We start from the raw sequence: 72,089 nt of genomic DNA on the forward strand, positions 1-72,089 counted from the left end.
CCTTAGATTAATTATGAAAATGCAAATACAAATAAACAAGATGACCAAGAATGTAAAAGATTTTAATTTAGAATTTTTTTTTTATTTTGATATTTTACTTCACGATTATGAAATGTCTTTTGTTTTATTTTATATTTTTTTTTTTGTGATTAAGTAAATTCAAATGATTAGGTCTAAAAGCAAAAGTAATTAACTAAAAATAATAAAAGAGAAATTAGAAGCATACCTGAGTTTTCCAGCAATCACCAACTAAATATAGAAACCTAAAGAAAAAAGAAAGAGAGTTATAACGCACGAAGAACAAATATTTGAAAACAATTTAAAATGCCAAATCCCCGGCAACGGCGCCAAAAACTTGATGTGCAAATCTTAAAATTTGTAAATAAAACCGCAAGCGCACGGTGTGCAGAGTAGCACGACCAGCGAGTACGGGTCGATCCCACAGAGACTTGGTTTTTAAAATGATTTTCAAATCTATGCTCAAGCGAGCTTTAACAAAAATCGAAAGTCGAAAGTTGTTTGCTAAAGACAATAAGACTAAGGATCTAGGTTTTTTTGAATCCACTAGATCTAGATTAGGGAATTCTACCTAGAATTTTTCTTATTGATCCTAACGACTACTCCTCTTGTCTTTCCCAAGCATAGATTATGAAGGGACTAAGGCCCAACGATAATCCATCAAGATTCTTTACAGGGGAGTAGTAACTAGGATCCCTTAGGGTTTTCTCCTCCTATGCACTGAATCAAGCATGAACTATGAAGGGACTCTGACCCAACTGTAGTTCATCAAAAATTCTTGGCAAAAGAGGAAGAAAAAGAAACCCTAAGAAAAAGAAAGAACTCTATGTAAAATCCCTACTCATGATCTAGCTTCATCGCAAACCCTAGAAGGGATGCTTAGCTAGACATGATCTAAATCTACTTGCAAAATTTAAATGCAGAAAAATAAACTACCCTAATTTCATAAATTAAACTATCCTAATTGCATAAATTTAAACTGCATAATTTAAACTAACCTAATTGCATAAAATTAAATCGCATAAATTAAACTATCCTAATTGCAAGAAAAATAAATTGCATAATGTAAAGAGATGAAATTGCATAAAAATAAGATTTTATATATAAAAAAAATTATTACAAAAACCTCAAAGCTCGAGGCTTGAAAAGAGAGCTAAAAACCCCACTATCTAGGGTTACAAGCTTGATCTCAAAGAAGAATACATAAAACAAGGGCCTTTGGGGGCTTTTTATAGGCATTTGGGGGTTATAAGGTTTTCAAAACTTCCGATGTGGGACTAAGAGGTTTTAGGGGGTTTATGGTGCGCCGATGGGTCCATGGTCCATGCGCCTGTTGCTGTGGACCAGGCGGCTAACCAGATCACCAAATCAGTTGATTTTTGACCAATTTTGATCTGATTTGACTCGGGTTTGACCCAATTGAGTCTTCTTTCTTCATTCTTCAATTCCTGGGTCAATTTAACTCCGTTTTGCATAAAATTTGCGCCGTTGGAATCCTCTTTCCTTGTTCTTTCTATTGATGATCTCTTCTTCTGCAAAATATAATAACAAGTATCAATTTCTTAATAAAGTTAGATAATTTAGATATTAATTGATACTTTTTATGTCAATTTGTGACATAAATCACATCTTTTGAGGTATGAGAAACCATCTTTAGAAAGATCCTTAAGAGGGTTGTCCACTAGTGTTGAAATGGTCAAATAATTAGCTTTGCATTGAATACTAGCACCTAAAACCACATGTTAATCTTGTTAAGCTAGAAGTTAATCTGAGCTTATCTATAAATGCAATTGGTTTTTTTAATGTCTATTCACTTTACTGGCTGTGGTACTTTCAGTATGTTATACAATGCTATACTGTTAAAATCAAAGATTCAGGTTTCAGTGAGACGTCTCGTGGGACATCGGGATGGGGTACCATCCCATGTATCCGATCAGGGCCATCTCGCTGGCATCCCAGTATTCCAATTGGGATGTCTTGAGACTTCTCTATCCCAAGTATTGGGATGGGGCGGGATGGCGGCGCCTCCCGTTCCATGGGAAAGTTGGGACAGCCCCATCCCAAGAGATTTAAAACCTTAAAATGTTTCTTGTGGATTGCAATCATTTTGCATGATGAATGCTGTGCATTTGAGGATGCCAACTGGTTAAGTGGGTAAAGTCATTGGGTGTTGGATACTAGTGACTTGGGTTTGATCTTGCCCTCACCTTGATTTTGGCTTCCTCCGTCCTACTTCGCAAAAAAAGCCATGTGTTTGGAAAAATAAAGATACAACCTGATGTCAAGAAACATTTCATCTAGTACTCTGTTAAACATTCTATTTGGTAGGACTTCTATAGTGCTGTTTGCCCATTGCTTATCCTACCTGCCTATGCTGCATGCTAAACATGGTTGTATGTGTAATTTCTCTCAATTTGCCTGGCTCAGTCATATATCTAATTATCTGTAATCCAGTGTCAATGGACTTAACTGTGAGTAGCTGTGATTATTATTATTGTTTTTTTAAAATCAGGTTTGCCGAAGAACTGGTGATCCCAACAAGTTAATGTTTTGTAGAAGGTGTGATGCTGCTTACCATTGCTATTGTCAGCAGCCTCCACACAAGGTATTCATTATTGTTAGCATGCATCCAATATAGCCCTGTTTATGATATCAACTTGGTAATTTACTTCACAGAATGTTAGTCATGGACCATACTTGTGTCCAAAACATACAAGGTGTCACAGCTGTGGATCTACTGTCCCTGGAAATGGTCTTAGCACGAGGTACTAGATGTTAACTGACATGTAGTCTTTTCATATAAAATCAATATTTTGTGCTGTGTTGAGTTTTGGAGTCACAGTGTTATAGACATCTCCAGTTCAACTACTCCAAGCCTCAGTGACATAAAGTCTGTATATGTTGGAATGCCATTATTCATGATTTGACATGATATGGTGTTGATATGCAGGTGGTTTTTAGGGTATACGTGCTGCGATTCTTGTGGAAGATTGTTTGTTAAAGGAAACTATTGTCCTGTTTGCTTAAAGGTATGTATTTGTTTGTCCAAGATTGTCTTTTTTCCTTCTTGAAAAGATGGTAGGTTATATTTTATTGAAGAATATTATTTTGAACCGATAGATTGTAAATGGCCCAGCCTTTGGCAGGAACTTATCATAAGTCAGTGTTTTGACCATGGACCCATTTAATTTTTGAGCAATGTTATTCCACCTTGTGGCATACTTAGTACTCAGTTAGAAAAACGAGGAAGTCATGATTGCTGTGGCATCTTTGTCCAAAATAATACTAAGGATTGCATAAGATTCACTTAATCAATTGGCTACTTAATTGTTTCAACTTGGTCTACCGTACTGCCCAGTATGGAGCATACTATACTGTACTGATTTTATACCGGTATGCTGTTTCGCATCTTACTTACACTCGGTATACTGTCTTGTACCATACCAAACTACAAACTGATACTGTAATAGGATGGTATTGGTATGGATTCCGGTATTGAGATAGCGAATCTTGACTTTGCAAGGACTGTCATGTTTAAATCTGAAAAAGGAAAACATTGTGTATATGTGAAGTCAAAATATGACAAAATACACTGTGACTTGAACTACATTTGGTTTTGCTTAGAGTATGGTATCAAGGTAAGTTGCTTTGCTTAAGAGTAGGAAAGAAGCATTCTGAAGACTGTTGGTGTTGAAACAAGAATTTAAGGTAGTGTAGCATCTTGAGAAGAAAGTTACATTTATCAAGGACTTATCTCAGAGATCTGTTAGCCATGTTTCTTCAAATTCTCTAAAATAATGCTGTAGAGTCCGTCATGGAGAGTGCTCCACCATGTACTTAATGATACAAGAGCTTAAGGAGAGGCTATATATTAGCTTGGCCAAGGTACATGGATGCTGCTTGAACATCTCCCTTGAACTTTTATATGAGTATCTTTCTGCTTGTTGCTTGAGCACCTCCAACATTCCTACGATCACCTTTTTCTCTCCATAATACCTTTTTAACAAAATTTCTTTCCCAGCAAAAAAAAAAGCTTCAACTTGTTAACTATTGCTTCTGGAATGATGAATGATATGTACTGATATGAGACCAATAACAAAAAAAATAATAGAGGGAAAGGGGAGGTTGAGAAGAAATGAAGTGCTATAAGGGAAAGAAGAGAGAATGAGAGCTGACATGAGAGATGAGAGAGGGAAAGATGTTGCATGGTCATACCAGGTCCATGCCGTGTATTCTTAAATGAAGGAAAAGCCCATTAGTTACAAAAATGACAAAAAAGTGGTTAATAAAATAAGAAGTTGGTTGAATACATATTACAATTGCACTTCTTTGGGCTCCATTAAAGGCTTAAGAACAAAAGAAACTGTCTGGGCGGTTCAGGGCATTTCGAGCCGTACCGACCGCAAATTGGGACAGTTCGGCCTTCCGAATCGGAACACTGGAGAAGGAAGAGGGAAAGAGAGGAAGAGAGAGGAGGGGAGGAAAAGAGGAGACAATGCTGTCGGAGGGCTGATAGTAGCCTGCCGAGGCTGCTGGAGGGCCGCGGAGGCCTCCACAGCTTTGTGTCGCCCAATAGGATGTTTCATCGAGAGAGATAGAGAGAGGGGGGGAGTGAGGGTATAGAAGGGAGTAGCCAGTGGAAAGGTTGTTAGAGAGCGTTGGATGGCCATTGTGGCCATGGATGGCGAAAAAGGCATGGGCGGAGCTACAGCCGTGGAATAGGACGAGCGCCCCTATTCATTGTATTTTTTTTAAAGCTGAATAGTGAAGCCGGAAAACTTATTACTGGCTTTACTGTGTTATGGATTTTTTAAAAAAAATCTTGTGAAATAGTGTCATTCGTTCCTATTTCATGCCCGCGGAGCTGTGGGCTGCGATTTCGCTGTTCGGCGGTCAGTTGGAGGCCCTTTGGCGGCCTCTCTACTGGCTTTCCCTCCCTCCTTTTTTTCTTTCTATCTCTGTCTCTCTCGGTCGTGATTTGGCGAAGGAAGCGGAGGCTTTGGTTGCCCTCCAAGCGTGCCCATGACCCACCTGTGGCCATCGTCTCCCTCCCTCCTCTCTCCCCCTTCTCTCTCTCTCTTTTCGTCCTCGGTTCCTTTCTTTGCTTTTATGTCGGTTCGCACCGTACGAATCGGTACCAACTCGTATCGCCAGCCAACAGGCACGGATCTCGGTTCTGGTTCTGCGGACCTTGCTACAAAGATTTAGCGAGCATGTCTACAAATTGAGAATCATATTATATGGTGATCCTCTTGTTGGGAACCTTTTCCTGGACAAAGTGAAAATCTACTCATCTAACTCAATATGTTTGTTTCTTTCATGAAAGGTTGGATTACTAACAATGCATGTAGCTGCTTGATTGTCACACATGAGAGTAGGCTGAGTGACAAAAGTTCTACATTCAATTAATGGAATGCAAAGTTGTACCGGTTCACATTTGTGGTTAATTCAATAGCTTTATACTTTGTTTCTAAACTAGATCTGGCAACCACAGCCTTTTTTTTTGGCTTTTGCAATTGATCAAATCCTACCTGACATCCCTAAGAAAAAAGAAAAAGAAGGTACAGAATCCTGAGGTAAATCTTCTTTGAGAGAGAGAGAACTAGTTCAACTAGCAAAATATACATAGGTGCTATTATGCATATATCCGGTCATCAAGGGTCCATGTGCACTATGCAAAATCCCTAGGCCATGTGTCCCTTTAAGAGATCATAGAATCTAAGACAGCTTTCAAAGAGGCATATGAGGATTACACATAGAAGTGACTAACCACACCTACAATATGAGTAATATCAGTTCTTGTAATATTATAATCAAGGTTTGCAAGCTTGGTACTTGGTATTGTATTGGTATGTTACCGGCTCGTACGGTACAGTCAATAGGATACATTATGCATCCTGTATTGAGATATCTCTCAACCCTTTCTTTCTTACTTTTTATCATGGTAATGCTCGAAATCAGATGGTATGGTGCACTCCCTGATTTCGGGCAATAGTAGGCGGTACGGGCTGGTTCCACTTGGTCTGGATTGGTATGGTCATGTTTGACTCATATACTGAATGGAATGTTGGTACCGCACAGGTACCTTACTAGTACCATATGGTACGGTTGGTAGTTATGTGTATCAACTATCCAAGTAGCCATCGGTAAATTTCTGAACCAGTTAAGAGCTCTCCTTGATCAACATATAACTTTAAGTAGCACTTTGTAGGTATCTTTTCAATTTTACGACAAAAAAGCCCTTTATCTGTAATAACAGAGCCTTTTTTTTTTATCAATGAGCTACTTCAATTTGTAAAAAAAATAGCAAAGCTATTTCAAATCTTTGATCTCAAACCTTTTCTGCATCCATTGTTTCAAAACATCAATCTCCATTGGATCATCTCAAGGTAGAACAAGATCATCAACATAAACAATAAGAATAATCATACCATAATGTGTCTTCTTATTAAATAGCAAGTGATTAGCTTCATATTATTTGAAAACCAAAGTCAAAAAGAGCATGACTGAACTTGTAAACCAAACACATGTTGCCTGCTTCAATCAATAAATGGAATTCCTTAACTGAAAGACATGTACAATACCATCAGATAGAGGAAATCCTAGGGTGGATCCATAGAAACCTTTTAATGTAAATCTGATTCAACCAAAGGACCGCAAAGGAGTATCCAAGTTTGTTTAGTTTGGTCTAAGAAAATCAATATATATATTTTTGATTCTTTTAGGGCCTTTAGTTTGTATGTTCTGTAACATTATCTTCAGAATGTGATGGGATTTGGCTTTGCTGATTTTTATGTGTTGTTTAGGGGTATTTGAACATTTATGTGGGCTGGTCTAGGCGTCAATCAAGTCTTTATTATATTTCTTATGTAAGAACTGTGATAGAACTCAACCAGGCTTGAATAAGTGTCTAACAAAGCCTTCATTCTTCCTTTTATGGTTAGTTGTGGCTTGGGATTTGTTCCATAAATTAGCAGGACCTAATCAGTGTAGACCAAGGTCCAGCTAGTTCTCTTAATAGGCTATCAACCGGCTACCTTAGGGTTTCTTTAATTTTTCCCCCTTTATTGAATCCTGTTGGGAGAAGAAATGTTGGCCAATTAAAAACAGAACATAAGGAGCTGTTTTTGGGGATAGAATTTGGTACAAGAGGTCTATTTTGAGAAATAAGTAGGTTGGAGGCCTCTCTTTCTTCTTCCAGTACTTTTTCTCTAATTCCATTTCCTCTACTCTTAAATCTCCTCAAACCTTTGCTCTTTTCTCCTTTTCCTGCTGCTTAAATTGCAGTTGTCTACAGAGAATCAGATCTGAGAATAGATCTCAAATTATTTTGTGTTAATGGCATAGAGAAGACTTAAAGATGTGCAGAAATTGAGATGTAAAATCTAATTATGACCTGATTTCCACTGGTTTAAAATTTGTAGCTTCTTGAATTTTCAGAGTCTACATCCATTTGGTATTAGAGCCTTCCAATCCGATAGGTGGTCTTGTTTTTAATATTGAGAATCAGATGTTTTAGGAAACAATGCACACACATTTTGAGCCGATCATTAAGATGGTTGATGTTTGAATGGAGAAGCTTGCATCTATGGTGGAGTCTGTTAAGGGGTAATCATAAAATGAAAGTGACACATCGGAAAATACTGAACCACTAGAGATCCTCTAAGGAATGGGGCCTTATCTGGGCCATATGCTGAATCCTGCACCTACTTTTGATGGTTTAGTTTAGCACAATCCTCTTCCAATGAAAATAGGATGACAGGATGACCCATCTAGGTTTCAAAGGACAGAAAGTATTTGCTGAATTTTTAGGATAGCAAGCTGGTGGACTCAATTGACAAGGACAGAGTGTCTGCACATGGCCAAAGATGGCAGCATCATGCTCCTTATATTTTTATGGTGACTCCTCATCATGCGGACAGCCCCCCTCATATGCATGATCCCTCTTTGCTTGCTGGAAAGGGGATTAAACTTGAAATTGGAATTTTATGGGGGCATGGATCCTGAAATCTTTTTTGATTGGATTGTTAGTTGCCATCAGTTTGTTTCATGGTTTGCTTAGCAAGGGAAGGTCGGTCTGGTTTGCTGGAGCAAAACTGAAGGGAGCTGCTTATATTTGGTATTAGAGTTGAAAAAAGGACTAGCCAAGATGAACTACAAGTGAAGTTGCCAATTATAAGATGAACTACAAGTGAAGTTGCCATTATAATTGGATGGAAGTTTTCTATTTCGGTGGAATATCTCAAAACAAAATCCTAACAAAATAATTCAGCTGATAGGTTTATTTGTCTTTTTTTTTTTTTTTTTTGCTACAAGCGGACAATCACACCACTTTAGTTGAGTACAACCCAAAAAGTCAGAAAATAAAAAGTCTTGCAAGGCCTGTAGGCAAGTCTCACCTTATTACCTGTCTAGTCTCCAGTGTGCTTAGCAACATAAGATGGAACCTAATCTGCCCCGCTGTTTGCCTTTCGGACTAGTCAAGCTTTGTGTAGCTTTTGATAGAACCATCTAGTTTATTTGTTATGATTTAAGTAACATCTGGCTATATGTTTCTTTTCAGGTAACGGTACCAATTACCAATTCCTTAGCTTCATTCACATGTGAAGAAAACTACAATCTTATTTTCTTAAATCAAATAATGGGTAACAGACCCGTATATAAGTATATAGAGGGTGACTTTATTTAGAGGATCAAATCTTAAAAAATAAGGAATTAGTCAAAGAATCAGAAAATGCAACAGAAAAGGAAAAATAGGGATTACACGCAAGATTTTCTATTAATAGTATATTCTAGAAAAGTAAGTTGAGAAATTTTAGGGATTCTAACACTCCCCCTTAAGCTAGTAAATAGATGTCTTCCATTCGCAGCTTGCTTGTAATTTTCTGAAATCTTATCGTAGGTAGTCTCTTAGTTAAAACATCAGCCAGCTGACTATCTGATGGCATATAAGGAGTACTAATCAAACCATTCTCCAACTTCTCTTTTATGAAATGTCTGTCTATTTTCATGTGCTTAGTTCGGTCATGTTGAATAGGATTATGTGTAATGTTGATAGCAGATTTGTTGTCACAATACAATTTCATGGTTCCTTCTCTCTTAATTCTAAGATCATCCAGAATTATCTTCAGCCACAAGAGTTCACAAATTTCATGAGCAATAGCTCTAAATTTGGCTTCAGCAGTGGACCTTGCAACTACATTCTGCTTTTTACTTCTCCATGTCATCAAATTACCTTCTAGAAAAGTACAATAGCTGAACGTCGATTTTCTATTCACTTGAGATCCTGCATAGTCCGCATTCGTGTAGGCTTCTAGAGTCACTTCTTTTTCTTTTTGGAACAAAATCCCCTTTCCTGGTGTGGCTTTAAGATAGTGAAAAATTCTATAAATTGCTTGCAAGTGTTCCTTCTTCGGATCATGCATGAATTGACTTACCACACTCACTAACTAAGCTATATCCGGCCTTGTATGGGAGAGAGAAATTAATCTTCCAACAAGTCTTTGATACCTCTCTTTATCAACCACATTGCTTCTTTCTGTCCTATCTATTCTATGGTTTCGATCAATAGGAGTGCTTGCTACCTTGCTGCTGAGGTTCCCTATTTCTTTAAGAAGGTTTAGCACATATTTTTTTTGAGATATGAAAATGCCCTTTTTAGAGTATGCCACTTCAATGCCTAGAAAGTACTTCAGCTTCTCAAGTTCTTTGATTTCAAACTCTTGAGTCAGGTGTTTTCAAAGAAATTCTTTTTCAGTTGCATCGTTTTTGGTCATAATGATATCATCTATATACACCAGTAGAATTGTAACTTCACCTTTAATTGTATGTTTGATAAACAACGTGTGGTTTTCTTGGCTTTGTTTGTATCCTATTCTCAACATAGTCTTTGTAAATCTTCTAAATCATGCTCTAGAAAATGTTTCAAGCCATACAGTGCTTTTTTCAATCGGCATATCTTATCTGCTCCAAAATTTTTATTAAATCTGGGTGGTGTCTCCATGAAAATCTCCTCCTTCAAGTCTCTATGTAAAAATGGATTCTTAACATCAAATTATTGGAGACACCAACCAAATATAGTAGCAAGGGATTGTAATATCCATATAGTGTTCATCTTTGCCATAGGGGCAAAGATTTCTTGATAATCCACCCCATAGGTTTGAGTATATCCTTTTGCCATTAATTTAGCTTTGTACCTTTCAAGAGATCCATCAGTTTTATACTTCAATGTGTAAATCCATTTACATCCTACTGTTTATTTTTCTTTAGGTAGAGTAATAACCTCCCACATCTTATTTTTCTCTAATGCATTCATTTCCTCTTTCATAGCTTGTACCCAATTCCTATCCTTTAATGCCTCTTATACGGTCTTAGGGATGTCAATCGAATTTAGGGTAGCGAGGAAGCTTCTGTGTTGTGGGGATCGTCTACGGAAAGATACAAATTGTGAAATTGGATGTTGGGTACATTTTTTGATGGCTTTTCTTAAAGCAATTGGTAGGTCCAAATCTTGAGGGATAGATTTCTTAGGATTAGACTTGTTGATAAAGGAAGAAGGGAGAATAGTTTCTTTATCTGATTCTGGTTCAAACTCATGGACTTGTATCAATTTTGAAATGAGCTTCTTCTTTCTTGAATACTGTAGTAGTTTAGATAGTTTTAGGTTTGATTGTTGCCGGTGCCCTACCTAGATAGTGATGTCAGATTTTGATGCAGGTTAGTAAGAAACAGAGGATGGTTGAGGTGAAGTCTGAGGTGAAAAAGAAGAAGACAACTGAGAACCACCAAAATCACTAAGTAGAAATCCTCCCCCTTCCGTATCTTCTTTTGAACTCTCCCCCTGAAGATAGGAATATGGAGGTTGAAAGAATGATTGAGTTTCACTAAAGGTGACATTTATGGAGATAAACACCTTTCGGATTAAAGGATGATAACATTTGTAATGCTTTTTGGTACTTGAGTATCCCATAAACACACTTTAAAGCTTTAGGATCGAGTTTGCCCCTATTTTGTTGGTGAACATGGATATAGGAGACACATCCGAACACTCTAAGTGGTAGGTTATTGGAAAAATAAAACTCAGGATGAAATTCTGATAATACCTGAATGAGACTTTTATTGCCTAGTAGGCGAGAGGGTACCCTATTTATCAAATAAGCTGCAGTTAGGACTGCCTCGCTTCAAAACTTTTTTGGAACATTGGACTGAAACAAAAGTGTTCGGATAACCTTGAGCACGTATCTATTTTTCCGCTCAGCCATCCTATTTTGTTGGCATGTGTCAACACAAGAAGTCTCGTGGATAATTTTCTTTTTCTGAAAGAAAATAGAGAGAGTGATTAAAGTAATCCCCTGCATTATCGGATCTAAACTCGTTTTATAAAGATCCTGAATCGAGTTTTTATCATTTTGTGAAAAATGAGAAAGATATTGCTTACTTCAGAGTTCTTCTTCATTAGATATAGTCATATAGTTCTAGTGCAGTCATTAATAAAAGATACAAACTAAGCTCTAGTGAAGTTAGAAATTTTAGATGGGCCCCAAACATCAGTATGCACTAAAAAAAAGGTTGATAGGACTTTGTCTTACTCAAAGGAAATGATACATGATGGTATTTAGTAATTTCACAAGTGTCACAATGGAAACTTTCAACAGCAATATTTTTGAAAAGTAAAGGAAACATGGTCTTGAGCACCTGAAAAGGTGGATAACCAAGATGAAAGTGGTGAAGCCAAATTTCAGATTTGTTTGAGGAGCCAGAATTAATAAAAAAAGTATTTCGCGAAGAGCAGGAGAGGGTTAATCGAGTCCCTTTATCCATAGAACCACTGATTTCTTCAAGATAGTAGAGCCCATGGTCTTGAGCACCTAAAAAGATGGATAATCGAGACGAAAGTGGTGAAGCCAAATTTCATATTTGTTTGAGGAGCCAGAATTAATAGAAGCAGTATGCGAAGAGCAGAAGAGGGTTAATCGAGTCCCTTTATCCATAGAACCACTGACTTTTTCAGGGTAGTCGAGCCCATTCCGTTCTTTAGCAAATTCAATCATTCTCCCTGTAACTAGTCCTGAGGACACAATAAGTGGGAAAAAAGGTTATCCGACAGTTTAAGTCTTTGATAAGTTGATGAATGGAAAAAAGATTGGTGGATAGTTTTGGAACATATAGCACATTTTATAGAGAGAGGAAAGCAGTCAAATTTATGGTGCCCTAGCCCGCAATGGTTATAGGCGAACCATCAGCAATAATAATTTTCTTATTCTCTGGACATGGTTATAAGTTTCAAATTTAGTGAAGTTATTTGTCAATGATTGATGGCTCTAGAGTCTATGGTCCAAGAGTCAAAGTAGGTGGAGTTGTTGGCATTAGAGATTTCGGAAACAAAGCATTTACCAGATTGAGCCAATGAATACGAGCTAGATGAATTAGAGAGGGATTTAAGAAAACTTCATAGTTTTTCAATCTCTTGTTGAATTCTCTGAATTCATCACCATCAGGGATTGCTTTTTCTTGAGAGGTATCTTCCTTGTTTGTGAAGTTGGCCTGACTTCGCTGTTGTCCTTTAAATTTTTTATTCCGACTAAAGACTTCTGTCTTCCCATGAAGTTTGAAATAGTTTTCTTTTGTATTATGGGGCTTTTTACAATAGGTGCATTAGAGTCCATCTCGGTTGGACTATTTAGAGGAATGATTATCAGTGGTTCTGTCACCTTGCTCTTGCCCAAAGTTATTAGACTTCCTCCATCCACAGCTTTCATAGAGGCCATAGCTGAGCCTTTGGAAGTCTGTGATTCTAGCATGATAGTTCGCCGATTTTCCTCAGCATGTATGATGGAGAATACTTCATTCAATGATGGTAGCTGTTCTTTCCCAGTAATCTGAATCCTTAATGTCCTGCAAGAAATTCAAAAATCCAATCCCATTCCACCAAACTCAAAAGGGCTTTGGTATCCTCACTGCATAGCATCTTAATATCTTGATAATGGTCCAATTTAAGTCAAAAAGCATTCATCAGGTTATAATATTCCGTAACCGAAAGAGTATCTTACTTGGTGATTGAAATCTTTGTCTTGATCTCATAGATTACAGTGGCATCCTGCATCTTGGAGTATATTTGACGAACCATTTTTCATATATCTCTAGCAGTAGGAAGAAACATATAATTCTTACTGATATCGGGTTGCATTGAATCTATAGCCAGGACATGATCATCGAGTCTTCTTCATCTCATGCGGGAAACTTTGGATTATCTGCACTAGATCCAGCGTCATTCGAATGATGAAGTTTTCCTCTCCCCTTGAGGAATGTCTTAACAATCTGCAATCATTGGAGATAATTTTTCCCATCATGTCAATAGGAAGGATTCATGTTTTGGAGCTCTCCATTTGGTTCATTTGGTAAAGATCCAAAAGTTGGTCCAGTAGAATTACTGGTCACAGTTTTAGAGGTTTCCTACATTTTTAGAAGATTGAAGAAAAAAAATCCAAAAAAGAAACAACCGGATATGAATGGCAAAGGCAGAGGTAACTGAGGAAGATCTGATCGGCAATAAAGGCACAGTCAGGAACAATCGACGATGAAGACCGATAACTTAGCAATGAAGGTTGACGAAGAAGAAAAAGCCCAGGGTGAAAGCTCTGATATCATGAAGAAAAATATAATTTTATTTCTTTAAATCAAATATTAGGTAACAGATTCGTATATCAGTATCTAGAGGGTGACCTTATTTAGAGGATCAAATCTCAAAAAATAAGGAATCAGTCAAAGAACCAAGAAATGTAACAGAAAAGGAAAAATAGGGATTACATGCAAGATTTCCTATTAACAGTATATTCCAAATAAGTAAGTTGAGAGATTACAGGGATTCTAACAATATGGAATGCTTCCATCTCATGCATCATAGCCATTTTCTAGTTAGGATTAGAAAAAAAACTCCTTGAAAGGTTCATTGAATACATATAGAAGAAATTGAAAGAGCAAATGGCTTAAAAGTATGAGAAAGAGAATCAATTTATAGTAAGTGACTAATAGTATGGGAATTACATATTTGCTTCTGCTTTCAAATAGCAATAGGCAACTCATCAGTAATGATAGGAGCATATATAGGGAGTTCGGGACCATACCTGCAAAAGGGCCTCCAATTGAGTAAGTTGATTGATTAGGATGATGTCTTCAGGTGATTGTTTTCCTCTTTCTTCCGATCTCCACAATTGTTTGAGGAGATTACTTAGTGGGATTCATGTCCAGGTCTACTCAATAGGTTAAGGAAAAACATAAGGGAACAAGATGATTTCATTGGTTTGGAGATGAATAATATCATTGAAAACAACCCTTCTCAGAGTACTGTAGAACATCTTCATCAAGTTATTATATAGAGAGACATACCATACAAGTTTAAGAATGTCTAAAGAAAATACATTGAAATGATCTAGTATGTCATTTTTCTCTAGAAGGAAATGTGGATAAAACGAAAACAATGAAAGACCCTAGGCACTTGGGAAAAATGGGATCTTGTGGAAGCAACACGTCAACGAGGCTTTTTTTCACTAGCAATCATGAAGGAACTTTATCAATGAAATTGCAAGCAGTCATCACAGTATCAACACAAACACTGTATATTTCTTCCAACATAAGAGACCTCCAAAAGATGTTGACTTTTTTAGAACTCCATTCCATTGAGGGTGGAAAACAAGAAGTTTGCATAAAAATACTTGTTCTTTTCTATAAGATAGACTCATTAGACGTGACTCGCCATTATCATCTTGGAGAATATTATTATTGACATTTAATTAATTTAATACTTGTTGTGAAAACTTTTGTACACCAAGAACACTTCATCTTTCTTTTTCATAAGACAATGCCATGTCATATAACATAATTACCGATAAATGTAATAAAATATTTAAATTCTCTCAAAGATAATACAGTGGAAGTTTAGACATCCCTATGTACTAAATAAAAATGGTCCTGAATACATTTATTTGTTATAGGAGGAAATGTAGATTAATGATGCTTAGCAAATAAATGACTCACATGAAAGGATGGATGTCTTAGGCAACATGACCATCCAACTATGGACACTTAATGACTCAATAAAGCTAGGGTAGAATTCCACTATGATGAAGAAGATATAAGCCTGCTTATTCACATACTCTATCATTTATCTCCAGGTTTGGAGATCCTAAAATTCAAAATGGGTGGGATAAATGAGATATAGCAGTTCAGCGACTTGGTTAATTGGTTCACTGACAAAAAATTTCATGGAAATTTAGTAACATATATAACAAAAGAAAGTGATAAAGACAGTTAAGCCTGAAATTCTCCATGACCAGAGTAGGAGGTAAGTGTAATTAGCAAACTATCCAAAAAACATAAAGATGTGTTAATGAAAGGAATTGAGTGTACTATTCATATGATTAGAAGATGTTGAGCCAATAACCCATGAAGGAGAATGATGATATGAATGTTGAACTGACTTAGTGAATGAGTTGCTAATAAATCATACAAGTCTAAAACTTCTTTAGTGATAATTATGTAGTGGTTTGCATTCAAAATTTGTTTAAGACAGTTTGAAGACTGACACTCAGACAGCTCATTACTTTGCGTCAAACCCTTTTGAAAAAATTCAATGGGTTTATGGTTGTCATGCAAAAGGAATAGGCTGAGAAGGTACAGTTTTATTGATTTAACTGATTTAACCCCTTGCAAAACGGAATTTTCCATAAATCTTGTTGTTATTAATAACGAAGATCTAATGACATTCTGAGCATGCGGTAGCCTAATAGCAATTATAATTCTTAGCATTGTCAGTGTGGTAAAGAACTATAGCATCAAATGCTAGTTATGGCCCTTGTAAACTAACTAATCTTAGGATAGGATACCTTGCATTGCCTAACCATCAGTACAGACTGCAGATGTACTTTTGGATTACATGGATTTAGACATGTTTTGAATTGTTATGTTATTCTTTTATTTTCTTTCTTTCTTTCTTTCTTTTCTTTTATTTATTTATTTATTTATTTTATTTTGGGGAAGGGTTCTGCGGGTACTTGTCGTCAATCTGATGCATACTTCTTGCACTCTGTTGTGTTAATCCCCTTATCTGGACCTCTTCCTTGTCTTAATTTACCTTGGTTATTAAATATTGTAAGGTAGTTTTTCATATTACATGGGTAAGTCTGCTATTTCTGTCACTCTGGTCTATCGGGCACTGGTCCTATGGATAAAGAAGGATGTCTTTTCCCAATTTATGTGATAGTCTTCCATGAACACTTGAAGATAATCGGAGAACATTACATGTTAGGGACCTTTTAGACTTGTCCCACAAACAATTTCCTTGATTTTTTCTGCCTTAAACCCCCTTTGCTACAAACAAGTCCAAGTCATCAAGTCTCTCCAACGGTCCTACTCCAATCACTTCACCCCTCAATATTATCATTATCAAATGACCTATATAACATACTGCCACTAGGAGTAAAATATTGGCTCCTATGTTAGATCTGAATTTGTCAAAGGTTTCTTTCCAATGCTTTTTTCTATGTGTGCATTTTTATACTTGTAGTTAATTTAAGTTTAGATTTTTATGAAATATTCATATCTGATGGAAATATTTCTTTCTTTTTATTCCTTATTTATTTATGCCCTTCGTTTTCTCCCTTGTAGCTTATTTGTATGCTGATGCATAAGATTCTGTAACCATCTAATGTGATAAAGTTAATTGATACTTTTATGCTTCTATAGGTTTATAGAGATTCCGAAACAACACCCATGGTTTGCTGTGATGTTTGTGAAAGATGGGTACATTGTGTGTGCGATGGTATTAGGTACACATCAACATATTGGATTTCTTTTACACGTCAACATATTGGATAGCTTTTCTGTTACTGCTATGAAGATTTGTGTTATAGTTCCATTTTCTTATACTTTTTTACCTTAGGAAATTCTTTATCATGTTGCATACTGGATGTTGCATGTATTGTACCTGCAACCCTAAGGAGAGATTCTTATTGCTTTTCTAGCATACAATATTTTGGGAGGTTTTCCTAGAACTTTTGAAGCCAAGGAAGATCCACATTTTTTTTTTCCAGCCGCTATTTTACATATCATTTGTTTATTGATGTAATGGTTATATCATATTGCTAGTTCCTCAATTTATTGTGATAAGGATATTGTAATTATTTCTGAATTTAATAGTTCTAAATTTTGGGCCATGTAGAGATTAAGGAGAGGCGTACAACTGAAATAGAGGGACGTCTAGAGATAGGACACAAAACATGGATCGAAGTCCATTTTTTTCCCATCCCGAGGGAAAACTTGCAATGTCAGTCATCCCTTTCATGCTTTGACATCACACCTTTACTTCACAACTAGACCTGTTCAACAGAGCAGTCCAAGCCAGGCTCAGCCAAAGATATAGCTGAAATTAGTTAGGCTTGAGCCTGGTCCAGCCTGGCCTTCGGGCCTACTTCCCAGGCCCAAGCTTGGTACTTGCTTGGGCTTCAGGCTAGGCCCGGCCTCGAGCTTCCTGGACCCTTTTTATCTAGTTTAAAAAATATAAAATATACTTGCGAAGATTAAATATTTGAAAGGGATTGGTAAGGGTCATGAGCCTGTCTTTGTGGTTGTTCATAGGCAGTGCTGGTGCATGGAAGAAAGCCATTAATTTTTTTTTTGGTCACCAAAATCAGATTCCTAAGGCACAAGTATATATTACATATTATATAAGCTTTGGGACTAGCCAGGCTTGGTCTGGGCTGACCTAAACCCGAGCCTTGCCCATTTTAATAGTTGGGCTCATATTTCAAGCCTGGTTTGTCTTGTCAAGCTTAAAATCTGGGTTTAGGCCTGCTGGAAATGCTTCGGGCTTGGGCTGCCCATGCGGGTTGTCTGGCCCATGAACATGTCTTCACAACCTGCACTTCCTGTGTAATTACATCCAACTATAAGTTTTTGTTGGTACCATTGGTATCAGAAGAAGTACAATCGGTTATGATTGCTTAAAATTTTCTGTCTCATTCATCCAACCAAAATATGTGGAGGACATCTTAGAGAAAAATTAATGTACCAAAGTGAAATTCAATATTTGTTTTTATTTTAATTGTTTTTGGTTTTTGAATGAAATTTATTTATTTGCTACGATTTTAAGTTTGTTTCAATTTTGCTGCTACACACATATATCTTTAAAATTCTAGTGGAACTCACAATTAAAAGGTAATTCTTTGGTATAATATTTTCATTTTGCATAAGCATACTCTTTAGACATTCTCACAGAGACCACATAAGCTGGCGATATTGTTTCAACAAGGATGGTTTGCTTAGTGCAAGAGGCAACTAACTGCTTCAGTAGTTGCTGCATTTGATCTCAAATAGCCCATGTTGGGATAGTTAAGAGCAGCAATCAAATGACGAATAGAAGCACAGATTGTACCACTAATGCGAGTTATTTTCAGCATAAGCTTAAGCTATGATCAAGGCTTCTCTACCTCCAAAAAGTTCAAGAATTATAGTCTGAATCATTATATGCATTTAGATTTTCTCAAAGAAAAATTATATGCTTATAGATTAAAATCCTTGATTTGGAATTTCCTTCAACTAAGAAACCCAAGCTTTATGTTGAAGCAAAATCATTTATCATTCAAGTCTTAGTTGTCAGAATCAGAGGGTGCGGGGAAGCAGATAAAACACTTGTAGCAAGGAAGTGCTGCAGGTTTGAGATTCCAGGAAGATTCTAAAGCAGGTGTGTGACCCTAGGTAGAAGATTTCGGCCAGTAAGATTCAACTTATGATCTTTTTGAACTTTTGTACTTCAAAGTTAGCACTAGATCAAACAAGTTTTCGAACAAGTAATGCATTCATTTTATTTATATTTAGAAGAAAGCCATGTTGTTTCAACTTTGCCATCTTCCTCCTGTTCTTGACCCAACCACATTGAAGTTCTTTTGTACAAGGATGGAGCTCAATGCTTATCTTAGGGCATTCCAGAACTTGCTGAGAACCATATCTAGGTGTTAAAAGAGTTATAGGTTGAGTCTGTTGACGAGCTATCCTTGTGGCCTCTCGATGCATTGCTAGATTGTTTTTTTTGAGTCCTGTAAGTTCCAACTTTGGATGTTGACCAGTGAGGTCTTTGTCCAACTCCATGTAGATCACAGTTTGCCAGTAAAGGCTGGGTGTTGGAAGCCCAGCAAGCCTTTAAAAAGTCAATCCTTATAGCTGGGATAAGACTTGATAGTTATGGTTGTTTTGGATGCAAAAGTCTTCTCAATTCAGCTTGTGTTCTCAGCATAACCTAATACCATTTGCTGCTGCCTCTCTCTCCTCTCTTTTCCTGCCCTTATCTATCTTGTCAAAAGATATTGATCTGTGGCCTTGCTTTATTTCTTCCATTATCCCTTATATATTTTAGCCTATGTTGGATTTAACATTTTGGATTTTGGGCTTGTTGATCTCTTTTAGTGAATCAAGGGGAGTCTTCTGATTTTGAATTTCTCTGACAAAATCTTAGAATTTATTCTTCAGCTATGGGTTTTGGGTGATTTGGTCCTTGGATCTCCCTTAATAGCTGACGATCTCAAGGGTTGTGCATTGCCCTAGATCAACAGGGAAAGGAATATTTTAGGAATCGGAGTGATTTGTGAATAAAAGTTTGAAAGTTTGCATGCAAGAGGGGATGTTGAGGCTTTTATATAGTTAAAGGATATTTTTTAGGATATTCAGGGTGTGCTTCTACCTTATAAAACAAGGCCAGAGATCCTAAAAGCCAAAAGCCAGATTTTCTAGCTTCTCCTAAAAGTGCTTTTTCTTTTTTTAAGGCTTTTCTTCTTGTAGAAGCATTTTCAGATAATTTTGTCCAACTCTTTATTTTAGAATGTGCCATTGCTTTAAAAGTCACAAAAAGCACTTATTTGAAGCAATGCCAAACACTCACTAAAGGTTATCTACTATTGCTACCTTGTGCAAGATCCCTCCTACAGTCTTTATACTGCATTTCTCGTCATTTACTAAAGCAACCTCACATTAATTTGTTGCCTTTTTTCTGTTCTATTCTTTAATACAGAACTGCTGATTATTTGATGCTGACAGGATCCCTTTCTGTATTTATGGATGTATTTTCTAACCAATAGCCAGCCTATAACTGTCAAATGCTATTCTCTTAGGAAAAAACAGATCTTTCTTTGGCTTTCTAATTTACATGTAAAGCTAGTTAATATCATCAAATTCTTCTTTCATGCAAAAAGGAGTTTGTATTCTTCTCATTACACACTTTCAACAATACTCTTAAGTTTCTTTTTTCAATATCTTATGCAGTGATGAAAAATATCGGCAGTTCCAAGCAGATCAGAACCTATATTACAAATGTGCTGCATGCCGTGGCGATTGTTACCAGGTGTTATTTTCTCTCTAAATTTTAAGGGATATATTTACGGCAAGTTTATGTTATAAGCAAAATGTTTCGCAATGACCAGGTTAAGGATATAGATGATGCTGTTCGAGAACTTTGGAAGAGGAGAGATGTAGCTGATCACGATCAAATCGCAAGCTTGAGGGCTGCTGCTGGATTACCATCCCACGAAGAAATATTTTCTCTGTCTCCATATTCGTATGATGAACAAGCTGGTCCGATCATACTAAAAGATGTTAGTGGGAGGACCCTAAAGTTCTCGGTTAAAGGTATCAATGATAGACCATCCAAGAATTTTAAAGAACGTGGAGAGAACGTTTCCAAGAATTCAGCATTGAATAAGAATCATGTAAAGAAGAAAGGATATCTATTAAATTTAGTTGCTAAACCAGAAGAAACGTATCAAAATTCTGAAAGGCAGCATGAGGCAGTATCATTGGACAGTGCTTTCAGAGAGCAAAAAGTTGATGTTATGAATCCAGTAGGAACTAATGGGCCAGAAATCTTGTCATCTTCGACCAGAAGCACTGATAATGATGGTATCAAATCCTGCGATTATCAAATGGGTACTAACAACCACAGATTTACCAATGAAGTTGCAGTGAATGATGTTGCTACGTTACCCAAAGTAAAAATCAAGGGTGGTAAATTGCAAAGTTCTCATTTCAAAGAATGCGCCATTAAAAACGTGACCAAAAGTGAGAGTGTGAGAGGTACCAAATTAGTGATACATATTGGTTCAAGATATAGAAATGCATCTGGCTCTCCAAGATCTGAAACTTCCAGTTGCCATCGAGATGAAGATCTCGCTGCCTCCAATTGTATGTTTTTTCACTCTTTAATTGTCCATTTGGTTTTATTTCTTTATTGTGGGTGAAAGTATTCACCATATCCTGGAAATTTCTTTATTTGAATGAGTCTATGGCACTGTTTTGGATGCTGGAAGCACCTGTCAGTGCGATAACCTCTGATGGTTGAGATCCTATATGACAGGCAAGGGAAGGAATTAGAGAGGGATCGAAGAAGGTTGATTTTCCTCAATCCTATTTTTTTTTTCTTAATAAGGACAGAGAAAATAGTTTGAAAAGGATTTTGTAGTCCAAACAAATAGGAATTGGTGATCGACAGGCAGCTTTGATTCCTCATTTCTCCTCCTTTTGCCTCTGTATTTGGGTGGGGTGGGGGTGGGGGTGGTGGAGAGGGAGTGGTGTACAGTCTGCTGCAAAGTTGCAGGCTTCGAGCATTCAAATTGCCTCTACATGATGCTAGATCACCTTCCTCTAGGTTAATTAATGTGATGTGATTCAGATAATGCATTGTCATTCATTGTATTTTCATATTTAGTGCCTACTTTTCCACATTGATGCCTTTGTGCATTAGTGCAGCTTTTTTGCACCAGAAACATGTCTATGAAACTGTCAAAGGAAAATTTACTTGCTCCTGAAATTTGATTGCTGAACGTGCTTATGTGACTGATTGAATTGACAAATGATCTATATTGTGAACCTGAATCTCCACAGATCCATAGTTTTATCTGGTCAGAGTGAATTTGATATAGAACTACATCTCTATCAGCTTTTCTGTTAACATGTAGTTGTTGTATTGGAAATAGTCATTCGCCAACTAAGACTAAACTTCATTGTTAGTTTTTGGTTAGTACTCGTCAGAAAAGAAAAGATTTTCATGCTTGCTTTTGATGTATGTCTTGATTTTTATCTCATTTTTGCATTTGTATGCTGATGTAATTGTAGGTTTACTAGTAGTATCATTAGCCTTACGATGAATTATACTTAAAGTACATAATTTGCTTCTCTGCTTTTGGGAGTATTTGGTCCCAATTGATTCTCTACTTTTTATCATTAGTTTAAAATTTGGATGTCTCATATAGCATATATAAAGCAAAAAAGATAAAAAGAAACCCTTTTCAAAATTCTAGAAATATCCTCCACCCTTCTCTTTGGTTCAGCAGCTTTAGCCTCATCAGTATTGAGATCCTTTCTTATCTCCACCCTCCTCTTTCTCTGTCCTCCTTAACAGCTGACCCATTGTCATTGATTGCTCCTAGTAGCACCCACTCAAGCCAAGTGTTGCACCATGGTGCATTTTGGTTTGGCCCTCTCTTTTCTTATCCACTGGCCAAGCAAATACTACCATTCGGTACTTGTATCAGTCCCTAGCGAATGAATCTCTAAGCTCAATAGTCATAATCAGACATTTAATTAATCCAACTCAGCCATTCATCACTACCAATTTAGTTTGACCCATAACTTACCTTCTTCAGTCTTATTACCCCCACCATCAGCATCTCAAGCCATCAATTAGGTAGGTTGGAAGTAGCAACATGAAGAGAGGAGTTTTGAGTGATGGCTTATCTAGTGTGTAAGAGCAATGGAGAGAGGGAAAGAGGAGTGTCTACCAAAGAGATGGCTTACATAGTAGGTACGGTGCAGGTGAAGATAGAGGGAGAAATTGAGAGGAACTCTTGGAGCAACAGTGTTGGCTCCTTTTCCATCCAGTCCAAGCATGTGCTTGGGAACCTAGGATCCTAGGGAACTCAATCGGTTGGCGGAGGCACCGAATCTCAACGGCAACGAGGTTGGTTTGCGTGGGCATGCCACCAACATTGGATCAGCCAGAAAGATGATGATAGGGATCGAAGGGAGGATAGAGAGTAGCATGGGGCCGGTGTCTTGACTTTCAACATTTTTGGCCACCATCACGCTGCCGTTTGAAGTTGGATAAAAGGTGTAGCACTAGGCTATGGTAAGGGAATAGCACTGGGCTATGGTTAAGGTGTAGTGCTAGGTTGTGGTAGAAAACTAAATTATGTCTACTTGTAGGATAAGAGCTCCTGGTTGAGTAAAACTCGGATAAGATAAAAAGATGTATGATTGAATATCGAAGGGTTCTCATAACAAAATACAATTTGAATACTTATAGCAACAAATAATAATTGCATATTCTAATGGTTGCTCCCAAATCTGGCCTCCACTCCTGGTGGTTCTGGTAACTGACGCCAGATATCCTCCACTATGCATGTTCATCAACATGATTACTCTATGGTTATCCTGTCAATAACCATATCTCTTTGGCCTAAGATTTAGTTCTGTACCGAGATTATTCTTGTGACCGTTTCAGTTACCTCGCTCTATTTCCATATATTGCGGTTATCATAGTCAAGTTCTAAGCCTTCTGCTTGCTTATAACTGAGCTCACCTTTTTCATTCTATACCTCCACTTGGTGAAATTTATTCTGACTGAATTTTCCCCAATCCAGCAAGGGTCATGTGATTCTTATCTGATTCACATGGGACTTGCTCTTGGCTGCTTGCTAGATTGCTAAGATGGGGTGTGAATAGATAGCTTTGTTGGTATTGGTGGGAGGGGGGAGCTGATGAAGGAAGGAGAAGAGGGGCACGGTGTTGAGAAGCATGAGGAAAGGTGGAATGTAGATTCGATGTTTTCTGAAATTTATTCCTTTATGAATCTCATAGTTTATTTGATGGTAGAAAATTAAGAAGCTTTTAGTCAGCTCCTCTAAAAGTAGTCAAATCAATTATGATTTACTCAAATTGGCAACCCAAAGTGTTGTTCATGATTTCACCACTATAAATATCTAAAAACCAAACCTCGCACATTTTAATTGTCTCCCACTCAAGTGGGTGCAAAAATGTGTGATATTAATTGTGCTATTTTAACTATCAGGTCGATAACCATACCTTTTCGGCCTAAGATTCAGTTTTGCATCGAGATTATTCTTGAGACCGTTTCAGTTACCTCGGTCTATTTTCATATATTGCGGTTGATCATGGCCAAGTTCTAAAGCTTTTCGCTTGCTTATAAACGAGCTCACCTTCTTCATTTTATACCCCCACTTGGTGAAATTTATCATGACCAAACCTTAAGGGTCATGTGATTCTTGTTTGATTCATGTGGCGCTTGCTCTTTGCTACTTGCTAGGTTGCTAAGATGCGGTGTAAATAGATAGCTTAGTTGGTATTGGTGGGAAGGCAGGGTGGCACTGATGAAGGACAAAAGGGGCGGGGTGTTGAGAAGCAAGAGGAAAGGTAGAGTGTGTTGGATGTTTGCTGTAGAAGCCAATCTTGGCTGACGTATATCATATTATTAGGACATGTTTTTATACTTAATGGGTACTTACATTACCATTCATGTTTTATGTGTCCATGAATCATCCAAGGGATTAACAAGATGATGACACATATTCTCAAAGAATTAAGAATTTGAGATGTGTCATTGATGGTTAATTCCTAAATTGCTTCTGGTCATAGGATCATCATGTAGATGGTGATTGATCCAGATGGATCGGTACACGGATCGCTTTCTTTGGACAGATGAGTCTCGAGTCTGCAGTGTAGTGATACTGGAGCGAGAGTGTAAGTGGTTGTTAGAGAACAACTAGCACTGAGCGTGACCAATACGAGAAGTCACATAGATGTCTGCTCACTCGTTAGTGACTTTCTCGATCTGCAGTAGTGTGACTGATCTTTTGACCTGCGGTGCTACAGCTATTCGCAGTAAGGCTGTTGGAGTTTGACTACACAAATATTGACTCAATGAGTCTTTGTAGTGGATGCTGACGATAGTTGGTCCACTGTAGTAAGGTGCACACCTAGATGGAGTTTATCGATCCTAGTAGAAGGGAGTAGTCCTATGAGATTTAAGAAGATGAGTTCTTAAGTCTATGATCATAGCAGTGTGATTGATGAAAAAGAGTTTCCATGAGAATCATACATGGACTTGAGCTAATTGAAACTATCATATGATCGATGATAAAGTTTGACGATTTATCCATAATCTATCATCTGATCGGGACTTATGATAGAGGGACTGTATCATACGTTAACCGCACCTAGAGGTTCATCACCTTTTATTCTGCTGGATTGCCACTACATACTGCTAGGTATCACTGGTGGATTGTGAGACCCACGAGCATTATCTCGATGATCGATGATCTTTGATAGATAGAGTTGGAATGGTTCCAATCCATGGAAAGAAGTTTTAATGATATTGTGATAGGGATCACAATATATCTCACTATCAGATAGAATAAAATCTATGGGGTCATACATAAAGAGGCTTTCGACTGATCAGATGGTTGAATTGCGATTATGAATCGTGATAGGATTTAATTATCAATTTGATCGATGGTTAATCCAATACAAAAGTTGTAATTAAGTAACTCGCTAAAGAGTTAGTGAGTTATAGGAGGATTAATTAGCTATTGGATTGCTAATTAGCTCAATTTGATTGAGCAATGGGGTTTGTATCAAGTCTAATTGAATTAGATTCAATTTGACTTGATATGGGTTTGATTTGATCAAGTCTAATTGGGTTATGAGATAACCAAAATGCATGAGAGAATAATAGGATTGATTAGAGTTTTATTTGGTTTAAATCAACCACCTAAAGAGGAGTCCCAAGTGGTTTGGACTCTATCTTCTCTCATGCGCCAACCTAGCCCCACGCTCACTTATTATTAGCGCATTATTTTTCTCCATAATCGAGAGGGTTTCAGCGTGAAAGGAGTTCACGCTAATCCCTTTTCCGTGAGATATCTTGGCGTAAAAAGGAAGTAAGGTTGGGCGGCACAATTCAAGAGTCCAAGGAAGTATGGACTCTCACCCAAAAACCCTATCTATTCCTATTTAAACAATGGATTATGTGGGGTGGGATGAACCTGATGTGATCAGATTTCGAACGCCCAAATATAAGGGATGTGCGTGAAAAATATTGGAGAGAAGAAGGTGCGGCATCAAGGGGCCAAGGCGTGAGGTTTGATTCCTCCTATCTCTTCTTTCTTACCAACAACTAAAGGTTGGTTGTTAGGGCCTTCTTTCTCTCTTTTTGTCCAAGTTTGGACATGAAATTTGTTCTTTTCCTTTTGTCTTAGAGTTGGACATGAATTTCTTAGATCTCTAACGTAGAGATTATGGGTTTTAGAAAGAAAGAGAAGAAAGTGTTCTTATCATGCTCTCTAGTGTAGAGATCTTCATCCTCCTATTCTCTTCTTCTCTAAGAAGGTCTTGAAAGAAATGAAGAGTTTTCAACTGTCAAGATGCTGGTGAGATCAAGAAGCTTCTGATCAGATCGAAGCCTCGTGTGGATACTTATAGAGGTCGGACACTTGTGCGGTTTCAAGGGACTTTCGGAAGACATTCATGATCATCAGTTCGCGGTGTAGATCGATCCGCACCAAGGTATGGAGATTAGATCTTCTCTATTTATTTTTCTCTATTTGATTTCTGTATCTGAATCTTATCTCACATATATAAATCTTATTTTATAATTTTAAGATTTGATCTTATGCATGCTTAAATTAAATTAGATTTAATCTGAATTTTTTTAATTTTCGCTGCGTACTTGTTTTAAAATTTTTTTACATGCATGAAACCATGAAATCTCAACAATGGTATCAGAGCCACGTCATATGCATGAGATTAGGATTTAGATCTGAAATTTGTAGAGAAAAATTTCAGATCTAAAAGTTTTTGATGTCGTTCTGATATAAGGTTGTTATGGCATAACTTGTTATGCTGTATGGTTGTCCTAGAACGATATTAAAATTTTTAATTAAAATAAAATTTTAGATCTGATTTTTCATTATATATGTGATATGTTTTATTGTTTAGATCTGAAAAGAGTTTCGAGATCTATTTTAATTCGTATATATGATATATGAAAGCATATTTATGGCTAAAATTAGTTTCTATGATCTGAATTTTATTCATATATATGATATATGTTTGTATGTATGATCTGAAAATTATTTCGAGATCAAAATATACTTTTCATGCAAAGAATTTAGATCTAAAAATTTAGATTTAAGATCTGAAATTAGTATTTGTGCACGAAGGATTGGTCATGGGTGGATCAAATTAGGTCATGTAATTGGATTACATCTAGAGTTTCTGATTTGATCATCATGGGTCAAAATCGATTTAGCAGCTGATCAAACCAAGTCAAGTGTTGATTAGGGTTAGGTCAGTAGAGTTTAAGATCATACAATTATTGTTGATCGAATCGATTGACACCCATATGTAGAATCAATTAACATGAGGACCTAATTCAGTTTTGTGGCTCGAATCTGACTCACCTAAGCTAATCTATTTGGACCAATTAACCAATCGGTGTCTAAGGCAAATAATTGAAAGGTGGCTATTTAATTGATTCTGTTCGCTGATCTGGTCAATTTGTTGGTGTCTAAGGAAAGCAACGGAGGGATCCCCATCAATCTCCACTTATCTGGCTAATTTGGAAAATTGAGTCTCAAATATGGTTGCTTGACGGTTTGATTTAGTCCATGTCAATTAAATCAGTCATGTGATGGCTGATTAGATGAGATCTAAACCCAAACCTCTCCATAAATATTAAGTCCTATGGTCTTCTACCGTTGTAGATGTGCGGACGTGCTACCGGCGTTGATTGTTCACGACTGGTCACAGTGGTTCAGTTGCATCGGGAACACGCAACAACTCTATTAGCAAAGAGTTGTTTCAGGGTAAAGATGGGGTTGGGCTCAATAACTGTTAGGTGAGGGACCCAATGACGGTTTTGTACTTGCTTATGAATGGTGGGTCTGACCTAACTAAAGAGTGTAGGCAATAACGGTTAGGTGAGCCCACATGACTTAGAAACCAAGTCGCTGCAACATGTTTAGAGAAGCATCTGGGCAAAGAGTTGTCCACGCATTGGTGTGTGTTGTCAATAACTGTTAGGTGAGGTGCACGGCATCGGTGGGACCGCAGCATCTACTAGAAACTCAGTTGTCACGTTAGAATTTTTGTTTCTCCATCCGGGGAGTGAGAGATCTGATAAAATAGTGGGAGTTTATTTTGCATCTAAAAGTTCCTAGAGCAAAATATAAAATAAGTACAAACATCTAACTAGAATCTTTACTCTCTGTTGTTTATTGTGTCAGCTTCCAACCCTCTAGCTCAAATCTTAAATATCAATCGTTTAACCGAAATCAATTACATAACTGGCTCACAAACCTAAGAATCGTTCTTATTTTTAGAAATTTAAGCAATGTTTTCTATCAGGTTATTCTAATGTTAACAGCTTGTCTAACCCAATGTCAACGAGCTATATTTGATAAGTGGATGAACAATGACAATAAATGTAGATGCTATATGTTGAAGTCCATGTTAAGATGAACTCCAACGTATGCATGAGCACATGTACATTGCCAACGACATATTGATTCATCTACAAGTGTTGTGAGGTAATTAGAATCGCACAGCGCATAAGATGCGCGATGGGTAGTCAGTCTATGATCATTATTTGATACTGATCAAGGATATTAAGGAGCTTAAAAGGTTCGACATGACCATGCACAAAGAAATTGCTTGTGGATTTGATTCTGCGATCCCTTTTTAGTTTATATGGATAGTTTATGGTAAACTACTATATGAATGACCTTCTAGGCATCTTATCTGAATTGATCAAAATGTTAGTAACTAAGAAATCTTGAAAAGTTCAGAGGTATATATCTGGAGAGCCTAAAGAAATAAGGACACGCTTTGAGTAGGCTTGTTGAAATTGCTCAATACTATCTGTATGATTTCTTCCAGTTGAGTTTTTGACTCTAGTGCTTTTTATGTATTTTAGTATAGAGTCTATGGGAAAGTAGAGGGCTAAGGAAGTAACTCTTAAAATTGGTAATAGGGCAAGAGTTGCTGCTGTGGCCATGGGCATCTATCCTTTGTGATTATCGTTTGGATTTAGTTCTTAGAGACGGTCTCTAACATTTGCATGATGATGCATCTGTGAACTTAATTGATCAAGCAATGAATGTCATTGAATCTGAGAGATCCAAAGTTGAGATAAAACTTAAGTATGTGTGGAACCTCAGGCTAGGTCATATAAGAGAAGAAATGATTAACAGACTGGAGAAATATGGGCTTTTGGACTTATTGAGTCATATCTTGTTTGTGCATAATCTCTTTGAGAAAAAATAATTAAGCTACTCTTGTGGGACAAGAAGAAAAGGACCACTGAGATACTTATCCTAGTACACATTTGATGTGTGTAGCCCATTTGATGTGCTAACAAAGGGAGTTGTCTCTACTTCGTTACCTTTATCGATGATCAGTCATGGTATGAGTAAGTATATGAGATACAAATCTGAAATTTTTGAAAGGTTTAAAAAATTCAGATGTAAAGTAAAGAAGCAAATCAAAAAATTTCTAAAGATACTTCGATCAGATCGAGGATGCAATACCAAAAAAAAAATTTTCTTGGTTATCTTATAAAATGGTTTATTGGACCTCTCTTAGTACATCTCAGCTCAATGAGATAATTAAGAAGAGTTATGGGTCTGTATAAGATATGGATCGGTCCATGATAAACTTCACTGATTTATTTTGTTTCTTTAGGAACATGTTTTATTTCTATGGAATTGGGTTCTCTCTAAATCTGTTCCTACCACACTATATCAGATATAGCATGGTGAGAACTGAATCTTGGTTATTTCAAGATCCAAGGATGTCCAGCCTGTGTCAAGAACAGCAGGCGGATATATTAGAGGATAGGTTTATAAAGCTTATTTCAAAGAATATCCTAAAAAGAGTTTGGGATCCTACTTTTCTTCTGAAAGGATCACAATGTGATTGTGACCTGACATGCTATCTTTTTTGAAAATTATTTATCCAAGATGAAGTAGTGGGAGAAAAGTTAAGCTCGAAGAGAATATCTCTGAAGAGCAGCGAGCCATAGGATCTAACGAACCTATTCATGATGAGCTAGTATACGTATATTCCTCCACTTCGTACATATAGTAGGATCTCCCATCCTCTCGAAAGGTACTTAAGTGTGCTTAACAGAGGATATAGAGAAAAATTATTTCTCAATGGGAGATAGGGAATATAGATGATCCCAAAATCTACAATGAGGCGATGTCAGACATCGACTCCAAGAAAGGGATGTGAAATAGCTTTCCTAACTGGATACCTTTTGAAGATTTCCATATGGAGTAGCTTATGGATTTTACTTCTCGTGATAAGAGATCACAAAATCTACAATAATTTTGAACTTGAAACATTTATTTCGATGATATGATCAAATTGTTTGATCAGAAATGAGGAATTATGTGTTTCCAAAAGGATCAGTGGGAGTGTCCAATACTGATATCGGTTAAAATATGATTGTATATTGAATTCTCCATGAAAGATCTAAAGCAAGCGTCCTATATTCTGAGAATATAAAGATCTATAGAGATAGATACAATTGGATGCTTGTGTTTTCATAGATAAAGTACAAAGAATAGATGCTGAAAGGATTCAGCATTGAACCTCAGAGAAGGGTCTGCTACCCCATTGGGCATAGATGTATGCCATGTTAAGTACTTGAACTGATATAGTCAATACTGTGAATGTCACGAGTAAATATCAGTCGTATCCAGATTAGGAATGCTGGATTGCTATGAAAACATCTTTAAGTACTTGAGAAGAACTAAGAATTTATTCTTAATTTTTGGAGAAGGGTCAAAGCTAGGAGTGGGACGATACATCAATTCAGATTTTATGTCCGATGTTAATGGTAGAATGTCTACATCATAGGTTGTGTTCCTGTGTAATCATGTTGATATCTTGGAAGGATTTCAAGCAATCGATCGATGGAAGCTGAGTACACTATAGATGTGTAGGATGCATTCTGGTTTTAATGTTAGTTGCAGAGTTGGATGTCATGCCATCAGATGCCATGACATTATATTGCAAAGACAATAGCATCATAGCTCTTGCTAAAGAGCTTAGGTCTTACCAAATATCCTAGCACATAGAGCAACAGAATACGCGACTACCTCAAGTAGAAATACATAGAGGTGTAGAAATCAAACTTTATATGAGATATGGTTAACCCACTGGTAAGTCACTTAGCTAGCCGAAGACTAAAGTCTGTCTTGAGAAGATGGGGCTTAGTATATGGCAGATTGGCTTTAGTGCAAGTAGAAGATTGTTGGATGTATGCCCTAGAAGCCAATCTTGATTGATACATATCATATTACTAGGACATGTTTTTGTACTTAATGGGCACTTATATTACCATTATGTTTTGTGTCCATGAATCATCTAAGAGATTAACAAGATGATGACACATATTCTCAAAGAGTTGAGAATTTGAGATATGTGTCATTGATGGTTAATTCCTAAATTGCTCCTGGTCATAAGATCATCATAGGGATGGTGATTGATCCAGATAGATCGGTGCATGGATCGCTTCCTTCGGACAGATGAGTCTTGAGTCTGCGGTGTACTGATACTGGAGCATAAAAGTTTAGGTGGTTGTTAGAGAACAACTAGCACGGAGCATGATCAACACGAGAAGTCATATGGATGTCTGCTCACTCGTTAGTAACTTTCTCGATGCTGCAGTAGTGTGACTGGTCTTTTGACATATGGTGCTACAGCTGCTCGCAGTGAGGCTGCTGGAGTTTGACTACACATAAATATTGACTCAATGAGTCCTTGTAGTGGATATTGATGACAGTTGGTCCACTGTAAGAGTAGGGTGCACACCTAGATGGAATCTATCGATCCTAGCAGAAGGGAGTAGTCCTATAGGATTTAAGAAGCTGAGTTCTTAAGAGTTGGCCATAGCAGTGTGATTGATGGAAAAGAGTTTCTATGAGAATCATACATGGACTTGAGCTAATTGAATCTATCATATGACCGATGATGAGGTTTGACGATTTATCCATGACCTGCCATCTGGTCGGAACTCATGATAGAGGGACTATCATACGTTAACTGCACATAGAGGTTCATCATCTTTTATTCTGTTGGGTTGCCACTACATACTGCTAGGTGTCACTGGTGGATTGTGAGATCTACGGACATCATCTCGATGATCGATGATCTTTGATGGGTAGAGTTGGAATGGTTCCAACCCATGAAAAAGAGTTTTAATGATATTGTGATAGGGATCACAATATATCTCACTATCAGATAGAATAGAACCTATGGGATCACACACAAAGAGACTTTTGACTGATCAGATAGTTGAATTGCGATTATAAATTGTGATAGGATTTTATTATTAATTTGATTGATGATTGATTTAATGCAAAAATTGCAATTAAGTAACTCGCTAAAGAGTTAATGAGTTATAGGAGGATTAATTAGCTATTGGATTGTTAATTGGCTTAATTGGATTGAGCAATGGGGCTTGTATCAAGTCTAATTGAATTAGATTCAATTTGACTTGACATGGGTTTGATTTGATCAAGTTTAATTGGGTTATGAGATAACCAAAATGCATGGGAGAATAATTTCTTGTTTGATTAAGATTTGGGTTTGATTTAATTCCTAATTAGATTAGAATCTAATTGAAGAGTCTTTGGGTTCCTATGTGGACTAGGAATCCTCTTCTAATTAGGTGACATCTAATTCTTAATTGGATTAGGTTTTAATCTAAATAGTTTGGATTCTTAATCAGATTAGGATTTCAATCTATTTGGGTCTAATCAAGTCCTAATACGATTAGGATTGATTAGAGTTTTATTTGGTTTAAATCAACCACCTAAAGAGGAGTCCCAAGTGATTTGGACTCTATCTTCTCTCATGCGCCAACCTAACCCCATGCCCACTTATTATTAGCGCCTTATTTTTCTCCATAACCAAGAGGTTTTCAGCGTGAAAGGAGTTCACGCTAATCCCCTTTCAATGAGATATCTTGGCGCAAAAGGAAGTAAGGTTGGGCGGCACAATTTAAGAGTCCAAGTATGGACTCTCATCCAAAAACTCTATCTATTCCTATTTAAACAAGGGATTATATGGGGTGGGATGAACCTGATGTGATCAAATTTTGGATGCCCAAATACAAGGGACGTGCGTGAAAAATATTGGAGAGAAGAAGGCGCGGCATCAAGGGGCCAAGGCGTGAGGTTTGATTCCTCCTATCTCTTCTTTCTTGCCAACAACCAAAGGTTGGTTGTTAGGGCCTTCTCTTTCTCTTTTTGTCCCAGTTTGGACATGGAATTTGTTCTCTCCTTTTTGTCCAAGAGTTGGACATGAATTTCCTAGATCTCCAGCGTAGAGATTATGTCCATGGGTTTTAGGAAGAAAGAGAAGAAAACGTTCTTCTCATGATCTCTAGCGTAGAGATCTTCATCTTTCTATTCTCTTTTTCTTCTCTAAGAGGGTCTTGAGAGAAACGAAGAGTTTTCAACCGTCAAGATGCGATCTCTGCAAGGGAGCGAGCACCTTGATGAGATCAAGAAGCTTCTGATCAGATCGAAGCCTCGTGTGGATATCCGTAGAGGCCGGACACTTGTGCAGTTTCAAGAGACCTTCGGAAGACATCCACGATCATCAGTTCGCGGTGTAGATCGATCCACACCAAGGTATGGAGATTAGATCTTTTCTATTTATTTTTCTCTATTTGATTTGTGTATCTGAATCCTATCTCACATATGTAGATTTTATTTTATGGTTTTAAGATTTGATCTTATGCATGCTTAAATTAAATTAGATTTAATTTGAATTTTTTTAATTTCCACTACGTACTTGTTTTAAAATTTTTTTGCATGCATGAAACCATGAAATCCCAACAGAGTGTAGATTTGGCATTTTCAAAAATTTACTCTTTCATGAATCTCATAGCTTATTTGATGGTAGAAAATTGAGAAAGCTTTCAGGCAACTGCTCTAAAAGTAGTCCACCCAACTGTCTATATATAGTATAGGGCAGACTTAAACTAAATGTTAAATATTTTGTGAAAGATAGAATTTATTCAAAATCAATTATGGGCTACTCAAATTGGCAATCCATAGTGTTGTTCATGATCTCACCACTATAAATACCTAAAAACGAAAACTTGCATATTTTAATTGTCTCCCACTCAAGTGGGTGCAAAAATGTGTGATGTCAATTGTGCTATTTTAGTTATCAGGCCGATAACCATATCTTTTCAACTTAAGATTCAGTTCTGTACTGAGATTATCCTTGAGGCCGTTTCAGTTACCTCGGTCTATTTTCATATATTACAGTTGATCATTGCCATGTTTTAAGCTTTCCGCCTACTTATAACTGAGCTCACCTTCTTCAGTCTATACCTCTACTTGGTGAAATTTATCATGGCTGAACTTTCCCCAATCTAGCAAGGGTTATGTCATTCTTATTTGATGCATGTGGCGCTTGCTCCTGGCTACCTGTTAGATTGCTAAGATGGGGTGTAAATAGATAGCCTTGTTGGCATAGGTGGGAGGGTGGGAGCGCCGGGTGGGGGGGGGGTGGGTTGTGTGCAAGCGTTGATGAAGGAAGGGGAAGAGGGGCGGGGTGTTGAGAAGCTAGAGGAAAGGTAGAGTGTAGATTCAGCATTTTCAGAAATTTACTCTTTCACGAATCTCATAGTTTATTTGATGGTAGAAAATTGAGAAGCTTTTAGGCAGCTGCTCTAAAAGTAGTCCACCCAACTATCTATATATAGTATAGGATAGACTTAAAGTAAATGTTAAATATTTTGTGAAAGACTGAATTTTTCAAAATCAATTATGGGCTAGTCAAATTGGCAATCCATAGTGTTGTTTATGATCTCACCATTATAAATACCTAAAAACCAAAACTCACATATTTTAGTTGTCTCCCACCTATGGATCAAGCGGGTGCAAAAATGTGTGATATTAATTGTGCTATTTTAAGTGTATGATAGGGCATATAAATGCAAATTCCACAACATTGATCTTGAACAATGCATCTAAAACGTGTACAGATCAAAATTCAATAGGTTTTGAGTTTTGACTATTATATTGTAAGAAAATATCATATCACGCCTCTAAAACTCTCTATTCTTCAGTCACTTGATGCTTAAGTCAGGGACATCCAAAGTATGTGAATTTTGTTCTCTAAGCATTTTTGATACTTTAAATCATGATCAACGGTGTGGATTTTCAGTTTTAGTCGCCCATTATTTGCTTTTGAGCAGTTAAACCAACCATCAAAGACTCAATATTTAGTGTTTATGTGATAATGTACATATCTCTCTCTCTCTCTCTCTACACACACACACCCACCCACCCACACACACACACCCATACATAAACTAAATACTTAAGCCTTTTTCAGATTTCTGATGAATGTTTTCATTGCTTATTTTCTGGTTGGGATTTGCAGTGTCAGTCAATCATGGTGAAGTTTTAACTAGAGTTATTTTATTTTACTTGGGATTCTGTTTCCTTGATTGTGTCATGGCTTAACAATGAATGCTTGTGCATATATTATGACTCAACCTGAAAGCATATACTGGATGGTTGCTAAGAATTGTGTTCACCATACAACTAGCACTACATGTGAAGTTCCTTGGGTAAACAGTTTAAATCCTGAAAACAGAGAAACAAGGGCAAGTGAAAAAGTCCAGAATACAAGGGAAACTGGTTTGAAGCAGTTTAAATGTGTAAAAAGTCATAATGAAACAATTGCAGACTACTTTTTGGTGGTGGTGTTGCATAATTCTGGAGATTGATGTGCAGGTAATATGGACTAAATGTGCCAGATAGGGATTTTATTCTTAACATCTGCAGCTTTGTTTTTCTTCAGGTTTGCAATCTGCTGGTTATGGAAGGACATTGGAACATACACCCAAGTCCAAGTGATTGATTGCAACTTTAAATGATTGAGCTTCAAAAACAAAATGGGTGGTTTCTGATTGATGTGTGATTTGTGGGATGTGGAAAACTACACTTGAAACTTGTTACAGACATCTGTTGAAGCATATGGAAACTTATTAGTGGGAATTAAATGTAAACCAACCTGGATTTTGGAGTGATTTTAAAGGAAGTTGGGAACTTGTCATCATTAAGACGGTGAATTGAAACTCTGAAAGCTGAGTCCTCAAATGGAGTCGAGGCTTGTGGAAAGGTACAACCACTGAGCATATGACCACTAGTCATTCTTCACAATTACCAATTTAAGGATCACTGCTGATGGACAAGGGTTATGATAGATCAAGAACGCTTGTTATGAGAACCTTGTTAGGGCAATTTCTTTTGTGGTTCATGAGAATTTAGTGAAATAAAAATGTAAAAGGTTTGGTCAGACTGATTTTGAATTGTCCAGCAGATAAGACTCTTTTTGGCAAGTTCGGCAACTTTTATATTAATATTGATAGCGATTAAAGGTCCATTTATATGTCCTTCTTGGTTAGGTGTATGACCTCATTTTGAAGTAAAAAAAAAAAATCTTTAGTGGTCTTTTTATAAAACAAACTTTGTGGGTTATGGCTTATAACCTTAGTTAATGCACGGCTCTTTTTTGAGGACCATTAAATCTAACAGATGGAATTGGTGAATCTACCCTTTTCTCCATTTCGGGTATTTGAAATATTTGTAACATTACTGTTGCACATGACTGCATTAGTTCAGGCATTGAAGTAAAGAAACATGTTATGGTTTCTAAGTTGGTCTAGAATCTATAATCCTCTATGGTGTTTTTTTAGTAATGGAAGGTATTTATGTAAGGTTGATTATCTTCATTTCTTTTCCTTACAAAAAGAAACACAAGGCTAGGAGTACAATTAGCTGAACCATGCCAAACTGGTTAGTTTGGAGCCCACCAAACTGGATTGGTAAGTTACCGGTGGTCAGAAGATTTGGTTCAACAAATAAGGATTGCTCCGATTCACCTTCAATTGCCTCCAATTTAGGTTGATGATTGCCTTTGAGGCTTCCGTAACACTATTTGCTTATGCCACCATGTCCCCAGATAGTCGATCATCCTTGCAGCCACCTTGCAGCCGGTCACACCTTGTCCTCACCACCTTCATCGTTTTCATGCTTGGCACTAGGTTCAAGTTCTCATCGAGCTCATTTTCGTTTGTAGCCTCTGCCTAAGAAGATTGCACTCACAAGGGCAGCATTAGGCCTCATGCTTGCCACGAGTACCTCCATGCACAAATGGCAAATGCATGGAGCACCAACACCACCTCTAGATCTAGCCCTCTCGGCCCAGGGTGAGCCCCCTTCTCTCCCTCCCTCTCTTTCCCTCTTTTTGCTCTCCACCCTCTTGCTCTCCCTTCCTCTCCATCCTTATCCCTCTCCCTTTTTGTGGTTGTGGTATGCCATGGTTCAGTATGGTATAGACCAAAACTGTACTGTACCATCGTCAGGCGACATGCTTGTTGGTATTGGTTCTTTCTATCTTGGTTAGGAGCAAGGTATGCTGAACCGGCCGACGGTACGGATCGATACGGTTTTGTACCGTACTGAACCGACGAAGGCAAGCAGACCCGAATTGGAAGAAAAAAAGAGAGAAATAGAGAGAGAGAAAGAGGAAGAAAGAAAAAGAGAGAGGGGAAGGAGTCGGCGGGGCCGCCCGGCGGCCTCCGACTGGCCACCGTGGTCGCCGGAGGGTGCAGTCCACGCGCGCGGCGCCGCGGGCGTAAAACAGAGGTGTCGCCCCTGTTTCGCAAATTTTTTTAAAAAAACTAGTTTTAAGTGAAGCCGGCAAATAGTTTGCCGGCTTCACGATTTTTGTATTTTTTTTAAAAAATCTCTTAAGTCGGCAATTATGTTGTCGACTTCATAAGTTTAAAACAAAAAAAAAATAAAAAATCGAAACAGACGGTCGTCTGTTTCGAAAAAGAAGAGGACGGAGCCGCGGAGGGGCTCCGCCCGCTCGATCGCCCTCAGGCCATCGGCGTCGGCTCGCCGGCCACCGGAGCCCTCGTGACGGAGGCGCCGTCCGTCCGGTAGGTCCCTCGCCCCCCCTCCGAGCGCTCTCTCTTTCTTTCTCGCTCTCTTGAAAGCCCTACGAGCGATACGCGGCTCGGAAGCCCTCCAGCGGCCGCAGTCAGCCATCGTCGGCCTCCGACGGCTCCCACCTCCCTCCCTCTCCTCCTCTCTCTCTTTTTCACTTTTCCTCTTTTTTTCTTTCGTACCGTCCGTGTACCGAATTTACCGACCGAATCGTGCCGATTCTCTGTCGGTCCGGTATGATACGGGGTGTGCCGGCCGGTTTGGCACGGTATGGAAAACCTTGGTTAGGAGTAACATTTGCTATCTTGGTATCATACCTCATTTTGGTACCATCCTATTATGGTGTTGGTATGTGGTATGGTATGGTAAGGTCTGGCATATCGAATATCGGTATGGTGTGATACCACATACTGGTTTAGTATTAGTACAATACGATATATCTAGTATGGTGTACTACTGACCAGTACAACAAGCCTTGGCTAAGAGTTTGGATCTAGTTTTTTCAATTAATGAAACTAAAATCATGGGAAATTGTAATTTTATATAGTCATAGCCATGGTTCGTCGTATCGGGCCGAACCGCCCGGTACGGGGCGTACCGAGCCGGACCGGTCCGGTTCGGGCCTGTTTTTTGGAAAAAGACACCGAACCGCATCGAACCGGGCGGTTCGGTGCGGTTCGGGCCCATACCGCCCGAAATCGGGCGGTACGGCTCTGTTTTGGACCGGTTCGGGATGAACCGAACCGTACCGCCCATGGAAAAGGGGGGAGGGGGAAGGTGGCTCAGTTTGATGAGGATCTTGTGTTATTTTCTTGGTATCTGAAATAAAATGAAACCTCAAGTACATCTCTCTCTATCATATTTGTTATACCATCTGTCTTGTAGTATCCGATATGATGTATTATATCATATTGATATGTTATTTCATATTATATCAATATTTGGTATGTTGTTTTGTACTTAATTGAAATATATATCGGTATTATAATAGAATGGTGTCAGTATAAGATCCGGTACCGAGATTTTAAAGCTTGTACCATGTATTAGTTTATCGAAATCCAACTCGTAAGATGAATTTGATTTGGTTTTTCATCACCAAACAGATGGAAATGCCTAGGGAAGCATTCTGAGAACTTGAGAGGAACCTGAAAGGAAATTTTGAACCTCTGATAGCTAGTAATGGAGGTTCCTCGCCCCAACAATTACTAAACATTTACCATTACCCTTCTTCCTATTTGGTACCATGACTCCTTGCTCATTTAACCCTGTGCATTCGTACCATTTTAAGTATTCGTTTCCACAACAATTAATCGCAGTTGTAACAGATAGTTTAGAGGCCTCAACAAGATTTTAAAATAAAAATCTCAGTATTATAATCACACAACACTCAGCATTTATGATTAAAAAAGAAGCATGGGCAATATCTAATATTCCAATTAGTAACTCAAAATGGCATCATAAAATTGAATAATATCTGGTTGTATCAATATCATAAATCTTGTGATGCTAGTAGTGGTATATATGTCTCAGAGTTAATGAAAAAATTCTTATGGTGGAATCATAAAATTGAATAACTTCTGGTTGCATAATGTTGTAATGCTGGAAGCTTAAATTGTTATATGCGATATCACATAGGATCGCAATTGGAGCAAGGTTTTTCATAAATAAGTCAAATTGGAGAGAGTTCAGGTGTTTTACCATACTAATTTTAATCAAGTTAAATGGTTGAGGGCTTTATGATGTGTTCTGAATCTTCCAAACCCATTTTCTTCTGCATGAAACTGATTCGATTGCAACATATGGCTATTAAGAGTCTTTGTACCGCAATCTAACTCCAAATTGAACCCAAATATGTCAATAATATGCAATATAATGCCATATTGAAGTTGTATTTATCGATTATTAACTTCAAAAATCTAAAAAACAAAATTTGAAAATCGAAAAAAATATTGTGTACTGGTACCGGACCGGTACGCCTAGACGTACCGTGTGTCGGTATGGTACGGTACCGGTACCGTACCATACCGGTCTGGGACCGGCACGCCATCCGGTACCAGTACAGCGAACCTTGATCATAGCAATGTTGTTGTCTTTAGATGTTTATTTGTGATGCATGCGAGGTTCTAAAGAGTGGCTATGATTCGCGGGTGGTTTGGATGTGTAATGCCTCGGATGGATTCAAAGATCATCAGGACGGGGTGGTATTGTTGGTACCTTATTATACCAATGCGAGTTGGCATCTGTATGTGTGCTAGGACTCCAAAACCATCCGTATTAGTATGTTCTCAATGTATTGGTCTGTACCAGCCATACCAATGCATGCTGGATCCTATTATTGATGATTTTTCATCCTTTTTAATGTTAATTTCGATATGTACTACCAGTATTTGTACCATATTATGCAAAATTGAGATGGGGTTAAGCATCGGTGTTTCAACTTTCCTTGTGGAATATGGATATCGAGGGGGTACTAGTGGTACCTTACTATTCCAATGCAAATTTGGCATCTGTATGTGTGCTAGGACTCCAAAACTATCCGTATTAGTACGTTCCCGACATATTGGTCTATGCCAGCCATACCAATGCGTATTGGACCTTATTATCGATGATTTTTCATTCTTTTTGATGTTAATTTCGATATGTAGTACTAGTATTTGTACCGTATAAATGCTACATTGTTTCAATGGAAAATTGAGATGGAGTTTACTATCTGTATTTCAAATCTTTCCCTGTGATATATGGATATAGAGGGGTGAGAGGATAGGAGTAGGAGAAAATGGTGGCAGAAGTGTAGGAGGATAAAGAGAGGTGGAGACGAGGATAATGAGAATGATGCGGGATGGGATGGATACAAGAGGATGATGAGAATGATGAGGGATGCGATGGAGGTGGAGTATCTCCATGGTTTTTATCTAGGTCAAGATTTTGGTTTGTAGCGATATTGTTATATTGGGCACCCTTTGATATGAGATGTGGAAGTCCTTGGCAACTTTTATCTCGATAGATAAAGATAGATAAGTCCCAATATATCAAGTAATATTATAGCAACATATCAGCCTATTTTAATCACATTTGTACTGAATTTGATAAAAAAAGTTGAAAATTAATGCTTGGCCACAATTTTGATATTACCATGGCCATAATCATAACTATCTATCTTTTGCTAAATATTCCTGTTTAGGTCACCTATGATATTATTCCAAGTTACTCCATATGTTTCCTCACAACTGCCATCCATGTCACCTTAGGTTTCCCCTTTTGCGTTACCACCTTCTACTTGAACCAAGGTACTTCCCCTTACTGTAGCCTTAGGTATTTGTTGTATATATACCATCTCAATCACTTTTTTATTACTTTGTCTTTAATTTGTATAACCTTTGTAGTTTCTCTAACATATTCATTTCTTATTTTCACATCCATCTTATCATTCTCATTTCTGCTATGCTCAGCTTATTTTTATGTACTTTCTTTATTGCCCAACACTTTGAGTCATACAAATGGCAGGCCTCATATCGTTTTTTAAAAGTTTCTTTAAAGTCTCCAAGGTATGCACCTATGATATAATATTCTAGATGCACCTCTTCACTTCATCCAACCCCCTCAATTCTATTATATACATACATACATACATATACATACATACATACATACATACATACATACATACATACATACATATATATATATATATATATATATATATATATATATATATATATATATCCCCATTATTTTGTATAATAGATTCTAAATAACGAAAACGATCACTTTATGGCATCTTTTGGTCACTAATCTTAATTGGTATGACATATTTTTTTACTCACTAAATTTACATTCTATATACTCTATCTTTGTTTTGCTTTAAGCTCTTACCTCTAATATTTTCCTTTTCAAGTTCAATATGGTATTTAATTTAGTTCTCTTTTGATCAATCAACATTATATCACCCTGCAAATAATGCACCCCATGGTACATCTTTCTGAATGCTAGCAGCAAGCTGATCATAATTAGTGCAAAAAATATGGTGCTGATCTTTTTTGTTGCAAGCCTATAGTAACTGGAAATATGCTTATTGTATCGCAACAATTTTTCACACTTGTCAATGCTCCAGCATGCATGTCCTCAATTAGTTTCAATACATTATTTATGCACATCCTTCCTACTAAAAGTTTACCAAATTATTTTTCTTGGTACCTTATCATATGCTTTTTCCAAGTCAATGAAGACGCTATGCAAACTTTTCTTTTCTCTCTATATTTTTCTATTAATTGTCTAAGTAGAAAGATAGCCTCTATTATTGATCTTTTAAGCATAATCCCAGATTAGTTATCTGAAACAGTTCATTACCATTTCCATAGTTCATTGAGTGACTCATAAGCTTAATTCTTCGATAATTAGAATATTTTTTTACGTCACCCACTAAGATGGCTGATATCTCGAATTTTAGTTTTGATTACTGCTTTAATTGGTAGAATGTGTATACCAATTTGAGTATGTGGACCTTCCAACTCTTTATGGGCATTTAGGTGACAATTATGCAAATTGGCCACATTTAAGACCACATAGGCCTTGTGTAGCGGCCAGGTGGCCACATATGCATTTGCAAGCCAAAATATCATTAAGGGATTGTTTGTTTACCTGCAATTAAATTGCCTGCAATAGGAATTGGAATTGGAATTTGAATTGTATTAACAATTGGAATGTAGATATAAAAACTATTTTTATTTTGGTTCCTTATGATTGACAATTGCAAATGCATTTCCGATTGTTTGATTGCATGATATGGAAAGAGAGATGATAACCTTGCAAATGACTAGGTAAGTTAAATCCTTATGCTATGTTTGCTTCTTGGACAACCCCTGGTCAAGTGGTGGTTTTACAGTTAACCAGCCAAACATCACCTCTATTTGGGTGGCTAAAGTTGGTCGATCAGTGCATGCTTACCCACTTAACTTAATTAAAGATACTTTTTTTCCCCATTAAAGATACTTCATTGGGAGGGGAGATAACCATAACCACTTGCTTTAGCTTGCTCTTATCATTTTTTCTCCCAATATTACCTTTCTCATCTCATCTTGTACCCTTTATTGGTGCTTCCTTTGTGGTCCATATAACCCAAAAGGTGGTTCTTAACCACTTAAACTTGCCTCTTTTAACCGAACAATATTTTTTGCACATTATTAAAAAGATTCGTTAGGCAAGAAGCAACTAAATGACAAATTTTCAGCTTCATAGTTAACTAGTTAAGTGGTGGATATCGATGATCAAGGTTATCCTTCCCCTGGTTAGCTAACCAAACATCCGTGGTAGTGAACTATTTATTTTTTTTACTACATTTGATTAAGAGAGGGTTAACTATTTTCCTTTTATATATATATATATATATATTAAATAATGCATAAAGATATTATATTATAACAAATTATTGATATCTACAATAATTATATATTATAATAATTAGTTGAATATTGTAATAGTTATTATAGCTATATAATAATCATTATAACGAAGGTACTTCCTCTTGGTACCAGGCTTCGTATCGGTGCCTCCTTGTTAGTGTCAGTATGTTGGTACAATCATCAGTTCGACGTATCGAGCATTAGTATGCCCCCATACCTTGTATTGGCACGAAACTCGTATGGTACGCTACATCCCATACCTTCTGATTCAGAATGGTATGGCGTACCTTGATTATAACACTGCCTGAATAATAAATTTTTATTATTATCTATTACATTATTATAATATAATATAATTATATATAAAATTATTTATAATGTTATATAATATCATGTGCTATATAATTATAATAATATATAATGGTATTTATTTTGTTATTATATAATGCCATACACTATATATTTTATTAGAATATTGTAGCACAATCTAATATAATTATAATATTATTTTATATTGACTACATGGTATAGTATTGAAATATAAAAATGTTAATAAGAGGAGAAACTATATGTTTTTGAGATCTTTGTGCTCCCTGATTAGAACCCTTAAGGGGTCCCAGCGGTTTGGACATGAATAGGCCAAAAAAAGACATACAACTTTGGCAAGAATGACGTTCGTCATGATATATGACTCATGCTCCTTTAGATTCTTTAAATGCAGTGGATGGCGTAGCTACTGAGATCAATATAGTCAATTATGTTACTTTTAGAAGTTGGTTAGCGACAAATTCTTCCTATTTGTGGGGCGTTTGTGGTATGTGGGAAGGGCCTGTGTAGCTGCAGCAGGATTTGACAAAAGAATTGATCATGAGTTGGAACATGTTCTTTCCATGACACCCTTGGTTGAGATTTTCTTATATATGTCTATTATGGTATTTATTTTTTTTTTTTGTTTTGGCTCGGCACGGGTTGTGGGCTTTTGTTGCTCTCCATGGTGTCAGACTAATAGGTTTTACATTACGTTAATTCAAACCTGCTTGATTTGTGCAATTTGTGACTTTATAATGCAATCGCATTCTCTGTTCCAATTGCTATTTTTGTTTCCGTATTCTTCATTTATCCACTGGGTCAATCTAGTTGGTTCTTTGCACCCAGGTGTTGCAGCTATATTTTGATTCATCCTCTTCTTCCAAGGGTTTCATAATTGGATGTTGAACCCATTTCATTTGACGGGAGTTGCCGGAGTATTAGGTACTGCTCTGCTATGCACTATTCATGGTGCTATGTAATGTGGGTTTGTTGTAAAACAAACCTTTTTCTTGTAATGAAATCCAATCCTTCAAGATTTCTTACCATTACTATCATAGTATCATTGTTATAATGCTAACAATAATAATATTATTATTATGATTGGGGGGTAGATGGGTTTGGGTTAGCCTGAGAGCCCAATCAAACTAGTCTTTTTGGGTTTGTTTGATTCAAGCTCAAAGAAAGGACCGGACCAAACCCGATCAAATAGGTTTGGTTTTGGGTTAAGATGGTGGTTAACCTGAACTGAACCAAGTTGATCCTTGTATAACTGTATACGTACATGTGTACACAATGATTTAAAGTTAATTTATTGTAAATATTAATTATACATTATATAATATATTGTTAGTCTTCATAGATTCTCCACTCATGGTTTTTGATTAACTATATTGCTCTTATGTATAACGTATTAATTCATCATATTTATAATTTGTAAAATGCCTTTAAATATATATAATATATTGTTAGTCTTCATAGATTCTCCACTCATGGTTTTGATTAACTATATTTCTCTTATGTATAACGTATTAATTCATCATATTTATAATTTGTAAAATGCCTTTAAATATATTATATATTGTTTTTTGTAATTTACCTTGTCTTGTTGATTATTTTCATGACTAAAGAAATAGTTTATTTGCTAATTTTTATTTAACTTTTGGGTAGTCCAAGAATCGACCTGAACCCAGAGTCTTTATTAGGTAGGGTTGGGTTGGTATTGATATTAATTGGTTTGGTTCTAGTTCTAGAATTGAGAATTGATTGGAATTGTGTTGGCTTTTGGTTTGCATCTAAATTGAAGCAACTCAAACCATATACACCCCCAAATATAATAATTACATATTCTTTATAGTTATCATAAAATTGTAATGATATTATTAATTGACTGTTGGATTATTGTTAAAATAATTCCTATAGTAATTATATCATTATAAATTTTTTTTTTGTAAGAATTAGACAGATTATTATGATCATAAGTACATATATAATATGTATTATTGTAATAACTAATAACTATTATATTTTATTATTATAGTGTGTAATTGTTATGACAATATTCTATGCAAATTATAATTAGAATCATTATAATAATCAAACAAGTGTATTATGATCATAAAAATAATAGTTGTATTATTAGTGATTATTATAATATCATGATAATAATTTTATAGTAATATATTATTTAAATTTTTTGATATTATTTTAATTATATTATTGTAACAGTACATTTATATTTGTACAATATTTTTTTTTAAATAATCAATTTATATGTCATATGGTTAAATTAGATTGTGCTTGAAGTTAACCTGGCAAGGTGGATAGGATACGATTTGTAACTTACATGGCAATTCTTACTACAACGATTATTTCTTGCAAGACCAAAATGCAACTTTTGGGATTCTTCTGCAATTGAATTGCAAGTTGTGATTGAATTGTGGGCAACTAAAAGTTGCATTAGCTGCTTGCAATTCCAAGTGCGGTAAATGGAATTGTTACAACCTGTTCAATTGTAAGCAGACAACAGCCAAAGTTCCCCAATTATTGCTATGCACAAAGTTTACTGTTTCTGGGTACTAATTTCCATGAGGCTCCAGAATAAGCACTCAATTGTTGCCAGTGAACTCATAGTATACATTAAGTCAATGAAATTTAAATTTGTTATAGGTAGTTTTAGTTGGTTAAGAAATAAATTGAGGTAGTATATTGTGTCTGGGTGAATTATATAGTATGTACCATGTTAGTGATGCACAGACATGGTAAAGTTGCATGTGCCTGTTTCATGCCCGTGCATGCCAATCTAATATGCACCAGCATGTACTGATGTGGGCCTTTGAACATGGCCGATGTGGTTCAGTGTAGTATGACAGTGCGGCATTTATCATGCAAGCCCAAAATCTCCATGGATATAATATGCTTTCTTGATCAAAAATCTGCAGTACTTACAGCACATATATTGAAGCATGCCATAGAATCTTGGTTAAACATAATTTGCCAAGAGACAACTTGTTAAGGCCAAGCTTCAATTTCTAATAATTGTGAAGCATGCATTTTGTTAACCTTTTTTTTTTTAGCCTTGTCATACACTGCTGGTTACAATTTTAATTGTCATAAGTTGTTATTTTCTCCTGGTTTATTAAACTAATTCCAATTTTTAACCTCCTTCCACACTTTTGGTATGCTAAATCCTGCCCTTGCTACATGGTCAATACCACACATGTTCTGCTATATCACAGTGCATGATGATGTGAGAAGGGTTTGAGAATCCAAATCAAGTAGTTTCTTTTTTTTGGGAATTTAAATTGCTGTTAATTCTCCAGAAGGTTAGAAGATGATACCAAACATGGTGCCAAACTAAAGAATTAAAGAGTGAGTTACAATCATTTATACACTTCTAGATAGAATTAGAGAATAGGTTAACAATCTCCTAGTCCAAATACTTACAGGAAAAGAGAATCTTAACTTGCAAGAAAATACTTGTTATAAGAACAGACCTTTTTGAAGCTTCCTCATGCATTGTCATTGCCCGATCTTGGCATTGCACTAATTCTTGTAATGGATAAGGTTTACGGAGAACTCAAAGTTTTGACTCTGCAAGTTTGTGCATAGAGGCTTCATCTATTAACTTAAGAATAGTCTAGTGACAGTCAAGCATGAAGAGATAAGTGCTAACCTTTTCATCATTATACACCTGACCATACTGGTGACTTTCATCTGAAGCACATTGGCACCTAAATGAAATCCAAATGCATACTGGTCTAGAAAGAATTAAAGCACTTCTACCAAGATGATATAGTTGTTCACCTTTTTGATTTTTTGCAGGTATTTCTGTTAATCAGGAGAAAGTTTTAGTTTGCCAATTACCTCATTTATTTCCATGTCTGTGTGGCCTATATTGTGAGTGCTTCCATGAATTCTTTCCCAATTCCAACCTTGCTTGTAAAAGATGTTTTTTGATGGCCAATACTTTTGCTTTACTTTGGGGTTGCGGGATTGGTCAGAAAAACAACATTTGTCTTCAATAAAAATTTAATTGGTAAACAATTATTTTATTCTCACAGTTCTTTCTTTCCCCATCAGTTCCTCCCACATCCCTCTTCTCACAAAGATTATGGTCTTATGTGAAATATCTAAAAAGCATTGTCCCATATGTCAAAATCTAAAACGATCAATATTTGTGGTTTCATTGTGAATTATTCTTCACAATAGCCTTGCTTTCTGTTTCAATGGAAGTCATAAGCATGGTATCATTTAGCTTCATGAACTGGATATTGGATATCCTGTTGAATTTGTCACCTCATAATTAGTGAATTCTTGATATTGAGATCCAAATTTTCTAAATTTGTTTGCTTAAGCAGTCATGGGCCATTTGAAAAGCTTCATCTATCCATTGACCTTTGTATACACCTCTTAGGTTTGTTGGTTTTTTTTTTTTTTTTGCATTCTTCAATTGATGTATTTCTTTGTCATAATGTGGCCGGATTTTTAACATAATTCTTTATATTTTGGATCCACATATCTTTCTTTCTGCTTATGTTTCTCTTATTCTCAATTTATTATTTGCAGCAACATAGAACTCTGATGCCGAAGAGATTAAGATCCACTAAAGGAAAAAAAGAAAAGTAAATGGAATAAAGAGAAACAATGAGATATTGATATCTTATAAATTAGTTTTATATAGTATCTTCATCCTTTATGGCTGTAACCTCAACCTCATATAAAGCTTAGATGAAGTAAATGGTCGAAACCAAGATTCAACTTTATGACTTGTTATATGCACTTTTTTAAGGAATTTGTAATGTACCTTTGCAACTTAAAGTACCACTACATCTGGCTAAATGCCTCTCGGCTGTTCTACATCATCTTCTGGTGCAAAAGGATCTGATTTCTGCAAGAAGCAAGCAAATGTTGATAAACTCACAAGACTGTGTACACTTGGGAATATGTTCTTTCTCACAATTTTTCAACCATTCTTTCCCCATTGCCTACTTGTTCCATGTATGGAAATCCTTGCTATTGGATAAGTATTCTTGAACATTCTTACCAGCTTTCCAAAATCTTATGCTGGAAAATCAGAAATTCATAACCCATTCCATCAATACTAGTCTTGTGCTAGTGACTTACATGGTCATATAACATTCAGATCACTAGGTAATGTTCCTTGATTGAATGATATATGTTGTCACTTTACTGGACAGATGTCAATTTCATGTTACTGCCCCCCTGAAAAGTTGATGGTCGGTCCATCTTAGTTTTCTTTCATGCTGTGTTAAATCCCTTTGTGCATTGCAGACTGATGGAACATACCTCGCACACTTTTTTGGGTGTGTTTTTTCTTGATTCTCAGAGGAGGAACTCTAGACTATTTTTTGACGTGGGTGTCTCCTAGGGCTGCAAATAAACTGAACTGTTCATGAACAGCTTGGGCTTGGCTTAATTGCTTGTTCATTTGGGTTGATTCATCTAGGAAATGAGCCAAGATCAAATGTCTTTTAAAGCTTGATTTCAAAAGGAGCAACGCTTGAGCCCATTTTGGCTTGCAAAAAAGCTGGGCTCAACTTGATAACAAGCTCATCCAGACTGGTTCAGTTCATAAATGAGCTGAACTTGAACCTATGTTCTCAAACTTGAGCTCGATTGCTCATTTCATGTTATGGGCTGAGTTTGAGCAGCTTATATTTAGTTTGTCTTGTTTGAACCCCAAGTGGCCCCATTATCTATAAGATTTCTTCTTCATCGTGTTTGTCATATATCACGAGTTCTTTCCTTTTAGGGCCTGTTCTTTTGTGGGTAAATATCATGAAAAAATGGGTCAACTTTCTCATTGACCAATTTATCCATTTTCTCACGCTTTTCAAGATGGATAAGTTACTTTTCATGAGTAGCACTTACTCATGAAATGAGGAAAAAATCTTATCCATCTAGGGGGTGGCTAAATCATTTTTCCATCCGCCAATAAAATAGACATTTAATTTAATTTCTAAAATGCCCCATTCTCATTTTCAATGTCTCCATCATTTCATACCCAGGAACTCAGTCATCCACTTCTTCAAACCTAAAAAGCATAAAAGATATTATAAAAAATATGAATAAATTTTAGTAACTTACTCAGGAAAGTAGTAATGCAAAAGAACATGGGTAACAGATTTCAAAGCCACTTTCCCATGTGTAAAGAGCATGAGTAAATTATTTTTCTATCTAAATATTGCCTAAAAAATATTTATCTAAAAAAATATAGATTTTCAAGTAAATTTTTTACCTACAAAAATACAGACCTTTAGTCTTTTCTGAATTTTAATGTCCTTACCACTCTCTGGCTTAGTGCATCGTCGACCTTGTCTCATTTGGGGCTTTCCTTTATATTTTCTCAAACAAATAACATTGAAAATATAGATGGCAAGTTCACTTCTTTGTTATCTAAATGACCCCTCTTCAAATTCATGAGTCCCTTATGAGAACACACAATTGTTAAGGGAGGGATTTGTGGTATATCATCTATACTACCTTTTGCATTGCAAGTTATCTAGAAAACTGGATTAAGTCGATGAGCATTTGCTGGATTCACCACTGTAATTGATCCGTGCGAGTGTCTTCTCCAAGAAATTCTAATGGTCTACCATGACACTGAAATTAGTACTGCCTTTCTTTTGCTGCCTGTTGATGTTTTCACCTTACCACATCCATAATTGCAGGAACTTGCATAAGGCCTCAATGCTATATAGTGTAAACCTACAATTCAAAAGGAAGGAGGCAAAACATGGACAAAAAGGTTGTGGAACGAGCCCTGTATCTGAAAGTCAAAATTTAGAATGCAATCAATTGCAAAGCTCACTCTGTTCTTTACAAATGAAGTGCCAAAACTAACAAGGACATCAATAACTACCCTACCCCATTAATCTCAAATTATTTAAGTATTTTCACTTAAAGCACACTGATATTCAGGTATTCCAAGACCAAATAGCAGGGTTTTGGTTGAAGACCACACTTAAATATTCAATTAAATAATAAAAATTTGTTGGATGCATGCTGATTCCTGAACCTACAACTTCTATTGCCAGATAATGTTTAACCAGATGTCAAAACTCCCTTCTTCATTTAGGTAGTTCTTTCCTCACTCTTAATTCCTTCCTGTGTTGTATTTGCTTCGGCTTTCCTACTAGCCATTTTATTTCTTTATGTAGCTAAATCTGCTGTTCTTGTTGTTATGTGAATTTCTTTTTATTAATTGAAGAAACATGCTATACTGATCCAGATTCAATGTATGCCTTATTTGCTTTCTTGGTATTGGTTAGCTTAGCACACTTTTAATGTGTACAGGCAGTGAGGACACCAGCCAGCAGAGAACAAAGGATAGTGAGAATCATATACTTGATGATCATGGTGGAACTGTCAGATCTGATGGTAAAAAAGGTACCTGTTCTTGCAGGAACTGATACTTCCTATGTCTTCTATCTGCTTCAACATTTGGTGAACATCACATGGAATAGTGATCTCATAGGACGTATTGCTCCCGTTGTGGAGCATTAGCTTACCATGGTCTAGTTAGGTAATTAACTGCTTGTGTAAGTATCCCAAATTAACAAATGTTCCTTCACAAACTCAGGAGCTAAACTTGATAATTCAAGCCACATAAGAAGTTCAAAGGATGGATTCAAAGAAAACAATGTTATAAAGCTTGGAAAAGTTTCTGAGATGCACAGAAAAAGCAACAGTGACATTGGTGAAGATCGTGAACCAACTGTGGCATGCAGAAACCCTCTTATAGTAGGAAGAAGGAGCACAGAAGTAGGCCAGGCAGCAGAGAATCTGGCGCTTAGAAATGATGTGGTTCTACATGAGCAACCTTCAGATACACCTGTTAATTTCTCCAGTGTCCCCAAGCCAATGCTGAAGCTGAAGTTCAAGAACCCATATTTTGAACAGCGGAGCTCTTGGGCCTCACAGGGAGAGGAAGAAAACTCTGTCAAAGGGCAGAGATCAAAAAGAAAGAGACCAGCAGAAAAGATTGGTGTTTTAGAAGATGAGAACCATGCACGGCTTTATCAGGAAAATCTAATGGATGAAGCTATGGATGCAAACTGGATACTGCAGAAGCTAGGAAAGGATGCTATTGGAAAGAGAGTTGAAGTTCATCAATCCACGGATAATTCCTGGTTAGTTCTTGGCTCAACCTGCAAATCCCCCTCCCCCCTCACTCCACTCTTGCACAAAAATTCCTGTATAGGTAATTTAAAATGCAGATGTTAATTTACTGTTTAGTTGCTGAGCAGTTGAAGTATTGCTCCATTCTGGTTTGCTAACTGATTTGCACTGATAAGATTGCAGTGGCAATGATAGCTCTCAAAGTATGGCATGCTTTAATAATCTTAAAATGTTGTTGGCTCTAATGGTTTATATTAGTGGTCTAAGCATGTTCTTTTTCATGACCTTTATTGTCTGTATTAGTTTCTGTACTGAGGTTTCAGTTAGCTGTAAATATGTTACTCACTAGATGATTGCTATAAGCACACGTTCCACTTTTGTTAGGGGTTCTGTAATCTGAAAAGATGCTTAACATCTAGACACGACATTGATGGCTGATAAATCATTTTTGTAGGCATCAAGGAATCGTTTCAGATATCAACCAAGGGACGTCAACTTTGTCAGTCCGTTTAGATGATGGAAGATCTAAAACATTGGTGCTGGGAAAGCAAAGAGTTCGTTTTGTTTCTCAAAAGCAAAAAAGGACCAAAAATTGAATCCTTACCTCATGATTGGTGCATTCTTGTGGGACAAAATTCAACTTGCCAGGTCTGGGAAAATTGGAGCTGTTCATGTTTAATTCTCTCTGGTGCAGCTGTTCATGTAGGGGCTGATCAGTCTTGATTTATTTGAATATTGAGAGACACCGGCTTATGCTAAAAAGTGAAGTACCAGGCAAGCCCCAGTTGTTAGTCATATTAATTGTAATATCTATTCCATTCATTTTTCCGTGGTCAATTCTGTCTCGTTCACCCATCTCGTCAGGATGCCTCTGGGCCTCTGCAAAGTAGCAACATGTTGGACTTGGAGCACCATCTCCTTGTGATTTCTAGAAGGAGAAGTCCTTACCATCTCGGCACTAATTCTCCAGAGTTTATTGTAAACACACATAACCGGACTTATGAGGATGCATTTTATGAACAGCAGTTCCTGATGTAAGCAGGGAGGGGAATTGGGTCATAACTTGAGAAGAGTGGTGCCGTGTAATTCTAATACAGTGGCTATTTGAGTGACAGAAATGAATGGTGTACTTATTTATTGAGCTAGTTAAAGTGATCTGATTATTTGTGAATAAGTGTTGTTTATAATTTTATAGAACTGGGGAACTTGAGGCATAAACAATCTTTTTTTTTGATCTTACTGATCAGACAATCATGACCGTGGGTGCATTGAAATAAATCCATGTACTGAGCAGAACTATTGTGGTAAGCTTGACACCTGTTATGTGGAGTTGACACATCTTTCCAGCTCACCAGGAATCTGGAGACTTGTCAACTTAGACATTTTCTCTACAGTGTGATTTAATTAGTGATATCAATGATCTGCCACATGCTACCACAAGTAATTTTTTCTTTTTTTTAAATTGAAAAGCAAAGTAGTAACTGTTTACATAAAACATCATATAGAGACACTACAATTCTGCTACATACAGCAGAGTTCCAAACCAAAAGCAGAAAGATTGAAGTACAGTTATTTGCAAGGGACCCATGGTAATGACACCAAAGAACCACCCAACGAACAAAATCCTGCACAGTAAAGTCACAATTATCAGACGGTAAAGTCGCCAAAACTGTGAGCTCATCCCGAGGAAAGAACTGGGACTGCAGCATGTGATAACTATGACAAATGAAGTTATAAACTACAGGGTAAAACATAGGCCACAAATGAAACCCCCCAGCAAACATCGGGAATGTGACATAGAAAATACTCAGCAATGGATCCCTGTACATCATATCAAACATACAGCAAGGAATAGAAAGATATGAAGAAGGAAGTAACAGCTGCTGCATAACCCAGCCAGCACCATATACATGCCATACCCCAAATGAGGAAAATAAGAAAGATACTGTTTCTGCTGAAGAATGGGAATCATAGATTAAGCATGAGAACAACTTCAACGCAGAACTGCACAGAGAGAACCAGATTTCCCAGCAAGGAAGCAGGACTATTAGAAGCATAAGATAGAGGTACTTACCACGTACACATACATGTCCCACAGAAATTGCATCGCAACCGAAGATATGTACCTTCTGGTTCCATCAACTGCAGTCAAGTTAGTAACATAATAAACGAGAGGAGAAATTTTGGAGCATGAAATGTGTCAGTACAAAACAGACATAACACAGGAGCAAGGCAGCATAAAAGACCAATCAGCAGTGATCGAAAAAAACTGTAGACACAAATTAATGAAGCAAGATGAAATAAACAGGTCAGAACAATCCAGAGCACGAGCTAAACAACCTGACTGAGTAAGGAGGCAGAATACTGTCTGAAACGCCAATTGATAAGAATTCTTTCCCACAACTAATACACCAACAAAGGTAAATTCTTTGTGCACTGCTGGCAGCATAGAAAATTCAGTATGGAGCGCACTCTTTATCTGATTGGTCCACATAATCATCACTTTTTAATACGTATTTAATACCTGCAAATATATTTTTTCATTTAAAAATTTTATATGACGAAAACATCTATTTTTTTTAAAAAATTATGACATCCTGTGACATATTATGACTGAGGATGTTATAATATGGCTTCGGATATCATAATATGGAAGGGACATTTTTGTCCAACTACTTTTTAATGTGCATTTAATGTCTGTAGGTCGGCTTTTTCGTTTGAAAATTTTGAATGACGAAAATATCCTTACTTTTGAAAATAATTATAATATTCTGTGCATATTATGACATCTCATGGACAAAAATTATGACTTTCTGAACGTAGGATATCATAATATGAATATAGGATATTATAATTTTTTTCAAAAAATAAGGATATTTTCATCATATAAAATTTTTAAACGAAAACGCCGACCTGCAAGTATTAAATATGTATGAAAAAGTAGTGACTACGTGGACCAATCGAATAAGATAGTGCACTCCATATCGGATTTTTTGCACCGCTACGTGGACCAATCGAATAAGATAGTGCACTCCATATCGAATTTTCTGCACCGCTCGTAGTGCACAAAGAATTTCTCCACCAACAAATAAAGTTGCAGCTAAATCCAAGAAACATGGTAAGGGCCCAACCCATGTACTCCCCTATCCTCAGCCCAGTGAGAACATAATGCATAAATAAAAGAGGAGTTCATTACCTAAGCGGTTAAAAAAAAAAATTATTTATCAAAATAATATAATTTTTAACTTATTTACAAAAGTAATATAAATCTATAAAATATTTTATAGTGTCCACCTCACCATCCCCTACTCCATGTGGACGATCAAAAAAAAAAAAAAAAACTAAAAGTCGTCATTTGAAATGACGTTTTTGAAAATGCCATTTCATTTCAAACGACGATTTTAATTGTTTACTTTCAAAAAAAAAAAAGAAAAAAATGGCCAAATAATTTTAAATTTCTAAAAAAATAAAAATTTTAATTTTGATTCAAATAAAAATCATCATTTCAAATTAGTATCCCCATTTCAAATTACTTTTTTAAAAAAATATCCCAAAAAAAATGTGTTTAAAAAAATAAAAAATAAAAAATACCATAAAAAAAGAAAAAAAGGGAAAAGAATGGAAAAAAAATAAAAATTATAATTCTAAATTTAAAAAAAATAAAAATTTTAATTTTAATTTAAATAAAAATCATCATTTCCAATTACAATTCCTATTTCAAATTAATTTTTTTAAAAAATATACCATAAAAAGGAAAAAAATAGCTCAAAAAAATAAAAAACACCATAAAAAAGGGAAAAAAATAAAAATTATAAATCTAAATTTTTTAAAAAAAAAAAAAAATTTAATTTTACTTCAAACAAAAATCACCATTTCAAATTAGTATCTCCATTTCAAATTAATTTTTTTAAAAAAATATCACAAAAAAAGAAAAAAATACCTCAAAAAAAATTAAAAAAATAAAAAACACCATAAAAAAAGGAAAAAATTGAAAAAAAATAAAAATTATAATTTTAAATTTTAAAAGAAATAAAAATTTTAATTTTAATTCAAATAAAAACACCATTTCAAATTACTTTCCCCATTTCAAATTAATTCTTTTAAAAAATATTCCAAAAAAATACTTTAAAAAAATAAAAAAATACCATAAAAATAGGAAAAAATGATAAAAAATAGAAAAAAATTAAAATTAAAATTTTAATTTATATAAGAAAAATTTAATTTGAATTAAAAAAATCACTATTTGAAATTACTTTCCCCATTTCAAACTAATTTTTTAATAAAATACTCTAAAAAAGAGAAAAAGTACCCCAAAAAAAATAAAAAATATCATAAAAAAGTGAAAAAATGAGAAAAAATAAGAAAAATTAAAATTAAAATTTTAAATTTTTTAAAAATAAAAATTTTAAGTTGAATTCAAAAAAAATCATCATTTCAAATTACTTTCTCCATTTCAAATTAATTTTTTAATAAAATATTCCAAATAAGAAAAAAATACCTGAAAAATAATAAAAACATAAAAATACTATAAATAAATGTAAAAAATAAAAAAAATGAGAAAAAAATAAAAATTATAATTTTAAATATTTTTAAAATTAAAAATTTTAACTTTAATTTAAACAAAAATTATCATTTCAAATTACTATCTTTATTTGAAATTTTTTTAAAAAAATATCCTAGAGAAAGGAAAAAAATACCTAAAAAAATAAAAAATTAAAAAAAGTACCATAAAAAAGGGAAAAAATGGAAAAAAATAAAAATTATAATTTAAAATTTTAAAAGAAATAAAAAATTTAATTTTAATTAAAATAAAAATCACCATTTCAAATTACTATCCCCATTTCAAATTAATTTTTTTAAAAATAAATCCTATAAAAAATAGCTCAAAAAAATAAAAAAATTAAAAAATGCCATAAATAAGGGAAAAAAGGGAAAAAATTGAAAAAAAATTATAATTTGAATTTTTTTAAAAAATAAAAATTTTAATTTTAATTCAAATAAAAATCACCTTTTCAAATTACTATCTCCATATCAAATTAATTTTTTTTAAAAAAAAATATTCCAAAAAATACCTAAAAAAAGAAATTAAGAAATGCCATAGGAAATGGCATTTTTAAAATCACCATCTCCCATGGTGTTTTAGCTGGTTAAGACATAAAAAAAAAATAGAAAAAGCAGAACCAAACTCACCTTAGCGACGAGCTCCGACGTCTTCCTTCTCCTCTCCGACGGTACGACGGCGAGCTCTGACGGTGATGAGCTCCCTCTTCTCTCTTTCCTCTTCCTCTCTCTCTCTCCTTCTTCTCTCTCCTCTTCTCTCCTTTTCTTTGGCCCGCCGACGGTGGACCCACGCACCCCCCCATGTCGTTGGCCCATCGGTGGGCCGGCAGCGGCCACCCCACCCCTCCCCTTCCCTTGGTTGGCCGTCCCATCCCCTTGCTCGGCCACCCTTTCCCCTTGCTCGGCCAGCGACGGCCCTGCGACGGCCGACCGACCGTGTGTAGGCGGCTGCCCCCCGACGGTGGCGCCGTGTGCCACCCCCCTCCACATCCTTGGCCCGACGGTGAGTAGGTGGCGGCCATCCCCTCCCCACCCGCCCCCCTCATTGGCCCTCTCCCCTCATCGGCAGATGGTGGCTGGCCGACGGTGGCATCCTGATGGCGGCCCTGTGGCGGTCGATCGACGGTGGCCCCCAGCGGCGGCTCCATGCGGCCTTACTATGGCCCGACGGACCCCAGCGGCGACCCCATGCGGTCCTGCGGCGGCCGACCAGCCGCAGCCCTGCGCTGCCCTGCAGTGGCTGACCGGCAATGGCCCCCCAGGGGCGGCCCCCCGCGGCCTTGTTGCGGTCGAATGGCGACGGCCCCCACACATCCTTGGCCCGTTGGCGGCGCCGCGCCCCCCACCCCCACTTTCCTTGGCCTGTCGCGGCCCTGCGGCGGCTGGTCGGCAACGGCCCCCCGACGGTGGCCCCATGCACCCCCCACCTCCTATTTCAGTTTTTTTATTTTTTTTTGTCTCATTATTTTTTATTTTTTATTTTTGTCTCATTAGATTTGGATTTGATTTAAAATTTGATTCGATCTTAATTTAAAAATTTTAAAATATGTTGCATTTCGTGGAACCGTAGATCCGTCAGTTGACCAATGTAGGATATTCTATGGTATCCATATAAAATATATATTTGATTATATATTTTTGTACGGACATCGTAAAATATATATATTGGTTAATTGATTGTCCAGTTTGGACAGTTTGAAAATTATATTTAATTCTGTAGGTAATTACATTATTCGAACGATATACAGAGGGTTCAAAAAAAATTTTAGACAGTATTTTTCTTTAGTTTTCCTCACACATTTTCAGCCATGTAGGGAGAACTAAGGAGAAATGCTGTCGAAATTTCTTTCGGTCCCTATTGCGTATCGTTTGATTAATGTAATTAACCTATAGAATTAATACAATTCTCGAATGGGATAGGACCTATCTGTACCTATTTGTTGATGATATGATGCATTTATCCTGTAAATCTTTTGAAAGATAAAATAATTACTAATACTAAATTTTTTGATTTTGATTTTGTCATAGATTTCTCTGAGAAAATGGCCAGTACTCGGGTTCGTGTATTATTATATTATGATGGCATGATACAGAATAACGAAACTGGTGTACAGTACAGTCATCCTGTAAATCGGATGATTAAAGTATCTTCATCATTATCACGTCAAGAATTATTGGACCATTTATACAGTAGTATTCCTATAGACAAAGAGAAATATGAAATAAAATTGAAATGAAGATCTCCTAATCTGTCGGGACAGTTAATGCAGAGCAAGTATATCATAGTTCCAATTAATGACGATGAAGATGTTGAAGAAATGCTGACCTTTTCTTTGAAATATTCATAATATCGATTTTTAGAATTATATATTGAAAAAAAAGATGTACCGAGTTTTGGATACTATAGTCAGCTTTTAACCTAAGCGGATAATACTGTTGAGCCTTCCTCACCTTTCGTAATTCCTATAGTGCAAATCGACAGTGTTGAGGTCATATTTGTAGAACAATATTCTACTACTGGCGGCCCAAGTTGTCCAATTATTCAAAGTCCTATGGTGACTTCTCCTGTGTCTTCTGCTATGGTGACTTCTCCTTTGGTAGAAGTAGTGGTAAGTGCAGGAGACGACACTCATATAGGGAACGATGACTGGGTAAGTGATGGAATAAATTTTGATAATCTAGGCTTTGAGTCAGATGAAAGCGGAGATGAAGACCATTAGATGGATGAGGACAGTAGCAGTCAAGATGATGATGATGAAGATGAGGATGATGATGAAGATGTTCAGCCTAATATTAATGTGGGAGAACCTCAATCTCGTTTGCATGAATCTTCATAATTTTTTAATGATATAAATTTAGATGATGGTGGTTGTGTTAGTACTGGTCGAAGATTGAACTCTGACTATCAGTTTTGAGACTCCTCGATGACTGAATTTTCTAAAGGTCTAATGTTTGAAAGTAAAGATTACGTAAAGAGAGCTGTTGATCTTTATCACATTATGAAGCATCGGACATACAATGTAGTTCAGTCGCATTCAAAATTATGGTCCGTACGATGCGCATCATCAGATAATATTCAAAATTGTAAATGAAGGCTTCGTGCTGCATTGTTGAAAAAATATGGATATTTTCAAATCACAAAATATAAGGATCTTCACACTTGTTTGTTTACGGGATTGAGTCGAGACCACAAACATATCAGTGGAAGGATATTGGCAAACTAGTCCGACATATTATTGAGAAAGATCCCGGTGTTAGAGTTGAAGCTATTGTGGCAATCGTTAATGATCAATGTCAATATATAGTGTCGTACAGGAAAGCATGATGTGGAAAGCAGAAGACATTAGTTGATATTTATGGAGAATGGAAGCCGTCTTATGCTAAATTATCTTATTATATGGCTGCATTTTAACATGCAAATTCTGGTACAGTTGTTTCATGAAATTTTTTTCAAACTACGAATTTCAATGTCTGAATTTTAAATTATATTTTTTGGACTTTCAAACCATCCATCCAAGGTTTTAGGCACTACCGTCCTATAATCAATATTGATGGCACACACTTGTATGGAAAGTTTAAAGATAAGATGTTAATTACAACAGAAATTGATGCAGAAAATGGGATATTTCTATTAGCATATGCAATTATGGATGTGGAGATGACTGCAAGTTGGAGTTAGTTTCTTTTCCAACTCAGAACATATATCGTCAAAGATAGAAATAGAATATGCTTAATTTCTGACAAACATCCAGGTATATTAAATACCATCATAGATGAGTCTATTGGATGGAGTCCGTCACGTGCCTATCATCGATACTGCTTAAGACATATCTGCAGTAATTTCAACACTCATTTTAAAAATATGTAGCTGAAAAGAGCAGTATGGCAAGCAGGAAGCACTCATCAAGTTTGCAAATTCAACTTTATTATGGGTAGGATCCGAACAGTGAATGAAGAGGCTTGGAGCTGGTTGTCTGAGTTAGAAAAGGAGAAGTGGACGTTGGCACATGATGATGGCCTGCGCTATGGTATCTTAACTATAAATTTATCAGAGGTTTTTAACAGTGTTTTACGAGGAGCGAGAAATGTGTCAATTACAGCTTGTGTTCAAATGATATTTTACCGTCTCGTAAAATACTTTAATTCGAGGCATACCCAAGCCTTGAGATATGTACAGGAGAAACCAAATAATCTTTTTACTCTTCATGTTGCAATTAAGATTGCTGAAGATCAAGTTAAAACTAACCAGCACCGAATAACAGCATTCAACCTTCAAAGAGGCATATATGAAGTGCATATGAGGAGAGCAAGCGTAGGGTTATGAGGTGGAAAAAATTTCCATACTATTACTTTAACTGAAAGAAAATATTCTTATGAAAAGTGGAGCATATACAAATATCCATGTTCACACATTTTAGCTGTGTGCCAAGAAATTGCTGTATATTTTAGTGGGTTTGTGGATGATGCATATACAATTACAGCATATATGAATGCTTGGAGTGATGAGTTTAATCCATTACTGTTGCTCCTAGATTGATTTTGATGATTACAAAGCAGATTGAAGGGATACAAATAATTTTAAAATGAAAAAGTCCTTATGCTCTTCAAGGGCAAAATTATAATTTCACTAAAATCCTGATTTGATAGTATCATTTGATAGAACAAATGATTTGTAAACTATTGATGAAAATTTCATTGTATTTGGACTTATATTTTTGAAGTTATGAAGGTTTGAAGTGCATGAGTCGACTCATGAGTCAACTCATGGCACTGTGAGCTGATTGGCACGCAAAAAAAAAATTCCCATGGCACGCTGGATTTTTGACTTGGCACGACCTGTGAGTCGACTCATGAGTCGACCCACAAGGCATGAGTCGACTCATGAGTCGACCTCTGCTGATTTGAGCCGAAAAATCCAGAAATCAGACCTTCTGGTCTGTGCAACAGAAGTCGACTCATGAGTCGACTCCTGATGCATGAGTCGACTCATGAGTCGACCCCTGCGACGGAAAATGTCAGCAACGGCTATTTTTTTGCCCATTTTAATTGCCATTTATGCTTCCTAAAATTGCTCTAATGGCTCTTTATCTACCTAAATTGTTTTCTCTTACTTCTAATGCTACAAAATGCTTAAAATGGTGAAAGAAATTGCAGATTAAATAGCGGATCAAACGTGAAATCAAAAACGAGAAGAACAGAAGAGAGGATCTGAAATCTGCACGAAAAAGCCTGAGATCAACGAAAAATCCAAAAAGAAAAAGAGAGAGGATCCACAATATGCCAGAGAGATTGTGAAAGAGAAAAGCAAGAGCTTTCAAGGAGAGAATCCTTCACGCCTATTGTTTCAACCTTGATTTAGAGATCGTTCGAAGCTTTCAAGAGATCTTCAATCAACAATCAACCTCTTCTCAAGCATTCAAGCGTTCATCCATTTTGAGAAAATCCGAAAAAAAGGGGTTCATCATTTGAGTAAAGTTTTTATTGTTATATTTGCTCATTTAAGGAGCTGTTATTGTATTAATCCGTGCTCTAAATATTCTTACTCTTTGTAAGTTTTTGTTCTTGTTCTTGAAGGATTTCCAAAACAAGGAAAGGTTGATCCGAACCTAAAATCGGAGTATTTTGGGTTTACTTGTACCCGGGAAACAAGTGATCTAGCTTGGGATAGCTAGTGTCGGAGTTGCCAACGTTTTGTATTCGGGTTGAATACAAAGGATAGTGGATTGAAATTCTCAAGTAGGATCTTGGGGAGTGGATGTAGGTGCAAAGTTAGCACCGAACCACTATAAATTCTTGTGTTTGTGGTGTGCTTTATCGCTTCACTTTATATCTTATTATATTCTTGCATTCCTGCTTTAGGTAATTAATATTGAATTAAAGTCTTTGTTTTGTTCTTCATAAGTAATCAGTTGGGCTTAAAATTTTTAGAAACCCAATTCACCCCCCCCTCTTGGGTTGCATAGCTGGGCAACAAGTGGTATCAGAGCCGGTGCTCTAGCCCTTCTTTGATCTAATAATCAAAGAGCCAAAGATCTATGGCAACCCATGTTGGTACTTCTCTAGCCGAGGGGCAATCAACAAACCGACCTCCACTTTTCAATGGGTCTAATTACACCTATTGGAAAGCTCGGATGAAGATTTTCATACAAGCACTCGACTATGATATGTGGAGTATCATAGTGAATGGTCCTCACACACCCACCAAGATTATAGATGGTGAGGAATCAACCAAACCCGAGAAAGAATGGGATGAGGTTGACAAGAAATTGGCACAATTAAATGCCAAAGCCATGAATGTTCTTTATTGTGCACTAGATGCAAGTGAATTTAATCGCATTTCTACTTGTGCATCTGCTAAAGAAATATGGAATAGGTTAGAAGTAACCCATGAGGGAACAAATCAAGTAAAAGAGTCTAAAATAAACATGCTTGTACATAAATATGAATTGTTCAAAATAGAGCATGATGAGTCCATAACTGCTATGTTTACTCATTTTACTGATATAATCAATGGTTTAAAGAGTCTTGGCAAATCTTATACTAACAGTGAACTTGTAAGGAAGATTCTCAGGTCACTGCCAAGAACTTGGGAAGCCAAGGTGACTGCCATCCAAGAAGCAAAGGACTTGAACACTCTACCTCTAGAAGAGCTTCTTGGATCCTTGATGACTCATGAACTTAGCATGAAGCAACATCAAGAGGATGAAGTCAAAAAGAAAAGAACCATTGCCCTCAAATCCACAACTTCGCCTGATTATGAAACGGATGACTCTGAAGATGAAGATCAGGATGAAGAGATGGCTCTCATCACCCGGAAATTTAAGAAGTTTCTAAGAAAAAGGAAACAGGGGATGAGAAGGAAATTCACAAAAGGGGATCAAAGCAAAGAAAAGGAGAAAGATCAACCCCCTATATGCTACGAGTGCAAGAAGCCAGGACATTTCAGATCCGAATGTCCACAACTGAAGAAAGGTCCCAAAAAGTTCAAAAAGAAGGCAATGATGGCGACTTGGAGTGCGAGTGATGACTCAAGCTCTGACGAGGAAACCTCAACAGAACAAGCCAATCTGTGTCTGATGGCACATGAAAATGAGGTAACTTCTGAATCCACTAGTGAATTCACATTTGAAGAATTGCATGAAGCATTCTATGACTCAATTGATGAATTAAAGAAATTAGGGAAGAAAAACAAAGAACTGAAATTGGAAAATCAGTCCTTAGTGAAACAAGCTGAAATTCTTTCAATTGAAAAACTCACCTTGAGTCAAGAAAATCAAAACTTAAAGGATGAAATTAACAAGCTGAAATCTATAATAGATAAGTTCACCTTAAGTTCAAACAAACTAAATATGATCCTTGAAAATCAGAAAGCTATATATGATAAGGCTGGACTTGGCTATAAACCTCTGAAGAAACAAAAGTTTCTGAAGGATATTTATGTAAATTATTCAGGTAACAAGTCTACAAATATTACTTGTTTCAAATGTGGTAGAATAGGACATAAATCATACACATGCCTTAAATCTACCAATACAACTATAAAGAAAATATGGGTTCCAAAAGGAACCATTCTGACTAATCCAAAAGGATCCAAGAAAGCTTGGGTACCTAAGACAGAGACTTGACCTTTGCTTGCAGGTGTGTCTAGCATCCCAAGAAGGAAACAGAAAATGGTATCTTGACAGTGGATGCTCGAGACACATGACTGGTGATGAATCACAATTCATCACGCTTGATGCTAAGGATGGAGGGATGGTCACCTTTGGAGATAATGGCAAAGGAAAGATCATCGGGATAGGTAACATTGGTATCACTCCCTCCAAATACATTGAGAATGTTTTACTAGTTAAAGGTTTAAAGCATAACTTACTTAGCATTAGTCAATTCTGTGATAAAGGGTATAAAGTAGTTTTTGAATCATCTGTTTGCATTGTGACGAGTCCTATTAACGATGGCATTAAATTTATAGGACATAGGCGTGGCAATGTTTATATGGTAGACTTGAATGATTTAACTAAATTAGACATGCAATGCCTAGTTTCCTTGAATGCTAAAATAAATGAAACTAGTTGGCTGTGGCATCGTAGACTTGCACATATTAGCATGCATTCTCTTTCAAAATTAATTAAAAAGGATTTAGTTCTCGGTTTGCCAAAATTGAATTTTGAAAAGGATAGAATTTGTGATGCATGCCAATTAGGTAAACAAACTAGAGTATCATTTAAATCCAAAAATACTGTTTCAACTTCTAGACCTTTAGAGCTCTTACATATGGATTTATTTGGACCAACAAGAACCACTAGTCTAGGAGGAAAACGATATGGATTTGTAATAATAGATGATTACTCTCGTTTTACTTGGGTTTTCTTTTTAGCTCACAAAAATAAAATTTTTTAAATTTTCACTAAATTTCATCGAAAAGTCTCTAATGAAAAAGGGTTTTCAATTCAAAATATTAGAAGTGATCATGGAACTGAATTTGAAAATCAAGATTTTGAAAATTTTTGTGATGAAAATAGAATTGGCCATAACTTCTCTGCTCCTAGGACACCCCAACAAAATGGGGTAGTTGAAAGGAAAAATAGAACCTTAGAAGAAATGGCCCGTACCATGCTTTGTGAAAGCAACCTTCCAAGATATTTTTGGACGGAAGCTATTAACACAGCATGTTACATTTTAAATCGTGCTTTAATAAGATAATTTTTAAAGAAAACCCCCTATGAACTTTGGAAAGGAAGAAAACCAAATATTGCCTATTTTCATGTTTTTGGTTGCCGATGTTTTGTATTAAATAATGGAAAAGAAAAACTTGATAAATTTGATGCAAAATCAGATGAAGCAATCTTTCTAGGTTACTCCTCCACTAGTAAAGCATTTAGAGTTTTCAACAAAAGAACTTTAGTAGTTGAGGAGTCCATACATGTTGTCTTTGATGAATCTAACGATCTTTCTTCAAGGAAGAATGAGGGTGTTGATGATGCAGATCCACTAATAGAAGGTATAAAGGAGATCACTCTGAAAGATTCAGCAACTCCAGAAGACAAGGATCAAGAAGACGAACAAAATGAGAAAGGTGAAGAAATTCAAGAACAACCTCAAGGTACAAATGACTTACCCAAGGAATGGAGGTATGTTCACAACCACCCTAAGAAGTTAATAATTGGTGATCCTATGCATGGGGTAAAAACCCGTTCTTCACTTAGAGATGTACTTAATCATTGTGCATTTGTATCTCAACTTGAACCTAAAACTTTTGAAGAAGCTGAAAATGATCATAACTGGATTAATGCTATGCAAGAAGAACTTAATCAATTTGAAAGAAATAATGTTTGGACCTTAGTGAAAAGATCTAAAGATTATTCAATAATTGGCACAAAATGGATCTTTAGAAACAAATTAGATGAGCATGGAAATGTAATTAGAAATAAAGCAAGACTGGTTGCTAAGGGATATAATCAAGAAGAAGGAATTGATTTTGATGAAACCTTTGCACCTGTTGCTAGATTAGAAGCTATTAGACTTCTACTTGCATATGCTTGCTTTATGAATTTCAAGTTATTTCAAATGGATGGTAAAAGTATATTTTTAAATGGATATATTTCTGAAGAAGTATATGTAGAACAACCCCCTGGATTTGAAAATCATGCTTTTCCCAATCATGTCTTTAGATTAAATAAAGCTTTATATGGTCTAAAACAAGCACCTAGAGCATGGTATGAAAGGCTAAGCAAATTTCTACTAAATAATGGTTTTTCAAGAGGCAATGTAGATACAACCCTATTTATTAAAAGAAACCAAAATGATATGCTAATTATACAAATTTATGTTGATGACATAATTTTTGGGTCTACTAATGAATCCCTTTGTCAAGACTTTGCTAAGCTTATGCAGGGAGAGTTCGAGATGAGCATGATGGGAGAACTCACCTTCTTCTTCGGACTCCAAATCAAACAATCAAAAGAGGGAATCTCCATCACCCAAAGCAAGTACACCAAGAAACTTCTCAAAAGATTTGGAATGGAGAACTGCAAACCAATTGGCACACCAATGAGTCCCTCAAGTAAGCTTGACAAGGATGATGAAGGTAAAAGCGTAGACTTAAAATACTATAGAGGTATGATTGGCTCATTATTATATCTAACTGCAAGTAGGCCTGATATCATGTTTAGTGTTTGCTTATGTGCTAGATATCAATCTAATCCTAAGGAATCTCATTTGAATGCTGTTAAAAGAATCCTTAGATACTTAAATGGTACACAAACTATAGGGTTATGGTACTCTAAGGACTCACAAATTAATTTGTTAGGATATTCAGATGCTGATTTTGCTGGATGTAAATTAGATAGAAAAAGCACAAGTGGAACTTGCCAATTTCTTGGAGTTAACCTAATCTCATGGTTTAGCAAGAAACAAAATTCGGTGGCACTGTCTACGGCTGAGGCCGAATACATTGCAGCCGGAAGTTGTTGTGCTCAAATCTTGTGGATTAAGCAACAACTCGAAGATTTTGGAATCAAACTTAATGAAACACCAATAAAATGTGATAATACAAGTGCCATAAATCTATCTAAAAATCCAATACAACACTCAAGATCCAAACATATTGAAATAAGACATCATTTCATAAGAGAACATGTTCAAAACAAAAATATAATTCTTGAATATGTTAGCACTGAAAATCAATTAGCTGATATCTTTACAAAGGCCCTTAGTGAGGATAGATTCTGTGAAATTAGAAGAAATCTAGGAATTCTAGATCCATTTGCCTAAAATTTCTCAATTTCCAAAGAATTGATTAGAGCTCAATTTTCAACATCTATCCTGGTCCCAAAAGCTCAGATTTATCACTCTAAAAACTTATCATTGAGCAAAATTCCTTCTCCCAAAATTTCGATTTTTTCTGGAATTTATTTGTATTTTTTCTGAATTTCTGAACTTCATGAGTCGACCCCCATGAGTCGACTCAATGGCAAACTTGTAAATCCCACAAACTTCCCACGGGCTCATTGTTTTTAAATGGGAACCCTGTTTGTGAGACGACTCATCTTCTCATCGTCTTCCTTCCGAAAGCCGTTCTTTCCAACTCTTTTGTGCTCCAAATCCAAGGATTTATCTCGAGGCAATTCTCCCTCCTACTCTCCACCAAAAATCGCCTCCTTGGAAAAGAGATTTCTCGTGCTTTCTCGCATTGCTTGGCGCGGTTGGAACGTGCCCTAGCACTTCACCGAACTTCCAAAATCCACTTCTTTTCTCCACTAAAATTCCTCTTTACTCTCTTGAGATCCCTCCTCCTCTCAATTCAAGTCTTCTTGTCTGCTACCTTATTGGATATGGCTCCAAAGATGAAACTTCCCCAAAGAAGAAAATTAATCCGTGAGCCTGAGGAAATTGTCCGAAAGAAAAGGCATGCTCAGTCTTCCAGTGTTCCCGCTCCAGTTTCAGTACCTGCTCAAGGTCCCTCTCAATCCTCCATAAGCCCCAGTGTAAATCCTCTTTCTGATAGAAAAGTAGAAACCGGGAAAAATATAGATTTTCGGTTCTTTGAGAAAGAAGGCTTTACTTTTGCAAGTAAGATCAAAAATCAAAGATGGGAACTCTACTGCTCCCTTAAGGAAGTCACCTATGTTGATCTAGTTAGAGAGTTCTACCAGAACCTACATTATGGAAACGGGTCAGTGACTTCAACAGTCAAGGGGATTGACATATGCTTGGATTCTAGGATATTGGGAGAAATACTTCAGTTGCCTAGTGAAGGATACTCATATATAGAACTCCCAATTAAAGAAGAAGGGATCAGAATTATCTTAGGAGAAGCTTTTTCAGGAAGTTTAAACAAATTGGAAGCAAAGCTATTGTCCATTGAGATGAGGGTCCTGCATCAGATTGTAACAAAACTCTTCTTTCCTAGGAGTGGTAGACATGACTTACTATCTGACAGAGATGTATGTGTCATGTTTCATATCATCACTCAGACCCCCCTAAACCTCCCTGCACTTATGATAGAGGCCATGAGAGAAACTTTGAACAGATCCAAGGCACACTTGCCTTATGGTATGGCCCTTACTAGAGTATTTAGGAGGTTTGGAGTTAGCAGTGAGGGGGAGACACCTACCAAGCTCTCACATGTGGACACTTTCAACCAACACAGCCTGCACCGAATGGGAATTACAAAGACTGTTGGTGGTTGGATCAAGGGCTCTGAAGAAAGAGCTGAAGAGAGAGCTGAGGAAAGAGCTGAAGACAGAACTGAAGGCAGAGTAGAAGAAGAAGGTCCATCTTCTCCTGTACATGACTTCAGGGCAGCATCACCAGATACCCAGTTCATTCCTGATACTGAGGCTGGCCCTTCTGAGTTTACTAGGATGCCCACACCAGTGTATCAGCCAGAGAGCAGAGCACCTCATTCAGAGTTCAGACTGGCTGACGATCAGATCGAGCATATATCACAGCGTGTGGCTTCTTTGCTGTCTAGTCAGTGGGGTAGTACTTCTTTTGCACCTGGTGCCACTTCTTCTGATCAGACCATTACTCCCCACATCTCCACTATGTTTCAGATGATATCAGATCAGTCCATCAGGATACAGCAGCTTGAGGACACAGTCTGGAGACTTACTGGCAGAGTTCTTGACTTGCAGGGGCAAGTCCTTGCATTGGCCCATCCCCAGCCACAGGAGTCTACTATTGAGGTCACAGACCTCACTGCAGAGGCTGGCAGGCTCAGAGGAGCACTAGAAGGTGGATATGAGCTACTGAGGAAAGAGTTCCGAGGATCGAGTGAGCATGCTACCACCCAGTTCACTGCTCTACTTCAATCTGTTTCCAGAGCACTGAACGTACTTGATTCTATCAGACTCACCCTTTCTGTTCAGTCCTTAGCATCTCAGCGTTCTCAGCCTCCCAGTTCATCTCGTTCTCCTGCTCGTGCCAGAGGCAGACGGGGTAGAGGACGCACTTCTGATCCATCAGCTTCTCATACCATATCTGATGACTCCGATCCATGATTTGTCTTGATCATTACTAGGTCCTAGGAGTTAGTATCTTGTTCTAGGATCTATACCTTGGGGCCATGTATTGACAATTAGCTGGTTGACTTTTTAAGAACTATGTATTGAAACAATTATGATATTAATGGAATCATCTTTTACTTATATTTCTACCTTTTTGTAATGATATCGATCATATTTTGGTTATATATTTTCTTCTTGTTGAAATATTGTCTTCTCTTTGTTGTTAATTACTATTGATAATTATTATATTAAGGGGGAGCAAACATCTGTGAAAAACTCTAAAAGGAAAGAAATTAAAGAATGTTTCAGAAAAAGGAAGAGTTAACTATGGTTGATGATGTCAAAAAGGGGGAGAAATTAAACATAAACAAAAATTGAAATTAAACAAAAAGCAAAACCCTAAATTATGAGAAAAAGGGGGAGAAATTAAACAAAAACAAAGATTGAAAGATTAAACCAAACTGGAGAAATTAAACAAAAACAAGAATTGGAAGATTAAACCAAACTTGAGAAATTAAACCAAACTTGAGAAATTAAACCAAACTTGAGAAATTAAACAAAAATTGGAAGATTAAAAAAATTATATTGGGAAACAAATATTGGAAAAATTAAACAAAACTTTGAGAAATTTGGTATCGAAATTTGGTATCAGACAGAAATTAAACAAAAAGCCATCCATCAAAAGCAAAATCATAAGTACAATGTAAATAAGTAATTTTTTTATATATGCTCTGATATATTTCAAAATTCAAACTTGCTCTGATACATCTTTTGAAATTTTATTTACCTTGATACATCTTTTGAAATTTTATTTACCTTGATACATCTTAAGAAATTTGATTTACTCTGATACACCCTAAAATTTCTTTTAACTTGCTCTGATATATGATAAAATTTGATCTGATACAGTGTGAAAGTTTATCTGATATATTATAACATTTGCTCTGATACAGTGTTAAATTTTCTCTGATATATTATAACATTTACTCTGATACATTATAAAATCTTTTCTGATAACATTGTAAAAATTATTTTTCTTGCTCTGATACATTGCAAAATTTATTTCTCTTCTCTTGCTCTGATATATCTTAAACTCAAAATGATCTAATACCCTTTTCAAATCTTTAAGAAAATGGACAAACTATTTTTGCATTTATATTACATGCCAAAAGAATCATACTCTTTTCAAGCATATACACCTATAATGGATTCTTTTGAAATTAATGCATTAACATAAATATTTTTGTTCAAATATTTTGTCATCATCAAAAAGGGGGAGATTGTTGCTCCTAGATTGATTTTGATGATTACAAAGCAGATTGAAGGGATACAAATAATTTTAAAATGAAAAAGTCCTTATGCTCTTCAAGGGCAAAATCATAATTTTACTAAAATCCTGATTTGATAGTATCATTTGATAGAACAAATGATTTGTAAACTATTGGTGAAAATTTCATTGTATTTGGACTTATATTTTTGAAGTTATGAAGGTTTGAAGTGCATGAGTCGACTCATGAGTCAACTCATGGCACTGTGAGCTGATTGACATGCAAAAAAAAAATTCCCATGGCACGCTGGATTTTTGACTTGGCACGACCTGTGAGTCGACTCATGAGTCGACCCACAAGGCATGAGTCGACTCATGAGTCGATCTCTGCTGATTTGAGCCGAAAAATCCAGAAATCAGACCTTCTGGTCTGTGCAACAGAAGTCGACTCATGAGTCGACTCCTGATGCATGAGTCGACTCATGAGTCGACCCCTGCGACGGAAAATGTCAGCAACGGCTATTTTTTTGCCCGTTTTAATTGCCATTTATGCTTCCTAAAATTGCTCTAACGGCTCTTTATCTACCTAAATTGTTTTCTCTTGCTTCTAATGCTACAAAATGCTTAAAATGGTGAAAGAAATTGCAGATTAAATAGCGGATCAAACGTGAAATCAAAAATGAGAAGAACAGAAGAGAGGATCCGAAATCTGCACGAAAAAGCTTGAGATCAACGAAAAATCCAAAAAGAAAAAGAGAGAGGATCCACAATATACCAGAGAGATTGTGAAAGAGAAAAGCAAGAGCTTTCAAGGAGAGAATCCTTCACGCCTATTGTTTCAACCTTGATTTAGAGATCGTTCAAAGCTTTCAAGAGATCTTCAATCAACAATCAACCTCTTCTCAAGCATTCAAGCGTTCATCCACTTTGAGAAAATCCAAAAAAAAGGGGTTCATCATTTGAGTAAAGTTTTTATTGTTATATTTGCTCATTTAAGGAGCTGTTATTATATTAATCCGTGCTCTAAATATTCTTACTCTTTGTAAGTTTTTGTTCTTGTTCTTGGAGGATTTCCAAAATAAGGAAAGGTTGATCCGAACCTAAAATCGGAGTGTTTTGGGTTTACTTATACCCGGAAAACAAGTGATCTAGCTTGGGATAGCTAGTGTCGGAGTTTCCGATGTTTTGTATTCGGGTTGAATACAAAGGATAGTGGATTGAAATTCCCAAGTAGGATCTTGGGGAGTGGATGTAGGTGCAAGGTTAGCACCGAACCACT

At 36.4% G+C, this 72,089-nt stretch overlaps 1 protein-coding gene across 1 annotated transcript; it reads left to right on the plus strand.

Moving 5' to 3' along the window:
• The first annotated feature begins 2,480 nt into the window (after nt 1-2,480).
• Nucleotides 2,481-53,284, plus strand: LOC105035649 (uncharacterized). Its single transcript, XM_073249273.1, has 9 exons — nt 2,481-2,623; nt 2,695-2,783; nt 2,969-3,047; nt 16,759-16,841; nt 20,326-20,404; nt 20,484-21,240; nt 51,152-51,244; nt 51,438-51,987; nt 52,431-53,284. Exons 1-9 carry the CDS (start codon nt 2,564-2,566, stop codon nt 52,570-52,572), a joined length of 1,932 nt encoding a protein of 643 aa, XP_073105374.1. The 5' UTR covers nt 2,481-2,563; the 3' UTR covers nt 52,573-53,284.
• Nucleotides 53,285-72,089: the final 18,805 nt, after the last annotated feature.

The sequence above is a fragment of the Elaeis guineensis genome, chromosome 15 (assembly GCF_000442705.2).
Source record: "Elaeis guineensis isolate ETL-2024a chromosome 15, EG11, whole genome shotgun sequence".
In the NCBI taxonomy this organism is placed as follows: Eukaryota; Viridiplantae; Streptophyta; class Magnoliopsida; order Arecales; family Arecaceae; genus Elaeis; species Elaeis guineensis.

What these genes read in the sequence shown, in the direction of transcription:
- LOC105035649 (XM_073249273.1), top strand. Translation starts at nt 2,564, where the DNA reads ATGTTTTGTAGAAGGTGTGATGCTGCTTACCATTGCTATTGTCAGCAG. An exon ending in ATTGTCCTGTTTGCTTAAAG is followed by an intron (nt 3,048 to 16,758) that starts GTATGTATTTGT and finishes ATGCTTCTATAG; the next exon opens with GTTTATAGAGATTCCGAAAC. An exon ending in AGATCTCGCTGCCTCCAATT is followed by an intron (nt 21,241 to 51,151) that starts GTATGTTTTTTC and finishes TAATGTGTACAG; the next exon opens with GCAGTGAGGACACCAGCCAG.